General features: G+C 37.1%; 1 protein-coding gene and 2 long non-coding RNA genes across 3 annotated transcripts; 1 reads left to right on the forward strand and 2 right to left on the reverse strand.

Annotated features, from left to right (window-relative positions):
- Positions 1-9,490: 9,490 nt before the first annotated feature.
- On the reverse strand, positions 9,491-11,851 carry LOC123723201. Its single transcript, XR_006756673.1, has 4 exons — positions 11,830-11,851; positions 10,552-10,722; positions 9,951-10,121; positions 9,491-9,521 (listed from the first exon to the last, which is right to left on the reverse strand). It is a non-coding gene; the product is annotated as an uncharacterized LOC123723201 (long non-coding RNA).
- A 3,476-nt stretch (positions 11,852-15,327) lies between these two features.
- LOC123723202 lies at positions 15,328-16,238 on the reverse strand. Its single transcript, XR_006756674.1, has 3 exons — positions 15,877-16,238; positions 15,618-15,786; positions 15,328-15,485 (listed from the first exon to the last, which is right to left on the reverse strand). It is a non-coding gene; the product is annotated as an uncharacterized LOC123723202 (long non-coding RNA).
- Positions 16,239-35,596: 19,358 nt separating this feature from the next.
- On the forward strand, positions 35,597-60,292 carry LOC106709776 (nuclear pore complex protein Nup98-Nup96-like). Its single transcript, XM_045685558.1, is given in 28 exon segments — positions 35,597-35,753; positions 36,647-36,780; positions 37,061-37,174; positions 37,684-37,884; positions 38,464-38,558; positions 38,560-38,602; positions 39,379-39,515; positions 40,138-40,267; positions 40,808-40,885; positions 41,238-41,330; positions 41,617-41,711; positions 41,946-42,096; positions 42,900-43,019; positions 43,545-43,670; positions 46,068-46,170; positions 47,628-47,731; positions 48,727-48,863; positions 49,645-49,793; positions 51,898-51,938; positions 52,830-52,868; positions 53,110-53,235; positions 55,043-55,150; positions 56,058-56,177; positions 56,760-56,885; positions 57,334-57,370; positions 57,968-58,070; positions 58,883-58,997; positions 60,087-60,292. Coding segments are annotated over 27 exon segments (2,751 nt in total). The 5' UTR covers positions 35,597-35,753; positions 36,647-36,737; the 3' UTR covers positions 60,104-60,292.
- Positions 60,293-62,770: the final 2,478 nt, after the last annotated feature.

Genomic DNA, 62,770 nt, shown 5'->3' on the forward strand with positions numbered 1-62,770 from the left:
ATTTTTTTTTTTTTTTTTGGGCGGCGCTATGCCGCCCTCTCGTTCCCCCTAACATGTTTTGGGTCAGGGACCTGGGGTGCGGATTTATCTTTATTTCATATTTAAAATAACTTAAATCTAATATCACAATGTTAATTGTTAAGTCTAAGTTAAAAATTTCGTAAAACATTACACTATATACAATTAAAATCAATTATTACAATAAAACAAAATTAAACCAATTAAATATCCATAAAATCCACAATTTAAATTTACTATTATAAATAAAAAGTTAAAACAATAAATAATGTCAATTAATAATTAAAACAATAAATTATCCTACACCCTATTCCTTTTTATGGCCGTGAGGGCCGACTCCTTACAAAAGTCTATAAACACATCTCTCTTCTCTTTATTTCTAATTAATCTATGTAAATTTTCTGTCTTAATTTTTTCTTTTAATTTTATTTCAGAGTCGGCCCTCCTTGCGGCGGTCGTCGGGCACTCGGTGATGATGTGCAGCACGGTTTCCTGTACCCCCGGATCGCAGACACACGAGGGGCTATCCTTGCAATGGAACTTGCAAAGGTAAGCAGAGAACCCCCCGTGTCCGGTCAAAATTTGTGTTAATACCGGGTCTGCGTCCAGTTTCCTTATAATGGGGTACGCTTCTATGACATCCGGGAAGAAGACTTTGGTTGTCGAGGCAGTTTCTCCGTCCCTGTAGCGCCCATTCCATACCCCAAGTGATTCCAAGCGGATCTGTCGCTTGGCGTATGAAATGGGACACTTTTCGTAGTGGGGTTTGGTCTTCATTCCGATTGCAGCTTGTTTCGCAAGTTCGTCCGCCCTCTCATTTCCCTCCACCCCCACGTGCGCTTTCACCCAATATAATCTTACGTCCTTCCCTTGCATTCTAGCCTCTTTCAAATTTTTTCTCGCTTTCACTGCAAGGGGATGGAGGGACTCACCATTTACTACCGTCTGGAGGGCGGACCTGGAATCGGAATGAATACCAAACGCATTGCGCGTGCTCTTCACTACGAACAGGGTTGCCTCGTGCAGGGCATACAGTTCCGCCTGGTATACGGTGCAGAAGTGTCTCAGCTTTAATTTCCGGCAGAGAATCTCCGCAGCGCCATCCCAAACGGATAACGCCGCGCCGACCTTACCTTCAATTTTGCTACCGTCGGTGTAAATATTTAACATATTTACATCGACGGCAGCTTGCTGGGCCACTTCGTCACCGTCCGCCAGGCAGTCGAACTGCAGCCCCTCCAGGTGCATAGGGTGTGGCGTCTGGGCGTACGGGATCGGTTCCTCCATCTCAAGGTCTACAAGAACCTGCTGGGGGTGACCCTTTTTTACTTTGTAAAGAAGGGCCGCTTCTTGGACCCGAAGGTCCAGAGGAAGCAACCCAGCAAGCGCTAGAACCGAGTTCAGAGACGCGGTCCTGTACGCCCTTACAATCTTCAGCGCAAACCCCCTCTGCACCCGGTTCAACAACGTCAAAGTCCCCTTCCGTTTTGCCGCGGGCGCCCAAACGTTAGCGGCGTAAAGAATCGTGGGTTCCACAACTGCCACATATATGGTCCTGATGATCTCTGAGTTCAGACCCCACGAAACTCTGGCCGCCCTTGACAGTTGACGATAGAGGCCTTGCGCTTTTTTGCACACATTTGCAATGTGCGTCTTAAAGGTGAGTCTATCGTCAACTGTCAAGCCCAGGATTTTCATTTCTTTTACTAGCTCAATGGGCTTACCGCCCATGTTCAGACGCGGGGAGTCGTATTTGGTCCTCCTAGTGAGGACCATAGCCTTCGTCTTCTGCGGCGCAAATTTTAACTTGTTCCTGACTCCCCACTTCTGAACAAATCGTACGCAACTGTTTCTATAGATTAAAATTACTGTACAAAATTCGGGGATATGTAAATGAACGCCTTCGTAAACAGTTGGTGGACACGCTGGTGTTGTCAAAACTAAATTATACAGATGTAGTTTATGGGCCGCGTTTATATGCTAGGACTGAAAAGATAATACAGAGGGTTCAAAACGCATGTGCCCGTTTCTGTTTTAATGTGCCGCCACGTAGTCACGTAACGCCGTATTTCAATGAAAACAATATTTTAAAGATCGGTTACCGTAGGAAACTGCATCTAGCTTGTCTTCTTTTTGATATAATTAATTTACAGTCACCTAGTTACCTATTTTGTAAGCTTGAGTGGTCCAAAGGTAGCCGTCCCAAACAAAGACAGGGGTCTTTGCAACTATGCACAAAGCGACATAAGTCTGCCGCATTTCGAGGTAGTTTTCGATACGCTGCCACGAGGTGTTGGAATAATATCCCGCCACCTATTAAGAATGCGCTAACTAAATTAACTTTTAAAAGAAAGCTAAAAGTATTTCTATTAGAAGTCCAGAAGCAGAAAATTTATAATAAATCTTTTTTCTAATTTTTTTTTTTTTTTTTTCCTGCACTCTTTGGCTGCTTATCGAAATGTACATATGTAAAAGGGAGACTAATATTGTTCCAGAATTTCTATTTGTTTTAAGTTACATTGAAGTTATGATAGTGAATAAGTTTTTTTTTTTTTTCTTTTCTTTAATATTGTTTTAAATACCTTGCATATTGAACTTAGGACCCGTTAATTATACATAACTTTAACTTCTTTTTATACCATAGTTCTTATATTATTTATTAGTTCTTATCTTATTTTATCTTTTGTAATATTGAAATTTTTATTTATCTTTATATATAAATATTTATGTTTGGTTATCCACCGCTGCAACTGGCGTGCGGATAGTCGTGAGGGTTTTCGCGGAAGATCAGCGCTGAGTGTTCCAGAGAGGAGCACCCAGCATACAAAGCTGAGGGAGGACCCTATCCGGTCAGCATTGCAACGTTAATTATAAATGTTTCTTTATGCTAGTGTAATTTTAATTTTATTCTGTTTTATGTATTTATAATTATTTTGTAATATGTTAGTTTTTATTGCGTTGTAATGGTGGGAAGGATTAAATGTTATTTTATTTTATTTATTTTATTTTATTTATTATTTAACAAGAGCGAGGGCCGCATTGGCTTTCTCCTGTATTTCCGAGGATCTGTCCCCCGAGAACATCAGAACCACATCGTCGGCAAAAGCCTGGCAGTGTGTACCCACTCTATCCAACTCCACCAGAAGGGGATTCAGCAGCAGATTCCAAAAAGTAGGCCCCCCGATAGATCCCTGCACGCAGCCCTTGGTGGTACTCTTCACGTACTCCGCTCCCGCAAATCTGACGCGCACCGACCGTTCGCTAAAGTAGCTGTCGATCAGGCGCCTCAGATTTACGGGGCACTGTGTTTCCGCTAATCTACACCGGATCGCGGGCCACCAGGCGTTATCGAAGGCTCCCTCTATGTCTAATGATACCAGCACAACGATCTTCTTCTCTCCTACCTCAGATCGAATGTGCTGGACCATGTCATAGAGGGAGTCTTCGGTAGATCGCTGCGGCATAAAACCGTATTGGCGCCCGCTGATCGACGGTGCAGTGTACCACCGTAGACGTCTTACAGCCATTTTTTCTAAAATTTTCCCAAAAATCGGCAGAAGGCCTATTGGTCTGTAAGACTTAGGCTGCGTGAGGTCGTCCTTACCAGGTTTAGGCAGTGCTACTACTGCTGCCTCTTTCCACCTTCTGGGGAAGAAAGAGAGACTTAGGCACTTATTAGCGATCGCCAGGAATATGTCTGAATCCAGGGTGATTGCCGATAAGCAAATGTCAGCCGTGAGACCGTCGAGGCCAGGAGCCTTCTTAGAGCTAAAGCTTGATGCGGACCACAACAATTCTGCTCTTGTAAATGGGGGGTCGCATGGATCATCATGCGACCCCTCGTTCACTCTGCCAGCTCTTTCTCTTATTTCTTTGTGGTCCGCATCATCTTCCTCCTCTCTATCTTCAGTAAAAAACGTTTCCGCTAGGCTCCTGGCCGATTCCTCCCCCTCTAGTACCTTACCATTCTTCATGAGGGGGGCTTCATCTTTCCTCACGGCTGTGCGACGTAGTACCCTGTAGATTCCGTCCCACATGGTTTCTCGCTCCTGGCTACAACAGAAACTTTTCCAACTTTGGGTCTGGGCCGACTTCATCACCCGCTTATAATTTTCCTTAGCGTCCATGTACTGCTGCACGACCCACTCCCTCCGAACTGGCGCCGCGGAGGAGATCCGCCTCTTCTTCCTCAAGACCTCGGTCTTGAGTCGAGAGAGCTCTTCGGACCACCAAGGCAATCCTGCCCTCCTCTTCCTCTTTACCTTGGGCAGCTCCTCTTCGCACGTCTCCACCACGCAAGCAACATACATTTTACACATTCCATCTAATCTTTCTTTCGTCTCTATCTTACTAATCTCTGCCGCTGTTATCCTTTCATTCTCCCACAGCTGGGCGAGTTTCCTACGAAACCCAACCCAGTCTGCTTTTTTAGTAGTATACTTCCGGGTGGAGGATACCATTTTGGTGCCCTTGGACCTGTCCAGGTCCAGGTCGAACAGGATTGCCTTGTGGTCCGAACTAGATACATCCTCCGCGAGACGCCAGTTAACTATCCAACCTAATAAGTGGGTCGAGCAAGCAGTAACATCGACGCAACTGGAAAAGCGGGTACCTCCTCTGATGACATCAAATGTCGGCCCAGAACCGTCGTTCAGTACATGTAGACCCAGCTCGTCGAGTTTTTCCGCGGCCACAATACCCCGCTTGTTATCCTCCCGGCTTCCCCACCATGTGCTCCACGCGTTCAAATCACCACCCACTATCACGCCAGCAGTACCTAAACCCTCCACGGCAGTCCCCATTTGGTCCAGGAGCGGTTCGATGGGCTTATCTGGCTCCAGGTAGACGGACACCACACCTATCTCCCACGCCGCTGTCCTCAACTTAGCAACTGCTATATTGCAAGTTGTAAGGTGCGGACAGTGGGAGACGTCGATGGTGTCGTCGAACAGCAGAATGGCCGCCTTGACCACCAGATCGGTGGTCGGACTCCTGGCGCATTGTACTGTTCTTGTCCCTGGATGCTGCCTCATCTCGCCGCGATTGCCTATATATGGCTCCTGGACAAGGGCGAAGGTGAGTTTACGCTTGGTCGCCTCCACGATGAGTTCTGCCGTGGCGAGTTCAGACCGTTGAAGGTTAGCCTGCACGGCGTGGTAGCGGGGCCGCCCGGCAGAAGGAGAAGCTGATGCACCTGGGGCCACCTTAGCAATACGCTATAGATGACCTCACCAGGGTATCCCATCGCCTTCGTACCGGACATTCTTCATTGAACGCGTTGTGCTCCCTCCCGTCGATTTTTGCAAGAACGCAATTTCGACAGGAGGGCGGTTTTCCGGCCTGCCGGTCGGTACACTGCGATGCGAGGTGCGGGCCACCGCAGTGACAGCATAGGTCCTCTGACTCTGTGCAGACACGTTTGGTGTGCCCGTACCCTAAGCATCGCGTGCATTGAACCAACGGGGATTGGTCCTGCACTCGGATACGCTGTAGGTCTACATGTAGAACGCCCGCCTCCGTGAACCGCCGCCAAATTTGCGGGGACACTCTTAAAACCACATGGGACGTATGGACATTCCTGGCCCGCTTCCGAAACCTGACATCCATTCTCATCTCTTGCGTACCCATTCCTTTCAATAATTCTTTATTCTGTCCCTTGATTGCCCTGACTATGTCCTCATCGCTGTTATAGGACAAGACGTCCATCAGAACAACCAAGGGATCCCTTGCTTTCACATCTTCCACTCTCAGGTCACCGGAGGCCTTTCTTAGCCTCTCCTTTACGCGGCTAAGCTCGCCCTCCGTGCTGCATCCTACGATCACCTTACGGTCCCGGATTTTCCTGACCCTATCTATTTTTATACCTTCCTCTTTAGCGTTAACAATTTTTCTTATTTTTTCCAGGACATGATCGCCGGTATCCCTGTCGTCACTGGAGGAGACCGCCACCGAGTGCGTGGCCCCTACACTCAGGGGCGGCCTCTGCGAAGACCCTGCCGTGACGCTCGCGTAAGTACCTTGTGTTGCTCCTTTACCGGCCTGTCCAAGGGCTTCCCTCAGACTTTGCGATTCTGTCAAATTTTCCTCTATCATTTTAGTGTGTTCTTCTAGCTTCTTAATAAGTTCTTCCTGTTTTTTGAGATACTGATCGGGAGGGGCGGGGAGGGGCGTCTGAGGGATCGGAGAGCCAGGGCCCTCTTTTCCCGCAGACCCCCCGCCCCGTATCTCCCGCTCAGTATCCTTACTTTTCCTAAGTTCGAGTTCGGCCTCTTTGACAAGCCGGTAAAGGGCGTCGATGGCATTGTTGGCCCCTACCTTAAGTTCGGTTTTGATGTTTTTTGCACTGTTCAAATGATTTTTCCCCGTGATCATATGAATCCGCGCTTCTTTAACTCTGTCAGATATATTTGAACTTGCCCCCCCGGAAGGGCCAACAATTCCTTCCACATCCATTTTCTTCTGTTCTTCTTGTGAAGGCACTATGCGCTTACGCACGGCTCTTGCCACTTTTTTGGGGGAGGTCTGGGTTGCGGGGTCTACACCGGACTCCCACTCCCCGACGCTCTTCCGAACGCTCCGGACCTGAGCCTCCTCGTCAACATTTGGTGACGGTTCGATAATGATTTCGTCCGTCCTTTCTACTGGGCTCGGGGCCTGGGCGCCTCGTTTCTTTACTGGGGTTCTTATGGCGATCATGTCGGGGAACTCGTCAAAACTTTAAAAATAATAAAAAATTTAAATTTAAAACTTTTAAAACTTTAAAATTTAAAAATTTAAATTGGTCAATAAACCTTATTATATCTAATATTATGGGCAATAGGCCCTGTCAATATAACTTACAACTAATATTGTGGGCAAAAGCCTTAACAATATATCTATAACTAAACTTAAATCTAATAAAAAATTGGCAAAAGCGCCTGTCAAAAACTAGTTAAATCTTAATACTAATATTGACGGCAAAAGCCGAAGTCAATATGTAGACTCAGACAATTCGGAGTTTGACCAGTTGTTGTTTATATTTGTTTAAAGACAAAGATTTTATCACAGTTTTCTATGTTACTGCACCTGATTAATAAAACTTTAAAAAAAATAGATAAAAAAAATATAGGATGCAGTAAATTCTAAATTAATTTAAAAAATAAATTGGAGTATAGTTCCTTAAGATCTTATAAATTTTTAAAAGTATTAGAATAAAATAAGATAGAATTTTTAAAATGAAATTGAGTAATGATTACAGTACTAAAGTTGAGATTAAAATAAAATTTAAATGAAAATAAAATGTTAATAATAATAGTTTAGAAACTTAATACTAAATTAAAGCTTAATCCAATTTTATCTACAGTAAAGTTGAATACTATCAACAAATTATATAAAGTTAAAAATAGAATGACTAAGTATTCTGGTCGTTTTCCTATTATCTGATTTACTAACTAACTGTGACACCACCGTATTGTTTACAGGTCACGCCCACCACATTCCTTTACAATACGGGGTTCGCAAGTGATGAGATTGAATGTAAACAACACACTATTTACGTCTTAAAAATTTACATAGAAAAACTTATTGTTTTAAGGATTTTCACTTTACACTTTTACTATATTTTCCAGTATACTTAATAACTATCCTTAGTGTCCTTATTATGTTTTCTCTTTTCTTAGACTATACTTTTGTTTACATTAATAAATTTCTTCTAACTTTGTAAATATAAGTCCGAAAAATATAAATGGGGTATCAATTTTTTTGTTTTCTTTTGCTGATTCTAATTTAATAATAAAAAACATATGTTACAGCATTAATTTTGGACTTATGATTTTTTTAAACTTAATGTTAGTTTTTCACTATTTTCTCCGCTTTATAACTTGACCCCCCCTTCTACAATTTTAATTTTACAAACACTGTCTTGTTCGGCACTTTTAGAGCTATCTAGTAGGCTTTGTCACGGTGCTCCACCACACCTGGATCCGGGTCCTCGTGGCCACGCGGTTTTTGTTTTCGTCAAAATTTTTTTGTTTTTCTTACCGGAAAAATTCCGGAAACCGGTCGGGACCCAAGATCTCGACGAGATCTTTTTTTGACACCATAAAAAGTATAGGTCGTCGATCGCGTTTTCACGGCGTTATTTTTTAAAGTTGTTCCCAACCAAATTTTTTGGTTTTTCGTGTCCAAAATCTTTTTCTTTGGTTTTTCTTTTACAAAATTTTATAGTATGGACCACAAAAATTTTCTGCGTCGATTGATGTAATGCACTTTATATTTCGTAAAACTTATTCCACCACTTCAATTTTTTCTAACTTTATAACGTACGGAGCAACTTTTTATCCGTGCGCTCGGTTGTACTCGCTTACAGTTGACCTAGTTAGAAAGTTGTGTTAGTTGTACTATTTATAACTCAAGAACGGCTGAATCGATTTGACTGAAAATTGGTGGGCAGGTAGCTTAGAACCAGGAAACGGACATAGGATCATTTTTACCCCGTTTTCTATTTTTTATTCCGCGCGGACGGAGTCGCGGGCGACAGCTAGTATGTAAATAGAAAAACACATTAGTACATGGTGAGATTCGAACCCAGGACTTGCAGATTGCAAGTCAAGTGCTTAACACATAACCCACCGAGGCTCTTAAAACAAAACCATCCTATGTATTAAAAAAAAGTATTATTCCGTCAGTCAAAAACTACCCTTCTAAGTCAAATAAAATTACCCTTCTAGAAGGGAATAAATTATTACTTACTTAATTTCATTTTGATGTGTTTTTATATGATTAGTAAATGGGCCTTTCGAATGGAAGGTTCTTTTGCACACTCTGCATACCAGGTCATCTGTGTCCGGAGACCTGGTACTATGTCTGGTAGGAGACTTGCATCTTCTATTTAACTTGGATGTACTTGGGTATACTTCTATTCTGTTGAAAGAAAAAAAAAAAGATAAATGTTTTGTACACCTATATATATATATATAGTCAGAAAGTTGTGTTAGTTATACTATTTATAACTCAAGAACGGCTGAATCGATTTGACTGAAAATTGGTGGGCAGGTAGCTTAGAACCAGGAAACGGACATAGGATCATTTTTACCCCGTTTTCTATTTTTTATTCCGCGCGGACGGAGTCGCGGGCGACAGCTAGTATGTAAATAGAAAAACACATTAGTACATGGTGAGATTCGAACCCAGGACTTGCAGATTGCAAGTCAAGTGCTTAACTCATAACCCACCGAGGCTCTTAAAACAAAACCATCCTATGTATTAAAAAAAAGTATTATTCCGTCAGTCAAAAACTACCCTTCTAAGTCAAATAAAATTACCCTTCTAGAAGGGAATAAATTATTACTTACTTAATTTCATTTTGATGTGTTTTTATATGATTAGTAAATGGGCCTTTCGAATGGAAGGTTCTTTTGCACACTCTGCATACCAGGTCATCTGTGTCCGGAGACCTGGTACTATGTCTGGTAGGAGACTTGCATCTTCTACTTAACTTGGATGTACTTGGGTATACTTCTATTCTGTTGAAAGAAAAAAAAAAGATAAATGTTTAGTACACCTATACATATATATAGTCAGAAAGTTGAGTTAGTTATACTATTTATAACTCAAGAACGGCTGAATCGATTTGACTGAAAATTGGTGGGCAGGTAGCTTAGAACCAGGAAACGGACATAGGATCATTTTTACCCCGTTTTCTATTTTTTATTCCGCGCGGACGGAGTCGCGGGCGACAGCTAGTATGTAAATAGAAAAACACATTAGTACATGGTGAGATTCGAACCCAGGACTTGCAGATTGCAAGTCAAGTGCTTAACACATAACCCACCGAGGCTCTTAAAACAAAACCATCCTATGTATTAAAAAAAAAGTATTATTCCGTCAGTCAAAAACTACCCTTCTAAGTCAAATAAAATTACCCTTCTAGAAGGGAATAAATTATTACTTACTTAATTTCATTTTGATGTGTTTTTATATGATTAGTAAATGGGCCTTTCGAATGGAAGGTTCTTTTGCACACTCTGCATACCAGGTCATCTGTGTCCGGAGACCTGGTACTATGTCTGGTAGGAGACTTGCATCTTCTATTTAACTTGGATGTACTTGGGTATACTTCTATTCTGTTGAAAGAAAAAAAAGATAAATGTTTAGTACACCTATATATATATATATATAGTCAGAAAGTTGTGTTAGTTATACTATTTATAACTCAAGAACGGCTGAATCGATTTGACTGAAAATTGGTGGGCAGGTAGCTTAGAACCAGGAAACGGACATAGGATCATTTTTACCCCGTTTTCTATTTTTTATTCCGCGCGGACGGAGTCGCGGGCGACAGCTAGTATGTAAATAGAAAAACACATTAGTACATGGTGAGATTCGAACCCAGGACTTGCAGATTGCAAGTCAAGTGCTTAACACATAACCCACCGAGGCTCTTAAAACAAAACCATCCTATGTATTAAAAAAAAGTATTATTCCGTCAGTCAAAAACTACCCTTCTAAGTCAAATAAAATTACCCTTCTAGAAGGGAATAAATTATTACTTACTTAATTTCATTTTGATGTGTTTTTATATGATTAGTAAATGGGCCTTTCGAATGGAAGGTTCTTTTGCACACTCTGCATACCAGGTCATCTGTGTCCGGAGACCTGGTACTATGTCTGGTAGGAGACTTGCATCTTCTATTTAACTTGGATGTACTTGGGTATACTTCTATTCTGTTGAAAGAAAAAAAAAGATAAATGTTTAGTACACCTATATATATATATATATATATATATATATATATATATATATATATATATATATATATATATATAGTTAGAAAGTTGTGTTAGTTATACTATTTATAACTCAAGAACGGCTGAATCGATTTGACTGAAAATTGGTGGGCAGGTAGCTTAGAACCAGGAAACGGACATAGGATCATTTTTACCCCGTTTTCTATTTTTTATTCCGCGCGGACGGAGTCGCGGGTAAAAGCTAGTTTTAATATAAAGTTGATAATAAGTAAACAGAAGATCCTTAAAATCGAAATATGACGGAAATTATGCATTTCATTTTTAACTAGCTTTTACCCGCGACTCCGTCCGCGTGGAATAAAAAAAATGCACACAAGATAAAAAAGTTCCTATGTCCGTCTCCTAGTTCTAAGCTACTTCACCATCAATTTTCAGCTAAATCAGTTCGACCGATCTTGAGTTTAAATATTGTAACTAACACGACTTTCTGACTATATATATAGATTTAAAAGTAAATTGATAACTAAAAGATTGTATAGAAAAACACGAATATTACTATTTTTTTTTTAAATTATAAAATTGAGTTTAGTTTGAGGCACTCTCATTACCTAATTTAGGTAATGATTTAAAATGTTATACGTTTAAAAAAAAATACAGTCGAATTGATAACCTCCTTCTTTTTCAAGTCGGCTAAAAAAACTAGTTGTAGAATAAAAAAAAAAATACTAAGTAAATCTATGTATTTTTCCAGACTATGTTCTACATTTATGAAGAAAATAACATTAAGATACCTTTTTGAGTTGTACTGAAGATACCTTCTAACAAACATCCATCCATACATCCAAACATTCACATTTATAACATTAGTAAGATGAATTTAATATAAGTATAATTTTTTTTTCTTAACGAAAATCCATTTTTTTTTGGATATGTTTGTAGGCAAGTTTGCGTTTGTTACAAGTAATCTCCGGAACGGCTAGATAGATTTTAACAGTACTTTGACTGGAAAGTAGCTGATGTACGCAGGAATTTTATAGGATACTTTTTTTTTAATTTCAAAAGTAAGTAAACTACAAAACTTACTTGACTCTTTTCACTGGTAAAGAAAATGTCATTATCAATGAAAAACTTTTTTTTATTACGTAAGACTAACTGTCCCCCGCAACTCCGTCTAATTAAAATTAAAAAAAAACTTTATAAGCAGCCAATGTCTTCTTCCAGACTATATTCTAAATGTATAGCAAATTGCATTCAGATCTGGAGACACCTTATTACAAACATCCATCCATACATACATTCACATCTTACTAATATTATAAATGCGAATGTTTAGATGTATGTTTGTTTGAAGATATCTCCGGAACTCAACAGATCTTGATGAAATTTGTCACAGATGTAGAACATAGTCTGAAAGAACTCATAGACTACTTAATATATTTTTTTAATTCCACGCGTACGGAGTCGCGGGCGACAGCTAGTTTATAATATTAGTAAGATTGTACATAAATAAGGACAACATAAAAACATTGATTTGTTTAAAAAGAACAATTTATTACTCACTTTAATTTTATCCTTCTTTAAAATGGACTTCAAAGGTTCGGAGGATTTCTTCATGTGCTGTGAAAAAAAGAGACATTTAATCTAGTATCATATAATATCCTTAAAAAACATTTTACAGTAGTAGACGTCAACAACAACAACATAAGTTGCAGGAATTGTCCTCACTCAGTGAAATACCACGACCTTACAGAAGACACGCCTCAACTACACTCTCATCTCTGTCTCACACAGGACTTGTTTTACTTCTCTTTCTCTTCACATCTCTTTACTTATAGGAGGAGGAGATGCATAGGAAGGTTAAATATTCTCTTTTTGTACGTCTCCTCCTTCGTCTATTGAGGATAGGTAACGCATCTGCAATTGCGAATGTCTATGGGCAGCGGTCGCTTCGCCATTTCGGCGAAATGTGGCCGCTTGCTCGTTTGCCATCTTGTAATATAAAAAAAACAAATCTACCTCATCTATATTCTTCTGATCCTTAGAATTCCTGTTCCTCAAAGTGAGAATGTTTGTCGGGCTGCTTATAGATCTTCTGGTGGTACGTCTATTATCTTCTGGACTTTTTAAATGTCGAGAATTACGATTATTCTCTGATGATTTATTCTGATGACAAACATTTAAATAAAATAATTAATAAACTATGTCAAAGTAATGGTTGCACGCGACTTCAGACCAGAATTAAATATAACAATGGCTCCTACAAATAAGGTACAATGTGCAAATTGACAATTTTTCAGGAGAGGCTCTTAAAGTTTTAACTATATAGGAAAAAAGACCGCATTAGCCTTTTTACTTCAGTAAAAATTAACATTTACACATGTAAAAGTATATTTTTTTAGTGCATGTTGTTAACTAAGAGGTAACTTTTAATTTAAAAAAAAAAATCAGTTGAATTGATAACCTCCTTCTTTTTGAAGTCGGCTAAAAAGTAAAAACCATCAATTTGTTACTTTGACCTATACATAGAACCCAACTATAAAAAAGTAGCCTATAACATGCCGACATGCATCAGCTACATTGAAGACAAAATCCCGTCAAAATTGGTCCACTCATTCCAGTGATTACCCAGAACATTGCAGTTTTGCGGACAGACATACAATCAAAAAAATTTCAAAATTGTTTCCTTGTTAAGCAACACAAATACATCAAGTGTATGAAAGACAATAATTTTTTTAAATGATAATTGTTCTTGAAAAAATTCTAGACAAGTTTGAAGCTATGTTTGGATATAATTCACAACAACCAACATAGGATTCCAACACAATACCACTATAGTGGTAATCCATACCCTTAATCATTAGGCTCATCATCATATACTTGACCTTGTCCCACTTAAGTCGGGTCGGTGCAGGTTTCCATCCTCCTATTCAATCTATCACCCCCTTCTTGATAATGTCACCTTTCACACAATCCATACATCTATTCCTAGGCCTACCTCTACCGGTGTACTCCACATTCATACTTAACACTCTTAGCCACATGTGATTCTTCCCTCCTCATAACATGTCCATACCACGCTTACCTTTTACTTCTCAATTTTTAATCATTATTCTATTGACACTTAAATTCTGAATGAATTTATATATTATAAATAAAAATAAATAACTATTTTTTATTATGACAAGATTGTTTTTTTTTTTAATCAAAAACAATAAATAAAATATCAAGAAGGGAAAAAAAGGTTGCATTGTGCGCACTGGCCAGTCAACCCCAGGGGGCCTACTCTAATTCAACGAAAAACGAAGTTTCGTCCGAAACTTCGTATGTTTGCTACTACAATTCCATTCGTTCCGCATCTTCGTCCGAACGAAACAATTTGACGTTTAAGTTCTCTAAACCTACTCTAATTCACAATGTTCGGAACGAAAATTTGATTTTGACAGATAATTCTTCGGAAGTTTAACCTCGAAATTGACGAAATCAAAAGTGTTACCTTTTGATTTTCGTTTGTGTTGATTTTGTTATTAATTCGTTTGAAATGGCTGCGAGGATGTTTTTAATTGAGGTTGCTGTACGAGAAGAGCGTTTAGAGCGTAGAAGAAATCGACGCAGCCTACGCAACCAGCTAAATATTAATGTAATTCCCGACATAATTTGTCGGAAATTATAGACTCAGTCGGCAATTATTTGAGAAGTTGTGCCAAGAAATAGTGCCTCTATTACCTCGAAGGGCATGGAGTCATGGAATCGAGCCTACTGTTAAGGTACCTAGTGTATAGTTTTTATAATTTTTATCATCCTTTTTAAAAACAATTATTAGCATTTTTACGGCCTTGAATTTTTATGCTCGGGGTAGTTATCAAGGGTCTGTAGGGCTGTAGGGTAATGGAATGAGGGCAAGCGGATGATGATGTGTTAAATTATAAATATTATTTTATAAACTTACAAACATGTTTTATTTACATATATATATTTTATTTTAGGTGATTCAGGTTATGCTCAAAGGGAGTATATGATGACACCTATAGATAACACTGTTGAACACTCTCCTGAGGGGAGATACAACTCTGTCCAAAAATAATTTATGTATAAAGGAAGGGATTGATGTTTCCGAGTTGACAGACATTGAACTTCAAAAAGGAAATGACTAGGCAGCGGGCAGACAGGATAGACAGGGCTCCACCAGTAGCTTCTTCAGCTCAAGCACTACAGGCAGGTCAGAGGGCAAGGGCTGTAATAATGCAAATGTTGGAGAGGAGTAGGTGAAATATTGTATAAAATATAATATAAAAATAGCTCAAAAAATATTTATTACATTCATTACCATAACTTCTTTTCTCATTACTGATTTATTTATACTTTCCTTAAATTTATTTTAATTTTAACTATCTTAACTTACTTACTTTTATTTTATATTAATTTAAATTTAAAATTTTTGATCCTACAGACAAATTATTTTAAATAATTTTGTGGGACTTATTTGTATTTTAGGTTAACATTGTATTATAAATAAATAAATAATAGTGAATAAAACTCATTTGCCAAATTATAATACTTTTATTTTTCTAAAAAATTCCTCATCAGTCCACACAGCTCTTCCAGGGCAACCCTGATGCCTGCAAGCTCAGTGTTCAAAGCTGTCTCTCTGCCTGCACGCTCTTCTTCCAATTGAAACAATCTCCTCCTGACATCTGAGCCAGTAGCCGATTGTCTCCTTCTAGATCGTGCAGGTTGTGAGGCTGCAAAACAAATTTCCAATTATTATACATTGACAGATGAAAGTCTATGATACTTGAATGCATGAAAAGCATGAGATATTTTATGTAACTGTTTATTTGGCATACAGTGATTTTTTTGACAATTAAAAATACTTTTTGCCACTGCTGGATTGTTTTTCTTCTCACAGACTCTTAGCTTGGACATTGCCATCGGCACCCCTCAATCTTCCACGAGCAAGATCCCTATGCTCGTCCAAGAAATTGAGAAGTACGTCAATTTGTTCTGGAGTAGCTGTACCCGTATGTGGAGCCATTTGTTAAACTGAAAATATGTACTTCTAGATTCTTATTATGAAGAAGAGGCGATAATTATAGTAAACAAACTAATAAATATAATATGAGGTTTACTTACGAAGTTTATTATCCAATCGAACGTCGAGAACAAAGTGCAGACTCAAAGTGAGCTTGGAACCTTCTCACAAATTATTTATCGCGACAGCGAAGTATGTGAAAAGCACTTGAAAACATGATTAACAAAACACTTGAAGAACAAACTTTACAAAACTTTTTCAAATATTTGGTACAAAAAATCCTAAATGACGTTTGTCAACTTCGTGAATATGTGTACAATTTTAGTTGTCGTACATTGTTACCAATGTTAAGCTGAAATCGGGCTCTTAAAATAGGTCGGTTAACATCGTCAGTGATAAGGTTCTTTAGAGTGTCTCTGTAGATTTAATCGAAAATAAATTTAGTACGTAAATGTTTATATTTGGTACATGACAATTATAAAAAATGCATGGTAAACTACAAGTTAAATGTATAAATTGAAAATAAAGCCAATTAATTTTATATTTTAAGATAATACGAAAACCGGAATTTGCCGCAAATGACACATAAAAAGACCATCACAATGTCGTTCACGAAGATCGTTCACGAAAATTGTCTCTGGATCCGAACATCGTGTGCGTGTCCGAAAATGTTATAGAGTAAGGTCCATTGCGAAATTTCGTTTCAAATTCGTTCGTTAACGAAGTTTCGTTTCGTCGAATTAGAGTAGACCTACAGGGCCGGTGTTGCCGCAACAAATTCCTTACCTTAACTTTGTCAGATGTCTCCTTCTTTGATTTGCTTTGTTTATGTTTTATTATTGGCTCATTTGAGTCATCATTGGAAAATATTGTTTCCGTCACACCTAAGATACAATCACCAGCATTTGGCTGAAATTATAAACAAAAAGATTAATATTATAATTCGCAATATAGTTTAGATGGATGGATGTTTGTTACGAGGTATCTCCAGAACGGATCAATCTTGATGATTTTTGGTATAGATATAGAACATAGTCTGACAGAACACACAGACTACATATAAATGTTTTTTTTTAATTCCATGGGGACAGAATTTCGGGCAAAAACAAGTTAATTAAAGACATGTAATACTAGGTTTAGGTAATGCGGCCACTGAGCCCGCCCACCTTAAGCCTAGTAAAACTGTATATACCTTGACAAGGCATACAGTGGTTAGTCAGTTGCAAAAATAAATATTTATATTACTGAATTTTTGTATTCTAATGTGGCAAATGATTCGCTGAAATATTGAAGTGATGGCTAACCATAGACATCCACAAATGCAGATGTGTTGCCTACCAAAATAATAATGATACTACTGAAAATATAGAGGACAAAGTAAAGTAAGGAACGGTAGTCATTAAAACCTATAACATGGACTTGATAACTATTTATAATAATCATAATTATCCAACAGTTAACATGTATGAAACGACTCACAGCTCAGCTCAACTTGTACATGCATAGTTATGATTTGAGTTTCAATTTGTGATCTGCTAGTCACCAGGTAGACAGCGGCTCAACGGCTCAAATAGTTATAATACATCGCAATGAACCATGAGCGGTCAATTTAAATGTTGATTGGCAACTCAACAGGTAATCTATATGACCTAAACTTTAAAACCAGTACAGAGTTGATTAACACATGTCTAGCGAAAAGGTAGTAAAAAAAGATGATTAGGTATGGCTTACTAACCGCTCCTCTAGGCATTGTCTGTGGAGGTAAACCAAGACGTAATCTAGTCTTCATATTTGTCTGCTTACACATCTCGGAGAACTCATAGAAATCATTCACTTTGTCGACGCATAGCTCACATATTAAAGGCGGCATTTTATCGTCTTGGTGTACCTGTAAACAATCAGATCTTAGTACATATTAAGAATTTAAAAATGGAGGGAAAATAGCTAACCTGTTTAATAATCATAAAATTAATTTTATTTTAAAACAAATTAGTGTAATACAAAACTATGAATATTGTTTATATATTTCCACTTTGAGAGTTACATATAAAACGAAATGTAATGTGTCGATATGGAAATAAATATTACAACTTAGAAATAATGATTGATTTGTGTTTTGCGTTTGGTGTGAAAAAAATAATTTGGTAGAGAAGTCTTATATATCATAACAGTTCACCTCTATTTGTACACATTCCCGTATTTTTTGGGTGAGTGGTACATCCCCATCTAAGTCGACATTTTGTAACCAGCACCAGCCCCACATACGACGACGACGACATGATCGAAAAATCTCATATGCTATCTTCTCCTCTATTTTAGAAGTCCTAAAAACGACTCATTTTTAATTATAATTTCGGAAATAGGTTTAAAGACGCATTAAAACTAAACAACGCAGCCGCTTTTCCGCCATTATCAAAGCAAAAAACGTTTTGTGTTTGGTGTTGTCACTTGTCAAAGAGCAATGCAAAAAACCACAGTCTAAAAAATCATTACAGAATATATAGTCTTCGAATAAGTGTTTCACAAATTAGTAATTTTTGGTGATTCTAAATTAAGTAGAAATTTTAAAAAACGCAAACTACCTCAGAGAATAACGACATCAAACCTTACTTTTAAACATTAATTATTGTGTTTAGCATATTTTTCTCTTTTTAAACTCTCTAGATAAACTAATGTAAAGCCTGACCAAAACATAGCATTCCTGTCAGAAAAATGTCTCAATCTTCTTTAATATTGCAAAATTATACAATTAGTTCAATACGTGCAACGAATTCATTTTCATCATCAGCTTTTGTCTGCCTACTGCTGGTCACAGGCCTTCCCCAATGCTTTCCACATTATGCGGTCCTCCGCTTTCTACATTTCAGGATTTTATTCCCCCGACTGGCCAGTACAGTGTGGGTGGAAATAATTATATACTAATACACATAAATATGAAACAATGATATAATAATAATTCAGTAACATATCTGAGAAGAAATTCAATGATATGTGTGAAGTCAACCGACCCGCACTAGGCCAGCGTGGTTGACTATGGCCTAGTCACCCCTATCTTAGGGTAGGCTCCGAGCCCTTCGCTGGGGACGTATAGTGAGCTAATGATGAATCAAGTATATTGTAGACTTTTTCTACGTTTATATGTATAACTCAACATTGTGAACATCAACATTATAACGAAATAAAAATGAAAAATAAAAGGTAAAATTAAACAAAAGAAATTCTCATAAATTCGTGGAATAGATCAATCTTTAACTTCAATGAAGGGCAGGACAGAGCTAAGTTTCTGATTTTTATAGAATTTAAAAGGACATGTGAATAAGAAAGATTTTATTTGTTGTTTAATTAATCTAAAACAAAACGTATATTCTCCCTTACTGTCTGTGCCACCTCTTCTGTCATTTTTTCTGCTCCTTTTTCTATAATCGAAATTAATTCAGACCAAATCTTCGTTATGATATTTCTGTATTCACTAGCAAAAGTTGGAAGAATGGACAAATGTCCATTCTTCCAACTTTTGTAATAAATTATCCCACTGTTTTGTATTATTATGATCGCCAAAAATTACTTTATCGAACTCGTTTAAAATAGCCTGTAGAACAACAGTCTTATTGACTAATTTCATATTTTCAGCGCCATAAATTTTTATCGGTTGATTTCTATTTGCTATTACATTTTTTAGTATCAAAAAAACAATTCTCGTCTCTTCTTCGTTTTTGTACTCCAATTTGCGTATAAGAATTTTAAATTTTTTATGTGATTCCCAATCCATTATTTTCACAAAAACTGCATCTTTCAATACTTCGGTTAAAGCATCGGAAGCCTGTTTTACTTTTCGATCGTTCGTTTTTAATATCATTGTCAACATTTGTGTTAATAAATCACTAAAAGTTCTGCGAGTTCTACATATATTATATTGCTTACAAAGATGAACGAATTCTGTATTAAGTTCCTTCTCTAGCACTTTCTGCATTGAATCGATAGTTGAATTTGAATTTCTTAGAGAACCTTTGATAAACATGTTCATATGGTCAAATATTTTCGTAATAATTCTATTTGACACGCTCAAAGTATTCAAAATAGCTTTTGAGTTCCTAATTTAGTTCTAAGCGTTTGATTACTTAATTTATTCACATGCTCTTCGAGTTTTTTCTTATAAAGTTGCTTTATTCTATGAAACTTGTGTTTATTTATTTTGTTCTCAAATCTTCCCTGAATATTTTCTAGAATTATTAGAGCTTGATTATACAAATGAAGAATGTATCGTTGGATTGATTCATCATCTTTAATTTTACGTGGGAGTTAAATTTTTTGAAAGAACACTCACTTTAAAAAATACTTTATTTAATTTTACAGGTTATAATATAAAACTTATAGAAATGGGCGGATCCCCGATTAAACTAATATTAATACAAAAAGACTACAGAGTAATAACCATGTCTACGTCTCTCTTCTGAATCTCCCTGCACTGTCTGCCGGTCGACTTATATATTGACGATGCTTCGTAGTTTCCTTGGTGGTGGTAACAGTTGTGTGGTCCGCCGTGTGGTCCGATATGGGGTGTGGGGTATACAAATGGATCATTAGATCATATTAACACAATGCATCATAATATTAATGCGAATCGAGTTAGTCAAAACATCCTTAATGGCTTCTGATAATAGCTCCTTGTGTCCATGGAGTGTTTAATGTCGGATTGCTTGTATTTTTATTTAAGTGCGTCAATTGTAGCACTTGACTCTCCCCCCCTAAATTTGAAGTTCCGGGTTTTCTGCAAACGCGGAATCTGCATATTTGCGATGAGAATATAAATATTAATATAACTGTTATTATTACTATCCACACATACTGTATAATGTTATGTTTCTTCTCATATGTAAAGTCTGGTAACTTCTTGATTTCTTTCAATTTCGATGTTATCTTGGATACATCATAATTCAATTCCATTTCTGTTATATCTTCATATTGTTTCAAGTCGACCGTCGCTATAATTATGTCCTCCGTTGATTCTTTAGTGCGAAATAATGTTTTATATCCTGAAATGTTTAGTTCACAATTTTCTCCATTTAATACATTTGAATATTTTGACCACACAATTTCCTTATGTTTATTACATTTTATCTTTAGCTCAGGAGTACTATTGAAATACATATAAATTACTTTAGATGAAATAATATTAACTATTTGCTTTGGACATTGTATTGGTACCATTTGACATTTATTACTTTCTTTTTTATACATAACCACTTATCCTTTAAACAATGAAATAATTATACCTAATACATCGTAGCGTGCCTTTAATTTTGTCCAGCCGCGCGCCGCAGTAGCATTTTTCGAATGCGCGTAGTTTTTAATAATTTAATATCTTCCAAACTATTAATCAGAATTACATAGTTTAAAGGCTAATGTAATCTGCATTTAATACTCTAGCCATCAAACATATTTATTTGGATAAGGATTCATATCGAATATAATATAATAGCGCCGGAAGCTTACGACGCTGTTTTTCGTGTGCAATTTAATCGAAGTTTGTTCATAATAACATGGTTTTTGTGAGACATCCATAGATGATAGATATATGCCACGTGAGACTTTTATTTAGCAAATTTAAGGATCTATAATTACTCGATACATCATTTTAATGTAGGTCATATAGTTTGACCTACGTAAGCCCAGAAAGCAAATTTGTGCTATTCATTGTAACGCGATGTAGCATTTTTCGTTTCCGCGTAATTTTATTCTTACGATATCTCCTAAACTATTAGACAGAATGATATAGTTTCAATTGCAAATATAATCTACATTAAATTCTCTTGATAATGAAAATATTTATTTACATAAGGGTTAATACTGAACTTGAATAATAGCGTCGGAAATAGGGCATGAATTTAATTAATGTTTCTAAAGAAAAAAATGGTTATTGTGAGAAAACTATAAAAGATAGATATATGCTATCGCGGACTTTTATTTAGCACATTTAAAGAGCTACAATTCGCCATACATCATTTTTATGTAGGTCCTATAGTTTAGCCTACGTAAGCGCTGAAAGCAAAAATGTCCCTAATTTCCGCAACAAATTTTGAAGCTATGTTCAAAATCTACTAGTCTTCTAGTTATTTAAAAAAAAAAAACAAAAAAATGGGACCCACCTGCAAGCACTTCCTTGCGATTAAAATAATTTTTATCAAAATCGGACCACCAGGGGCCGAGTTTCGCGGTAACACACATAAAAAAAAAAAAAAAAAAAAAACAGTCGAATTGATAACCTCCTTCTTTTTGAAGTCGGCTAAAAATATCGGTTTCACAGTTACTTATATTCATAGGTGGGCACAGTTAATCAAAAAGTTAACTTCGTTAATCGTTAATTCGTTAAATAAAAATTTAACTTCGTTAATCGTTAAAGCGTTTAATTTAAGAAAATTTAACGCAAGTTAAAGTTAACAGTTAAAGTTAATTTTGGTTTATATTACGAATATAGGGCGCAAGCGGGAAATGGCCATATGAATAATCTCCGAATCATATGGACTGATTTTGTCAAGACTTTCTATAGAACTTAGGCTATTTTTTTACTGCGCTTACGAAATCTCGGGCGAGCGCTAATCCTATCTATAGTTTAGTTATATAATATACTCAAATAAAATTTTGACGATTGGGGTGATGTACTACTGCCTGTACGATATTAATGACATAGCATGCACTAGTTACACACACTTATATACTTCACTGACAATGATGGACAATTGACCTTTTCAGTCATTTTTTTATCGACCATCCAACTTCACGGAATTAGAGAACTAACTAAATTTAGACAACACAAGTTTTCTATTAAACAGTGAGACATACTCGTATCATGGTAATATTCAAAAGAATATCAATCTCAAATCTCAAACAAAATGCAGTAAGAAGGGACATAAACGTAAGTATGTTTAATACATCTCAAATATAAAATGTCACCTATTTACTTCGGCCGACACCGACTGCGAAATAACAATAATTATACAATAAATGTTACAAGAAAGAAGAGAACTTTCTTTAGAGTTTAGAGGGTTTTCATGACATTGTTTTGTTACTTTTCAGTGCATTTTGTTTGAGATTGTTTTTTATGTTATTGTAAAGGTCACTTGTGCCGACGACATTTCATATATGTATTAATTTTAGTATAACACAATTTAACATTATTTCACTAACATAATTATTTTATCTTTTTCCTGATTCTTTCTCGTTTTATCGTATACTTTTTTTTTGTAAACAAACAAATTATCTTCGCTATTGTCTTTGTGCAGCGCACGTGCATCCCCGACCATTAGAAGGGTTAGGGCCATAAATCCATCGAGTTCGTTATCGTATTCTCTGTGCGGACTGTCCATTTGATCCTTTGTTCATATTTTTAAAATGCAAAATTATTTTTCGTTGACTATGAAGAAGCCCCAAAAAAAACAAACGACGGTAATAAACACCAAATCCCTTTTGTTTTTGAGGAATGTTTATTGCGTGCACATTTCGTCTTTCGTATTTTTAAATTTATTTTTCATTGTTTGTTTCTTATCTACGCAATGACAAAAAAATCCTATTTGTACGCTTTTTCAAATGAACCATAAACGTTTTTTTTTTATATTTTTTGCTGTCTTTAAACTTCAATATTAAAATAAACATTTTCGTCGCCAACAAAGTTTAGTTGTAATTTAGTTACGACGTTGAAGAGTTATGCACACTTGATTATTTTGATTGCAATTCAACGCAGTGTTTATCTTTTTTACTAGATTTTTGCGTTTCACGTATAAGACAAAGTGTATAATTATTGTATTTAGAATAAAGTACTTTCGTACCTTATGTTGGTTTTATAATAAAATCATCTTCTAAAAAAAGTGATGTTAAATAAATGAAAACCAGTTTTAATGTGAATAAAATGTAATATAGACTTTTCGAGATATTTGTGTAAATGTGAAATAATTAATAAACTTTGAAGGTGTCTAGCGCCTAAACTTCGCAATATTTGATAGAGGTAAGTTTGGTTAAATCGTCACTATTTTCTAACAAGGATTCTGCGGTACTCTTTTGATCACGTCTTTCCCGGCCGCTCGGTGTATTGTATAACCTACATACACTCGCACTCGCTCGTTCTCGTTCTCTCTCGTTCTCGGTCACCATTCGACTCGCCGACGGTCCCCGAACATAGCCGAACTTACGAATGTAGCCTGATGCATAATTTAAATAAAATGACAACACGTCAATAAGTGTCTATTGTTACAATTAACGGACTAAATTAACGGAAGTGAAATTTAACGGAAGTTAACAAGAGCGTTAACACTTTTTGAATTTAACTTAAAAGTTAATCCGTTAAGGTAAATGTTAACTTCGTTAATTAACGATTAACGGATTAACGAGTTAATGCCCAGCTCTGCTTATATTAATTACATTGGTATACTCTTTACATATAAATTCATTTAATTCTATACAATTGTTAACTTCATATGTTTCTACATTATCATAAGCAAACGTTACCATGCGCATCAAAGGATATGAACAGGTAGGATTGTTTAGGATGACGGGTATTATTTTTCTAGTATTATAAATTTTATCTTTTACTAAAGGAATATTAATAATGAAATATACTATGTTATTAATTATTTTGCTTTATCAATAAATCATGTATATTTTTATTTAATTCGTTAGTAAACTCTCTATGTTGTGCGGTATATCGTTGAATAAAAACTCTTAAATTGTCAAAACTTCTTAATTTTGGTTTTCTACCGAAATGAACTTCGTAAGGTGTCATTCCTATTGAACTGTGTTGAGTGTTGTTATAACTATGGGTTATAAAATTAATCTTTTGATTTTTTTCTAAATCCATATCTCTTTGCAATCTATATAGTTCTTGTATTGTATTGTGCAATCTCTCTACATCCGAATTAGACTTGTGATGTTGTGCTGTCGTTGTGTGATTGATTATATTATAATACGTCTTAAATAATTCATTTATTATTTCACTACAGAAAGATTGTTCACCGTCGTGTACTATTTTATTTGGTGACCCTACTAATGCAAATATTTCATATAATGTATCATATACTTTCGATTTTTCTGTTGGCTTAATAATTGCGTACTTAGAAAATTTATCAATTATTGTTAAATACCAATCCTTTTCGATAGACATAAAATCAATATGCCAAACATCCATTGGTTCAAGTGGTGTTTCTGTTTCAATTGGTAAAGTAGAATAAGGGTGTCTATTATATTTTTCTCTTTGACATATTTCACAATTATTTATATATCTTTTAATAAGTTTTCTCATTTTTTCAAAATAATATTTTTCACGTAGTTGTTTATTTATACTATCTATTCCTGCGTGTCTATTATTATAAAGATGATATTCTTTAATTAACTGTAATTGTTCCTCAATATCATTTATCTCAATTAAGGATTTAGTATATCTAGTAAGTTTTAATTTACTATGATCAAAATATTTTCTATAAACTTCCGAAACTTTATAATATAATTCATCATTAGGAATTATTAAAGCATACTTATCTTTATTTAAATATTCTAACATTAATTCTTTAATAATATTTTCTTCATCAGAAGGTGGAATATAAAAATATAACATACCTTTTTCATTTTTTACTTGTTTAAACGGTGCAAGCTCAAATACTACGCGGTTTAATCGTTTCGGCGGGTAACGATGGACTATTGGAATACCAGTATCACTATCCTCTAGACAAGAATGAACAGTATCCGATAATGATCTATTGTCATCGTCGTCGTTCCATGAATTAATACTGCTGTTGATTAAGGTTTCACTTCTTAATGACTCATTGTTATACTGCACATCAAGTGAATCGTCACTAAAATGGTTCAAATGAATTCTACTTAATTCATTTAAATTAAAATTATCATCGTTTGTTATATAATTAATTGAAATTTCAGTTTCAGGTAAATATAGTTTTTTATCCTTTAAATCTATTTTTGCATCTATTTGTATAATTAAATCCGTTCCTAACAAAATATCATATTTTTCACTAAAGTCATAAATATAAAAAGTCATAGTGGATTTATTTGATTTATTCTCTCCGAAATATTTATTCCAAAATGGAGTTACTATGATACCTTCATGTCGTGATATTCCATGTGATGTTTTAACAAGAAATTTTTCTGGTTTATAATATTATTTAAAATACTGTGAAGCTTTTTTAGTGATAAAGGAGCGTTCGCTACCGGTGTCTATTAAAATTTTAAAGTCTGGATTGTGTACAGTAAAATAAGGTAAATTGTTATACATTTGATTTAATTCTAAGACTTTGGATTCTCCTGCCGTGTTTCTAAAAAATCCTGGGGAAATTTTTCGTGGTGGAAAACTTCCTCAGCAACATATCCGTTTCCAATATTAATTTGACCTTGTTTTAGGTTTGGTGCCGTGCGCATAGATACATCTTCATTACTCAAATTATTATTGTTATTATTATTATTATTCATTTGGTAATTTCTGTTGAAGTGTTTATTCTGAAAATTTCTTTTAAAATAGCTATGTTGCGGTTGATTAAATACATTTTGAGAATTAGGTCGCCACGGATTTCTTGTATGATAAGGAATTTTATTGTTGTTAGTATTAAATCTATCATAATTAATTCTATCATAATTAATTCTGTTATTTGAGGGATACGAATAATTAAATTGTGGACGTGGATGGTGCATTTGATTTGGTGTAATACACAACTTCGAAAACTTCTGTCTAAAATTTTCAAATCGACCTTTCGCTTCCATTTGCAAAACGCGCGTAACGGCTTCGTTGAATGAACAATATTCAATTACGTTTTGTTCTGTGTACGGTAGGCTAGCGCATAACGTATTGTGTGCTATGCTAATATAAGTCTCCATTAATTTATCAACTATCACTTGTTGACCATTATTTTCTTCTAACAGTTTACTTTTAATAAAAAATAGTTTTTGTTTAATTTCAAATATAAAATCGTTATACGTTCCTTTCCTTTTTAAGTTTTGTAATTCACCTATTAAGACATTTAAATTTTTATAATCGGCACATTCCGTTTTTAATAATTGTTTGATATTTTCCCACTTATAATCATGGTTTACCATGCCTACACACATCGCTGCTTTTCCTTCTAATTTACTCAAAAGCATCATTACGTTTTGGGTATTATCGCCTCCCGCAACGTGTAAAAACTGTTGAGCAGAGGTGAGAAAATGATATAATCCGAACGTATCACCTGAGTACGTAGGTACGAAAGCTATTAATTGTTTTGCGTCCATTTTAATTAAATCTGAATTATTGGTATTACTACAATTATTATTATTACTACTAGAACTATTAGAACTACAGGGGTGATCCGCCGCACCTCTTTTTGACTTATATACTAGAGTAGGAGATTTCAATTGGAATGGAATTTTGGAAGGAATGATGCGAATGGTACTCACATAAATATTACAGGCTTCATGAGGTTCTTCTAACAATCTTGATTTATTTCTTCTTTGAAAGGCCCCCTTGCTTCAAGTCTTTAGAGACTTAGTTGTTGTATAAGTTGTAGTCTAACTTCGCAGGATTATTATAGTCGTGCTTGTGTCTGGACCAACAACCGAAGAATTCCAATCTTGCAGGATTTCTTATGATCGTGCTTTGATATTTTCTTCTTAACAACTGCTTTAGGGGCCCCACGTTGGGCGCCAGTTAAATTTGTTGAAAGAACACTCACTTTAAAAAATACTTTATTTAATTTTACAGGTTATAATATAAAACTTATAGAAATGGGCGGATCCCCGATTAAACTAATATTAATACAAAAAGACTACAGAGTAATAACCATGTCTACGTCTCTCTTCTGAATCTCCCTGCACTGTCTGCCGGTCGACTTATATATTGACGATGCTTCGTAGTTTCCTTGGTGGTGGTAACAGTTGTGTGGTCCGCCGTGTGGTCCGATATGGGGTGTGGGGTATACAAATGGATCATTAGATCATATTAACACAATGCATCATAATATTAATGCGAATCGAGTTAGTCAAAACATCCTTAATGGCTTCTGATAATAGCTCCTTGTGTCCATGGAGTGTTTAATGTCGGATTGCTTGTATTTTTATTTAAGTGCGTCAATTGTAGCACTTGACTTGGGGATATAATTTCTGCTCGTTGTCTTAAATGGGACGATGGTTTGTTATTTTTTTTCTTCTTTGCTGTACCAATTTCCTCATTTTCGAAAAGAAGAGATATTAAATTATTCAAACTTTCGTGAGACATTATCACTAACTTATATAGAAACGGCTAAAACACTCACGTATATATATCCGGTGTCGTCACCGACTAGTTTCGAGCCCTACGGGGGCTCTTCATCAGGGTGAGTGGGATTGGTATTATTTCGCGGACGCGGCCCGTCGCTCACTGCGCGCCTGCGCTCTTAGGGCGCGTCTTGAGGGGGCGGGGGGCGCGGGGTGCGCCGGCGTCGTTGACGAGGTTGATACCAAAGCAGTGTTGGTGTTGTTATTAGAGTTTCCGGGGGCACAAAATGTACTGATTATATCCACAATATCGTTGTTGATGATAGATTACTCGAAAGTGGACTGTATTGAATAAAACTGTTTTGCAAGAGAATGAATTTACTATTAAACTTTGATTTACAACAAAAGTACACGGAATTTACAGAATTAATCACACTTTGAGTCCCGCACTGAATCACTAAGTCGCTGAGATGTTGCTTCTAGCTAGCTGGAGAGAGAGCTGCCCCGCATGCCCGCCACATCGCCGTATATATCAGATTTCTTGAGGGGCTTAGCTCGAAGGGGGCCTAAGCGCGCTTTGACGTTGTGGGCGGGGCTTGCATGTGGCGCCACTTCCCCCACCACGCTTACTGTCCCCTCCCCTCTCACCGCTTCGTTCCCCGCAACGGGCATGGGGGCTTAATGACATGGGGGCTTATGCCGTAGCTGTCCGTAACATTCTCCCCCCGGCGTAGATATCGAAGCCTCTTCTGAAGTCGGGAGGACAGCTACCTTTCTGACTGGTCTCCTGAGCAGCCCACCACATGTCTTTATCTCGACGTTCCTTGGCGGCCTGGAGTTGACGATGTGCTCTGGCTCTTAAGGTCGTCAGGGTGTCTTCCTTCGGATGTTTTTCTTTCAGCGTCGATTGAACGGAACGCACTAAGCGCTCCCATGCTCCTCCTTGGTTAGGCGCTCCCGGTGCGATGAATTTCCAGTCAAAGCGACGAGTAAGGGCGAATTCCCGGAGTGCCGGTTCCCACTCCGCTGTTGTCTGGTTGATCTCCTTGCTCGCCCCTCGGAAGTTCGTCCCGTTGTCGGAGTAGACGACGCGCGGCCACCCGCGCCGCGCCGCCATTCGCCTTAACGCCTTTGTCGCTGAGTCTGTCGTAAGACTATGGACTAACTCTAAATGTATCGCGCGAGTTGTTAAACACGTAAACAACGCTACCCATCTTTTCTCACGACGTCGGCCGATTGTTACTGTTAACGGTCCGAAATAATCTACACCCGTATATGTAAAGGGTCTTGCGTACTCGCCTAATCTTTCCGATGGTAAATCACCCGTTACTACCGGCCGCGGTGTTGCTTTTCGCACTTTACATATCATACAACTTCGTTCAACTTCGCGTACCGTCGGTCTCAGTCGGGTATTATGAAATACTAGGCATAAACCTGACCGATTCGCTACATACGGACTATATCGTGACGTATTATTCCTAATCTCGACAAGTAGGGTTAGCGAATCTTTCCACAGTCGTACTTTCTGAGCTTTAATTCGATGCTCGGTCTGAATCGCGCCGGCTAATCGAGCCCGTTTTAAACTAGCTTGTCGTTTTAAGCGCGGTATACCTTGTGCCTTAATCGGAGGTACCTTTTCTTTCGCGCCTATTAACGAAACTCTAACCGATCCGTCCTCGTATTGCGTTCGCCAGTAGGCCACCGTCGCGTATGCTTTTTCGCTCGCGTCATTAAATGCGTGCAGTTGGCGTTCGACAACTCCCCCCGTAGACGCGTAACAGCGCGGCAGACGAAGTGTTGCGGCATCTCTTATGGCGTATAGCCAGCTCTGGAACTCTTCCCGCGCAGTTATCGTTATGTAACTGAGAAGTCCTAATGGGTCAAATATTGACATCACTGCGCTTAACGCCTCGAGTTTGTTTGAATTCCAACTCGCTAAAACAAAGCCGGCGTTCGCATGCACCTCGATGACTTCCTTCGTGGTATTCTTCACGTCATCTTCTTTCCAAGGCCGTCCGACGTTGTATCGACCGTCGATCTTGCGAACCGTATCGTTGAATCTATTTAAGGCACGTTCTTCCAAATGACGCGGTTTTGTGATAAGCGATATACCTAATGAATCGATGTCGTACCGCCTCTTTAACAATGCGTTAATCTTGTCGTCTTTGTTCGCGCGGCTTCTGTCTTCGGGTCTCGGTGAGTAGGTCGAGCGAATGTGAAGTACAGTTCCGTGATCTTCTTCACTTACTCTTCGCGGCGTTGACCCCTGTATCACCCAACCGAGTAATGTGTTCGCCGCGATAGGCTCGTTGCGACGTCCGATTCGTATATTACGCGATATAATTAAGTGCCAGTTGTCTGCTCCTATCAATAACTTAGGCTTCGCGTTTGTAAAGCAGACGTATTTTGGCAAACCGTGTAGGTGACTTAACTGCAAATATTCGGTACTCACGGTTTGCACCCCGACGGCTAGACTCTTCACTGTTCTAGCCTTAATTTCGTGTGACTTTTCTTGTCTTTTTCCTCTAATAGTAAGTTTGACGATACGACTATTCGGGTGATCGTTCGTCGCCGATACACAGCGGATGCTAAGTTTACGCGTCGGTCCATTTGCGCCTATTTCTCTTGCCAGTTGCTCATCTATCAGAGATATAGTCGAACCCTCGTCAAGAAGCGCGTAGGTGGCTATCTCCCTGCCTTCTGGTCCGCGTATCAGTACCGGGCACACCTTTAGTAAAGCTGATTCGCACATCGCCGACGTTGACGCGACGAGCGCAGTTTCTTCGGTCGCGCTGCCCTCTTGTTCTGTCGGCGACGCCCTCTCGGCATGTAAAAGTTCGTGATGCCGACCCCTGCATTCGTTGATACCGCATCGCTTTTCCTTACATGCGAAGCGTCGATGCCGGCCCCGTAAGCAGTTGAAGCAGACTTTTTGTTCTTGCGCCCACGCCCATCTTTCTTTAACACTCATGTTTGACAGCTTCGTGCATTCTTTTACGCCGTGTTGTCCGCCGCAACAGAGACAATGTTTTGTCTCACTCTTGACCGGTGTAGTGGTTAGTATAGTTGCTTCTCGTGGCTTCTCACGGCGCGACGTTGTCTCTGTCTTCACAAACGGTGTTGCGGTGTAGGCGTGGCTTAACGCGCGGTCAGCTTCTCTCATCAGGAATTTAGACATGGTCACGATTTCCGGTTCTTCGATGGTGCCAAAGTCTTCGGCGTAATCACACCATCTCGATCGAAGATGCGGACTTAATCTTTCGCTCACATATCTCACTAACATAGGGTTACGGAGATACCCTCTGCCGTCTACATTGCGTATTATACACACTATGTTCTGAAGCTTAACAGCGAAACTATTCAACTCTTGTGCGGTTTGGCCGAGCCTCGGTAGGCGTCTGAGATCTTCTATTGCTCTATCGATAATCGTCTCCGTTCGACCGAAGCACTGCTCCAACGTCCGCATTATTTGTCGCGGATCGCTTTCCGTAAATAACAAAGCTGATACTGCGTCTCTAGCAGCGCCACGTAAACAGACACGTAGTCTTCCCATATTCTCGGAGTGTGTAAAACCGTATAACTCCGTTGACTCTTTCATCGCGGTTTTAAACGCGAGCCACTCCACTGCCGATCCACTGAATACGGGTAACTCCTGAGCTTGTTTTGAAGACGCAGGTCGGAGCCTTGTCATCTTTTCTAGCGCTTCTGCTAAGCGTTCTATCCCTTTTTCTTTGTTCCCGGGAGTCCTCGAACGCGATCTATGACGATACGGCGACGGTAGCCTACTTTGTTCCCTACGCGTCGGCGACCGATCATTTTGATACGACGTTAAGTGGCGACTCTCTCCCGGCGCAACGTCGCGATTTGTATAGTGCTCACTATAGCGGCGTTCGTTCTCCTCTATCCCGACCCGTGCGTTTATTCTACCTAATAGCGCAGGTTCAAAATCTAGCCCTATTCGTGAGCTCTGCGCTATATCAACGCGGTTCGCGGGTTGCGGAAGCGGCGAGGAGGGGGGCTCCCCCCGTATGGTATTAACATTTTCTACCCATAACGAAACACGGCTATCTTCTAAATCGTTCGCGGCAACTACACTATTCGCTTCAATCTGCGCGACGTCCCTAGCTAGCTTTTTCTTGACTAATTCCTCTTCGAGGTCAAGACGTTTTCTCCTTATCTCAGCGAGTTCCTTTGCGGCCCTATATTCCATGTCTCGTAACGCGGCGTTCGAACTCGCAGTAGATCTAACCGACCGAGCTACATGTGCATAAGCCGCGGGCCCTTTTTCGACATTACGTCTCACCGGCGTTGTTTCCCCTAACAATAACTCACTCGACGGATTATCAGTCATGGCGAGCGCGTCGGTTCGCGGCGCGGTTGAACTCGCCTCCATCGGCTGCGGGACGAAGTCGGTATTGTACGTAAATACGGGCGCGGGCACGGCACCGGTGCCGGCACGAGACAAGGCGTTGGCGGAAGGCGACGCGGGCGTGTGATCGAACACGTGTACTTCGACGGGCGCGTTATCTTGTTTCTTCATGCTTCTTGTTAGTGGCATTTTATCCCTCGTTGCGGCTTCCTATCGTCTCTAAAGAGACGCACGCAATGGTTGCCGATCCGCCAAAAGGCGTTACCAGACAGTTACCGTTTGTCACCGTTAGGTGGTAACGATCTGGCCGCGTAAACGCGGTTTTTGAAACTAGATAAGACGTTCGTCTGTTCTAACTATTCGATAATTCTTCTTGCTTGATCCGGCGTCGAATGACCAAAGAACTGTTGATGATAGATTACTCGAAAGTGGACTGTATTGAATAAAACTGTTTTGCAAGAGAATGAATTTACTATTAAACTTTGATTTACAACAAAAGTACACGGAATTTACAGAATTAATCACACTTTGAGTCCCGCACTGAATCACTAAGTCGCTGAGATGTTGCTTCTAGCTAGCTGGAGAGAGAGCTGCCCCGCATGCCCGCCACATCGCCGTATATATCAGATTTCTTGAGGGGCTTAGCTCGAAGGGGGCCTAAGCGCGCTTTGACGTTGTGGGCGGGGCTTGCATGTGGCGCCACTTCCCCCACCACGCTTACTGTCCCCTCCCCTCTCACCGCTTCGTTCCCCGCAACGGGCATGGGGGCTTAATGACATGGGGGCTAATGCCGTAGCTGTCCGTAACAATCGTCTTCAGCACTGTTGATGTTGTGTCGCGCCGCGTTCATTAAAACGGGTTCCCATGTACGCGGCAGAGCCCACCCCTTGTCTCTGTTGAAATTAGGTCGACGACCTATTTCAATAGCCTCCCGAAGCTTCCGAGACACGAAGTTCCTCTCACGGGCCAGCACTTTAATTTTGTCGAACCTAATATTTATAATGCGAGGTTCCGGAGTTAAGTGCGTGATCCGCAACCGCCGAGGTGTTGTCGGTTTAAGAAGAGATATGTTTATTTTCGCTCCTTCTTCATTATTTGGAATATAATCGTTTGTCTCAATACCATTTCTTATATTACCTATTTTTAACAAGTTAGGTAAGATATATTTTATTTCACTTTTCGTAGTTAAGGTTTGAGGGGACAAGTTTCTTTCTAACGAGAATTTGTATTTTCCATCAGTTACTTGTGTGAGTTATTGTAATTCATAGTTCCACTTTTTGCCTAAATCGAGCAAGTCATCTAAATGAAACATGACAGCATGGCTGTTTGTTAGGTAACCTGAATAAAAAAGTGTGATGAAGTTTTACGCTATAAAATATGAGTTAAAGTTTTATTTTTAGACAACGGACTTCAAGCTCATAATTAGTATATATTTATTCACAGTTACAGTGATCACCATGTATTATTTAACTTAGAGAGTCTCCTTGAGGAAGGCTCTTTGCTTCTTTCCGTTAATGTCATAATCGGTCTTATGGCCTTATGCCATAATTAGAGAATCGTCTTATCAGTCTGCAATTTATTGAATAATGGCAAGGTTAAGAATTTTTTTGAGAATAATCGCTCTCTGTGGTACAATAAATTTTCCTAATTCTAAAAGATGCTAAAATTAACTATGTGTTACTTACAAAATATCAGCATCAACTGAATGAGACACATTTTATGTTGGTTATAAATTATTTGTTACAGACATAAAAAGTTTTATTACTTATTTCGAAACATTGGAAGTGTAACTTTATTCATTTTCGTTTTACGACTGTAAACTATTCTGCTTATTACAATATTTTTACAAACTTAATAAAAAACCAGATCTCACACTATATATTCTACTAACCCTAGTCATCTAAGTTTCTAGTTTTTGTAATTTACTAACCAAATATGAATCTCTGTTGTCCGAAATAATGAATTTTGAATTTAAATATATGCTAAATCTGTTTCTTTAACTGATTTTCTCTACAAAGAAGTTGGCACTTATAATACATGGCGGATTCACTTAAAAAGAACATAGGCACCTAAGTAAGGCACAGTCATAAATTACTTTGCCTCCCCGACTTATTCAACTGTATTAATTGACTAGAGTTTCTTTTTTCGCCCTACTAAACACCAAGTAATTTTCAGGACTGACTGTGGTGAAAAAGATTTGGTCTCAATAAGGCGCCGTTAGTTTGCTGTTTGAATATTTAAAATGTTTACAACCTGAAGTTAATTAAGAAAACCCTGACTGACTGTTTAATAAAATTAAATTAACTCTAATCTTATTAAATACTTGCTTAGTTTAGAATAAACTTTAAAAAACTTGAGAGGTGTCAAGGGACACCCGGATGGAACGAAGTTCCTTTCAATTAATTAGTGAAGGAACCAATATTTATTCTATGCATAAAAAACTTAATTCTTCACAAGAAGTACATTTTATTTCTATGAATTTTCGTTATATATTGTCACGTCGTTGCCATGGTGATATAGCAAAAAGTGTCGTGACAACTTTTCGTAAGAATTTTTTCCGTCTAGCCCCCTTTCACAACGCGCGATAAGGAACTTCGTTCCAAAAACATAAAAATTTATTTAGTGATTTCAAGAAAAGTTATAGCGATTGACATTCGAACTCATTTAGAATTTCATGCCAATGTAATACTTCCTATGACACTCCGGGAAAGAAGGCGATGCGAATGACACGGTTCAGGCATTTAGGTTCTGAGCCGCCCGTCACAGCAGAATTTACCTACATACAAAACAATCTTATATACACGCGACAAACATACCCTTCTTTTGAGTCTGGTTAAAACGGCTTAGATTTAAGTATTGGTCACTATGAATCCACTTTGCTTTATGAGTCATAGTCCTTAATTTCATAATATTCTCAAATAGTAACGCAATCGTTGCAAACAAATAAATAATGTAACAGTAAAAACTTAGGTAAACTCTTGTTTTGTATTTTCCAAGCTCGCAAAAATCTATAAATTATGTTTACAGGGTAAGAAAATAAATAACCTAAATAAATATAGTAAAAAGAGGAAAGTAAAAGGCCCCAAAATTAGCAAAAGCCGGAACGACTTTTAACTGAGTAGTTTTTTCGTCATATGTGTGGCAACATTAAGAAACTTTCAACATATTTTAAAAAATTGTGTCTGGCAATTAAATATAAAAATTGCTGTTGATAATCTGTTCCTAAAGTTTTAATGGAAAGCCGATTTGGATGCAGTGTAAAATTGAAACCGTTTTGCTTCTATCCAAGAGTACAGTGAAATAACCAAATACAACCTATTTCATTATAAATTTAAAGTGAATTTTCAGTCTTTAATAGTTTGGTGTACTTTATTGCCTGTAAAAGTGGTAAGTTTATAAAATAATACGGTTATTTACATACGGCTTATGATTATTAGTTATTAAAATTTTTCAGTATGGTTAATTTAAAATGCTTATTTGTATGGTTTCTAATAAAACCCTAATGATGTGTAAACCAAATTCTTAGCTTACCTCGTGAGTTTAGTTTTAAACGTCAAAACTCCGCTGGTGTAATTTGTTGTATCTAAGGCAAGAAGGTGGATTTATTTTAAATATTTTGTTGTATGCCAAAAACTTCGTCACTGTATTGACTATAACGACGCAGTATAACACATTTAATATTTTGGCATGTTTTCGATTTCTTCATACATAGAGATTTTTTTTACAATTAAATGTAGGTATTTCAAAATTTCAAACACATCAAGCCGTTTTTTGTGATAACTTTATTCGTGTTATGTTTATAAACATGTGTAAAATTTCATTATGTGATTTTATGTGGTGTAGAATGAGTATTTGCCACTACATATTTCTAACTTTAATGTTATTGCTTGTTCTAAATCAAAGTCTAATTCAACAATGAAGCCCTATCTGTCTGCCCTTTACCTTATGTACTATCTGCTTATTAGGTACTGATTCACACATCTATCACCAGTTATATCTGAATTCACACCATTCTTTCCATCATATCCTCTTTCACTCTATCCATCCGTATTTTGAATTGTCCAAGAGACTGCGATATTCTTCTCTTTTGTAGAGGTTCTTCTCTAACTAGCATTTCTCACTTATAGAGTTTGTTCATCAAGACTTGATAATAACTCGCTTATAGAGGTTTCTCGCTTATCAAGTTTCCACTGGTAAGGAGGCAAATCTGATCCTTAATGTTAGATCACTGATGTCCACCAGAGGAAGCATTGCTCTCCTTTAATTTAGTAATTTTTCAGGTTGAAGATGTTGGGTGCCTGACAGGCAGTGTTATTTGACTTGTGGAAGACCAGGGATCAATTCTGTTAACAACAAAGAGAAGATAGCAAGATGTTTCAGAAACAAACATTTGGTGCGAGCACTTCTGCTTTTGGTAATATAATTTTTATAGTTCTTAATATTTTTAATTAAAAAAAATAGCATGTGTGAGACCTTTAGTGTAAAAACATTGTTTAGTATAACCGACTTTTTTGACCTGGTACAAGTTTCGATTAGTGCTCTCTTGACACTGTCAGTCACAAAATCTTTGTCAGACTACAGCTGTCTTGTTTTATGGTTTATTATTTATTCAGATGAGTTATATATCTTAAATAGACAAAGAAGAGCATAGCACATATGAAATGTTTGAAATCTTATTAAACCAATTCCCACAGGTACATCAACAACACCATCTTTCGGTAGTTTCAAGCCGACAACTGGTACTAATGCGTTCGGTGCACCTCCGGCATTTGGGGCCACGGCCACGCCTCAACCAACTACTGGTGGAGGTAAGTTATACTATAATGATTGAGGTACACAAATTATTTAGAAATATATATTTAAAGGTTTGACTTCTGTGCAATTTCTACGAAATGTCTCGCGAAATCTGTCGCCCGCGACTCCGTCCGCGCGGGATTTAAAAAAAAACGTAATACGTAGCCATGTATTCTTCCAGACTAGGTTCTACATCTGTGACAAATTACAAGATCCATTAAGACATTCCCGAGATACCTTCAAACAAACATCCATCCATCTAAACATTCGCATTTATAATATTAGTATGACGTGAATGTTTAGATGGATGGATGTTTGTTAGAAGTTATCTCCAGAACGGCTAATAGATCTCGAAGAAGTTTGATATAGATGTAGAATACAGTCTGGAAGAAAACATAGGCAACAAATTAAGATTTTTTTTAATTCCGTGCGGACGGAGTCGCGGGCGATAGCCAGTAAAAAAAATAATAATTTTTGTTCAATACTTTAGTACTTTAAAACTATCTAATCTTTTTCTACTCAGGTCTATTCGGCTCCACCAACACCACGGGTGGCCTATTTGGTAGTTCCCCAGCATCTACTTCGACCCCCGCTTTCGGTGCAACAACAGGCGCCTTCGGGTTTGGAGCCAATACATCCACTGGTGGCCTATTTAGTAACAACCAGTCGACCGGCCTATTCGGTAACACCCAGAATACTTCCGCTTTCGGGGCAAAGCCTGCAGGTATTTGCTTGATTTAATTGAAAATTATTGTTTATTTTAGAGTTTAAAATACCTGTCACCATTTTTATTTAACGAAAAAATATTGTTTTGCCAATTTAGTTTCACACTCACTGTGGGTTTCTGTTTTGTCAAAAATATTGACAGGCATGACGATATGTTTTATACAGTGATTTTGGTCTCAAAAACCAACGGTTAGTCATTTAATGATAACCATTAGCAGAGTCATTTTGTTGAAATATCACACTAAATATACATTAAGGAACTTCCTTAGTGACCATTATATAATTCATACTGCCATACTCAGACTCACTACGGAATGATAGAAAACGGTCATCTTAGTGTGAAAAAATGAAGTGACCGCTGCCTATAGACCCTTTACCTACCTTTAATAGGCAGGGGACCTACACATATAAGATTTTCCCTCTTCCTATCCATCCCTTCCTCCGCCTAGTCAGAAAAGAGGACTAATATTAGTTCTCTGGCACACATACTCATCTAGACTATGTTCGTGGTATTTTGCTGTCGGCTACAACTGTTAGAAATAATTATTATGGCTTTAATAATAAATCACTTTTCAAGGTTTTGGATTCGGTAATACATCGACAACGGGTACGACGGGAACTGGCCTATTCGGTTCCACTCCGTCTACAAGTACTGGGTTATTCGGCCAGCAGAAATACTACCTTAGGGGGTGGTGGCCTATTCAATAATACTGCCGGTGAGTAACCTATTCATATAAATTTTATTATCTACTTATCACTTTACCTTACTTTTTAAAATAATTTTGTTTAATATATGAAATAGGGAAAATGTTTTTTTCTTTTAGAATTACTAGAAATTGACTAACATTTTTCTTGTCTTTAAAAATACTTTAGCAAACATCGTCTACGCGAATGAATTTTATATTTTAAATTAAAACTTAAATCTAGTTATTAATGAATCAGTAGAGTGTTTTATGTATGTATTTGTATGTATAGACTGACAATACTATCCGAACCATTGGACATAAGTGAGGTTTCATTCTATTTGTATTCTTCCCCGAAGTGATTTTTATTTGGAACAACTAACAACTACATAATATATATATACAACAGATACTATGTAATTATGTACCCAAAATCGTTGTACACAACTTACAGTAACTAAAAAGAAAGGAAAGAAAATAAAAATAATAGACTACAGTTAAGTTGAGACAAAATCTTCTATATATCTATATATATATATATATATATATAAAAGAAAGTTGTGTTAGTTACACCATTTATAACTCAAGAACGGCTGAATCGATTTGACTGAAAATTGGTGGGCAGGTAGCTTAGAACCAGGAATAGGACATAGGATAATTTTTACCCCGTTTTCTTTTTCTTTTTTTTTTTTTTATTCCGCGCGGACGGAGTCGCGGGTAAAAGCTAGTAATTATATAAAACAGTTTAAAATGATTAAAATAAATGACAATGACATAAGGATACCATTCAGTCTGATTTTTATTTGCAGGTGCATTTGGACAACAGCAAGCTCCGACTGGTACTGGACATGTTAAATACAATCCCGTTGTGGGCACGGATATGGTGGTCAAGTCTGGCACCTCGCAGAATGTTAACATCAAACATCATTGTATTACTTGTATGAAGGTATGTAATGAGAGAATAGAGATATATAGAGGGAGAGAAGAAAGAGATAGAGAGGAATATGGCTTTAAAAATTGTGTGATAAATTGAAGTTTTGTTTTGAATTATTCTTTTGAAATACAGTTGAATCTGGATAAGCGAAAGTCCAAAAGACAGCGTTATTTTTCTCGCTGATAGAAAATTCTCATTACTGGAATTTCTCGCTTATGGAGTTTGCTCAGTAACCTGAGTATCTCGCTTGTAACGGTTGTCCGAGACCGGACAACAACTCTCACTTATAAAGGTTTCTCGCTTATGTATGTTTGAATCTATTTAATTTTAGAGTTTTGTCATAAAATCTAAAATCTATATATATTAATAAAGTTTGAGTGTATGTATGTAATATGGTAGAAAAAAAAATAATTTCGTATACACAATGTATTTGTGTGACCAATAAGGAAAACCAATTTTTGAAATTTTTTTTCTGTCTGTCCGCAAGTTCGCATTTGTTACATGTAATCTCTGAAATTGCTAGACAGATTTTGATGGGACTTAGACTGGAAGGTAGCTGATGTATCCAGGCATGTTATACGATACTTTATTTAATTCCGTTCTGACTTAATGTATACTTAACTTTTACATTTAGGAATATGAAGGTAAATCTCTGGAGGAGCTGCGGCTTGAGGATTATACGGCGGGACGTAAAGGCGCCTCCGCTGGTATGTTCTCCAGCTTCCAGCAGCCGACTGAGAACAAACCATTGTTTGGTGGATCTAGTGAGTATTTTACTAATATTATAAATGCCATTGTATAGATGTATGGATGGTTTGTTGCGAGGTCAGGTGTCATCTGTCAATGTTCTTACGACATTCTATGGATTTAAAATAAAATGTGTTCTTTTAGAAATAATTAATGAAGTATTAAAAAAAACACTGGGATAAATTTGGGAAGGTTTATGTACAGTCAGGGCAATTCGCGGTGTTCCACTTACAGAAAAATTGCTTTGTATCTTACAACGAGACGAACTCCGTCCCTTCCAATAGCAAAGTTAGGTAGCAATAAGTTTCGCAAACGTCATAATCATCAGCTCACTATACGTCTCCACTGAGGGTCTCAGAGTCTACCCTAAGTTAGAGATGACTATATCATAGTCAACCACAGTCAAGTGTAGTGACTTCACACATATCATTGAATTTCTTCTCAGATATGTGCAGCATCACAATTTTTTCCTTCACAGTAAGAATTCCATGCGGATGAAGTCGCGGGCGATAGCTAGTAAATCAAATAATGTTATTAGTAAATTTTATTTTTTTCAGCATTTGGTCAACCTGCTACAACTAGCGCTCCTCTATTTGGTGGTGGTTCTTTGGGATCTACTGGTTTTGGACAGACGAGTATGTGTTTAACTTTAATGAAAGATCCTTTACTTTATTTCCTTGATAAGCTTTTTTTTAATTTTTCCTTTCTGAATGTCTTTTTACAAATTAATGATCCACTTCCCGGTTACTGATTGATGTGAAATTTTGTATACATGTGTAAATTGTGTGATAATACAATATTATGATGACATGGTGATGATCTGATGATGGAACTGGAAGGTGGTCATAGGTACCTCGCTATGTGTGACATAACCCCATCGAGTTTGGACTCGTTTGAATCTTGACGAATACTTTTTCTTTAGCTTATATGTTTCTATACATGTATATTGACAATGGGAACCTACTTAAATACATTACTTATCAACAGATACGTTTGCGTTTGGTGGAAATACACCAAATCAAACAACATCTACCGGTTTATTTGGTAATAAGCCTGCGTTCGGAGCTACTAGCACAACTGGTAAGAACTTTTCTTGTTTCAAATTTTAAACCTAACTAATTTTGACCTAACTTAAGTTATAAATTTAAGGAAAAATAAATCATCAAAAGGTTTATAGTTGTAATTAAAATGTAAAAAATTTGAATGAAATCATTAAAAATTGAATGAAATTTGAATGAAATCCTTAAAATTTTGGAAAAAAATAATACTTGATAAATTCTGCATAGTTATTTTAACATATGTATGTTTTTAAATATTTTGTTATTGTTGTATGTATTTTTATTATTATTATTTTTTTGTTTTATAGGTACTGGTATTTTTGGTGCATCAACAACTCAAGCACCAACTTTTGGTACAACAACACCCAGCTTTGGTGCCTTTGGTTCGACCACTCAGAACCAAGTGAGTATAAATAATTAGGAAGATAAGTACCCTTCGAAATTCATAAGTAAATTGTTAAAGAATTATTAAAGAAATAATTTTTTTTTGATGTAACTTTTTTTTGACGTAAGATGTAGACTTTGTAATGTAAATGTTTTGGATGTATGGATGGTTATTATACACATAGGTTAAAAATTATGTTTTTTTTTAATTCCACGCGTACGGGCTACAGTTAGTATTTTATATTTATTCCAGCAACAGAGCACCGGTCTGTTCGGCAAGCCAGCTACCACTGGATTCGGCACGACACCCGCCAGCACTGGCTTTGGTGGCTTCGGCGGAGGACTGTTCACCGCCAAGCCTCAGCAGACCACTGCACCCACTTTTGGCACCTCCGCGCCCTCTGGTGAGTTTAATTACTGCTGACTCGGAAACCACTGGTGGGTCGTAAACTACTGCTGGCTCGTAAACTACTGGTGGGTCGTAAACTACTGGTGGGTCGTAAACTACTAGTCAGTCGTTAACTACTGGTGGGTCGTAAACTACTAATGGGTCATAAATTACTGGTGGGTCGTAAACTACTAGTCAGTTGTTAACTACTGGTGGGTCGTAAACTACTAGTCAGTCGTTAACTACTGGTGGGTCGTAAACTACTAATGGGTCATAAACTACTGCTGGCTCGTAAACTACTGGTGGGTCGTAAACTACTAGTCAGTCGTTAACTACTGGTGGGTCGTAAACTACTAATGGGTCATAAATTACTGGTGGGTCGTAAACTACTAGTCAGTTGTTAACTACTGGTGGGTCGTAAACTACTAGTCAGTCGTTAACTACTGGTGGGTCGTAAACTACTAATGGGTCATAAATTACTGGTGGGTCGTAAACTACTAGTCAGTTGTTATCTACTGGTGGGTCGTAAACTACTAGTCAGTCGTTAACTACTGGTGGGTCGTAAACTACTAATGGGTCATAAATTACTGGTGGGTCGTAAACTACTAGTCAGTTGTTAACTACTGGTGGATCGTAAACTACTAATGGGTCGTAAATTACTGGTGGGTCGTAAACTACCAGCAGGTACACGAAACTTGTATTAATTATGATACTACAATGAAGTGGGGGAAAATTGAAGTAGGAGGTGTTAACACACATTTAATGCCACTGACATTGTCTTAATAAAATTTGAAAAATATAAAAACAAATCTGTTTCAGCTTTTGGCAATTTGTCTACGGGTTTCGGTACGAACACCTCGAATTCCGGTTTCTTCAGTAACTTCGGCAAACCGAATACAACACCGATGTTGGGTGGACAGACACAGAATACTGGCTTTGGTGAGTTGAGTTGGCACATGGTACAGAAGAGTTGTCTTGTTTCTGACGTGCCAAATCAAATGTAGTGAAACAAATAGGGTTTTTATTGGGGATAGCTAGTATTCTCACTACTATTACTAGTAGTAAAATAGGATATTAGTACATACTAGATAGTAGAATACTAGTTTTAAAGTAGTAGATGCTAGATTCGACTGGTGAAATACCACAACCACAAAGAAGATAGGCATCAAGTGAAAGCAATTTCGTGTACAGTTTGATGATTTTTTGAGCTGGATAACTCATTTTAGTCTACTTTCCCTACCCGCTATTTTCTAATAAGGAAAGGATGGGTAGGGGAAACTTATGACAAAGGAGGGGACACACAGGAAAGGGAAATGTTTTATTTCTGTCCGCCTCTGACAGTTAGCTAACGCATCTGCAATTACAGATGTCTATAGGTAGTGCTTTTTTCGCCATTTCGGCGAATTCAGGTGGTTATATAAAAAAGTAATTAAGCCTTCCAGTACATGATTTGTTGTATTCCAGCGACAGGTCTAGGCGGCGGTTTAGGCACATCATTCCAGGCAAAGCCGGCTGCTGCGCCTGCTTTCAGCAATCTCGGCACCGGCTCACTGTTTGCACAACCTCAGCAGAATAATACCTTCAGGACTGGTGAGTTACTGCAAATACTGGTTTTAATGATCCAAATACAGTCCAACCTTGATAAGCGAGAGTTCACGATATTTTTCTCGCTTATAAAGGTTTCTCACTTATACGAGTTTCTCACTTATACGAGTTTCTCACTTATACGAGTTTCTCACTTATGGAGGTTTCTCGCTTATCCAGGTTAGACTGTGTTTAAAATATAATTGTAAATATTTACAATCTCACTAGACATATGAAGGCAAATTGTAAATTGATTAAATTGTTCAAGTTGTTATCCTTACCTCCTTACTTAATATTATAAATGCGAAAGTAACTCTGTCTGTCTGTCTGTCTGTCTGTCTGTCTGTCTGTCTCGCTTTCACGCCAAAACTACTGAACCGATTTAAATGAAATTTGGTACACATATAGTCTAGAGCCTGAGGATGGACATAGGCTATATTTTAACGCGAAAAAGGGGTTGTAAGGGGTTGAAAGTGGGGGTGAAAGTTTGTATGGAAGTGTCGCCTACTATTGTTTACTGAACCGATTTAAATGAAATTTGGTACACAGATATTCTAGAGCCTCAGAAATAACATAGGCTACTTTTTAACGCGAAAACAGGGTTGTAAGGGGTTAAAAGTGGGGGTGGTAATTTGTATGGAAGTATTGTCATTTTAACAGTTAGAAGCTTGAAATTTCTTTCTAAGGCTGCTAATTTGATATAAAAAAATATGAAATTCAATTTCTGTAAAAATTTTACCCTGAAGGGTGCTAAATAACAATAGGGGATGAAAATTTGTTTGGGAATATGTGAGGTTTAGGTGAATGTTTTATTTAATATGTTTTGCTGTTACCCTTACCGATATTTAGTTTAGAGCCGGAGAAAGAACAAAGACTACTTTTTAACGCGAAAAAAGGGTTGTAAGGGGTTGAATGTGGGGGTGGTAATTTGTATGGAAGTAACGTAATTTTTACAGTAAGAAGCTTGAAACTTCTTTCTTATGCTGCTAATTTGGTATAAATAAGTAAGAATTTCGATTTTTGTTAAAATTTTACCCGTAAGGGTGCTAAATAACAATAGGGGATGAAAATTTGTTTCGCAATATGTGAGGTTTTAATGAATGTTTTGTTTAATATGTTTTACTATTATACTTACTGATATTTAGCTTAGAGCCTGGGAAAGGACAAAGATTAATTTTTAACGTGAAAGAGGGTGTATAAGGGGGTAAAAGTAGGGGTGGAAATTTGTATGGACGTATCGTCATTTTTACAGTTAGAATAAGGTTCTAACTTCTAACTTTTTTAGGCTGCTAATTTGATATTAATAAATAGGTCATTTAAAGTTTGTAAAAGTTTTACCCTTAATGTTGCAATATAATAAGGGAATAGGGGATGAAAATTTGCATAAGAGTAAATGAATATTTTGTAAGTTCCATTTGTTTTGTTGTAATTTTTTATAAGTTTAAATAAAATACCTCAACAACAACAACTAAATTCACGCCCGTGACCCAGAGGGATAGGTAGAGACCAAACACCTACATTTGGTGCGGTCGCGGCACACCTATCTCTATGTCTACATCCATACATCAACGCATAGCACGTCGGTCAAGTAAAATAATAATCCTTAAAAAAAATGCTTAACGAAAACAGTATTTCACGCGGACGAAGTCGCGGGCACAGCTAGTAAATTATATGTATTGTAAAGACTACGAGTTATTCAAAACTGAATGTTGTCAGTCCTTTTAATATGGTTACTAAATTAACACTTAAGGGGGATCATTTAACTCCGAGTGCGGAAAAAAATAATGTTAAATATATAAAAATACACTTTTGAACAAATCGATTTCAATTTTAATGAAAATTATAATTTGATTTTAAAAAAAAACTAAATTTGATCCAACCGGAGGCCAAATTTTAGTCTTCTTACCCTTCCCACTCATTTTATTATAAGGAATGGATGGGAAGGGGATGTGGATTTGATGGAGGAGGAGATGAATAGGAAGGTTAAATATTCTCTTTTTGTGCGTCTCTTTCGTTGATTGAGGGTAGGCAACGCATATGCAATTGCAAATGTCTATGGGCGGCGGTCGCTTCGCCATTTCGGCGAATTCATGTAGCCGCTTGCTCGTTTGCACCTTGTAATATTTAAAAAAAACCGCGCTTGAGAACATGGCATAGTTTTCACAGTGAAGTCTATTCCAACAAAAAAAAACTTTACAGCAAAATATATTTAGGTCTGTTTCTGAACGAAAATGAACGTTAGATGAATAACATTGATATTAATGAACGAATGATTTGATAGAAAGAGATTGATATATGAAAGAAAAATGGATGGAAGAGTAGAAAGACGTGTAGTAGTTTTTTTTTTAATTTAAATACTGAATAAAACTGTTATCTTTTATTCTGTCTACCACATTATTTGAGGTCTGGACAGTGGTCTAGGTAACAGTATGTTTGGTGCGACTCCTTCACTTGGCACTGGTTTGTCTCTTGGAGGATTCAATGCTAACACTACACAAGTACTCGGGTAAGTTATGTCATTAGCCAGTAATTATGTCTGTGTGGAATTTAAAATAGCCAATGTTATCTTCTAGACCAGGGACCCCCAAACTATTTTGTACAAGGACCCCCTATTCCAAAATGAACTGTTACCTCAGACCCCCACATGGTCAAATTACCTACTTTTAACATCTATTATTATTATTAATTCTGACTTAAGTCAATAGAAGACAGAGTGAGAATTAGCAATATTTTAAGTTCGATATCGACCACTTTGGGAGTCCTTGATCTAGACTATGTTCTACATCTGTGTCAAATTTCAGCATGATCATTGCAACCGTTCTGAAGATACCTTGTAACAAACATACATTCATTTAAACATTCGCATTTATAATATTAGTAAGATTTTTGATTTGGCCGTTGCTTGGAACTTCGTTCGCGCAGAATTAAAAAAAAATCTAGTAATAAATATAGGCTATATACTAGCTTTTACCCGCGACTCCGTCCGCGCGGAATAAAAAATAGAAAATGGGGTAAAAATTATCCTATGTCCTTTTCCTGGTTCTAAGCTACCTGCCCACCAATTTTCAGTCAAATCGATTCAGCCGTTCTTGAGTTATAAATGATGTAACTAACATGACTTTCTTTTATATATATACTAGCTTTTACCCGCGACTCCGTCCGCGCGGAATAAAAAATAGAAAACGGGGTAAAAAATATCCTATGTCTGTTTCCTGGTTCTAAGCTACCTGCCCACCAATTTTCAGTCAAATCGATTCAACCGTTCTTGAGTTATAAATAGTGTAACTAACACAACTTTCTTTTATATATATAGATATATAATATATATATACAGTCGGATCTGGATAAGCGAGAAACTTCTATAAGAGTGAATTATTGACTTGTCCAAATAGACCTTTACGAGCGAGAAATTCGTGTTAGAGAGATTACCTTTATAAGCGAGATGTAGTAGTCTTTGTATTATACTAAATATTATCCACAATTCTGTATGTAGACCAGTGTTTCCCAAAGTGGGCGATAATGCCCCCTTGGGAGCGTTTGAAACCTAAGTGGGGGCGATAAGGGGCCCAAAAAATTGGGGGGCATTGAAATTAATTAAAGTAATGAAATTGTGGTTTTTAAGTTTTAGGGCTGAATAAAAATTAGGGGGCTCTGAAATATAATTGATTTTCAAAGGGGGCGGTGAAAGAAATAAGTTTGACAATCACTGATATAGAGGATAAATTTAAATAACATCTCTAAATATCTTATTGGATATTAAAAAGTGTTAAAAAAAAACAAATCTTTGTCTATCTGTCTGTTTGGATAGATGTGTTTGTTACAAGTAATCTCCGGAATGGCTGGACAGATTTTGATGGGACTTTAACTGGAAGGTAGCTGATGTATCCAGGCATGTTATAGGATATTTTTTTTTATTCTACATAAACGAAGTCGCATGCAATGGTATGTTTTAAATATGTTTAGCGGTGGCAGTGCTGCGGGCGGTGGTGTTCACGAGCAGATATTGACTCTAGCTGCACGACCTTATGGTGACTCTCCGCTGTTTAAGGATCTGCTGCCTGATTCTGGTGAGTTTTTTTTTATTGAAATACATAAGTACATTGTCATTTTTTGAAAAAAAAAAATGTTATTGTTTTTATTTTGAGAATTTTTTACATTAATATTTGAATCTTTAAAAAAACATTGTCAATGTGCACTAGAAAGTAATAAAATAATGTCATGAAAACCCTCTAAACTAAAGAAAGTTCTCTTCTTTCTTGTAACATGTCTATTTTGTATAATTATTGTTATTTTGGAGTCGGTTTCGGCCGAAGTAAATAAGTGACATTTTATATATTAGATGTCTTAGACTAAGTTCTTACCTAGGTCGAAACCGACTCTAAACAGATGAACTGAGGATTTCCTTTTTGAAGTCTGTTAAGAATTAAAGCTTAAAGTTTGTGAACTATGACAAACCACATTTTGTCTGATGAGTGGTGTCGGAGGCTTAATTTTAGTTCTCTTTCCGTTCCTACCCTTATTTTTGGAACGAAGTTCGTTATCGCGCGTTGTGAAAGGGGGCTAGACGGAAAAAATTCTTACGAAAAGTTGTCACGACACTTTTTGCTATAGTAAATATGTTAACGACGAATGAGCGCTACTTCACCATGGCAACGACGTGACAATATATAACGAACATTCATAGAAATAAAATGTACTTCTTGTGAAGACTTAAGTTTTTTATTCATAGAATAAACATTGGTTCCTTCACTAATTAATAGAAAGGAACTTCGTTCCATCCGGGTGTCCCAACACACCTCTCAAGTTTTTTTATAAAGAAACGGATGGGATTGAGATTTGTCGAAGGACGCATAGTAAAGGGAAATATTATCTTTCTGTGCGTCCCCTCCTCTGTTGATTAAAAGTAGACAACATATCTGCAATTGCTGATGTCTATGGGCATTGGTCTTTCACTATTTCAGCGTTTGTCACCTTTAAAAAAAAACATGCTGAGATGGTACCATATGTCATACAAATAGCTGTCATCTTAGTGGAAATAGGGTTTAATGTAATATCTTTACAGGTGCATCAGCGGAAGAAGCATTAAAACCAACTAATCCAGCTGCATTGAAGGCGGCTCTGGACACAGCGTACAAAGTCGCCTCACCAACCTCCGGCAGACTCAGGGTTATACCAACACCTTCTATAACACATGATAAGGTACATAAGACAAAATAATTAAAAAAAAAAAACATCCTTTCACTATGTAATGCTTAATTATGTACAGTCTGCATATATAGATGGCTCCTACGAATAAGGTACAATGTGCAAATTGATAACTTTACAGGAGAGGCTTTTAAAGTTTTAACTATTTAGGAAAATAGACCGCATATGTCTCTTTTATTTCAGTAAAAATTATTGTGCATGTTAACTAAACTAAGAGGTAGCTTTTAATAAAAAAAAAAAGTAAAAATCGTCATCGTTACTTTGGTTTTTATACATAGGATCAATTGAAATATATACACACTAGCTGTCTCCTGCGAATTAAAAACAAATTAGTCTAGATGTTCTTTCAGACTATTTTCTATATATGTGCTAAATTTCATCAAGATTTGTTAAGCAGTTCCGGAGATATCTTCAAACAAACATCCATCTAAACTTTATCATCTATATATATATAGTCAGAAAGTGGTGTTAGTTACACTATTTATAACTCAAGAACGGCTGAATCGATTTGACTAAAAATTGGTGGGCAGGTAGCTTAGAACCAGGAAACGGACATAGGATCATTTTTACCCCCTTTTCTATTTTTTATTCCGCGCGAACGGAGTCGCGGGTAAAAGCTAGTATTAGATAAATTCGATATGCTGAATTTGATGTTTCCTTTTTATCTTAGTTTCACCGTTAATTAAATACATCGTTCTCTTTCGCTCCAATCACTTTACTGTCTTCCATCTCTTTCATGTAACGAAATGTGAACCTAATTTTTTTTCTTCCTCAGAAATCATTGTTTGATGGCTTAGAAGAATCAGATCCGAGTTTAGAAGACAAGTTATCTTTGAAACCGAGTCGTAAAAGATTAGTACTGAGACCAAGTGCGGTTAGAAATGATGCCAGAGATGCTGAGAGTACTGTTGATAGTGTTAATAGGTGAGTAATTTTATATACTAGCTGTTGACCGCGATTTTACACGCGCGAAATTAAAAAAAAAACCTCATTTATTAGTCTATGTGTTCTCTTTTAAATTATGTTCTACATCTATGTAAAAATTTCAGAAATATCCGTTTGGCAGTTTTGGAATACCTTCAAACATTCATCCATACATTTAAACATTCGCATTTATAATATTAGTAAGATAAGACTAGCTTTATTCATTTTTGTTACACAAAAAAGCTTTGTTTTAGTGTGTATAACGATTCAAATGCTCAAATGATTACGAAGGACTTTACTATTTGTTGGGAAATACCGTTGCTATGACAACCATTCAGTTTTTGTTACTATTGCCTGGGAACTACCGTTGCCATGACAACCATTCAGTTTTTGTTACTAAACCAAGTGTCAGATAGGTGTAGTGTATGTCTAGTTTTGCGCCTATACACCGGCATTTAGTTGATTTTCTGTCTAACAGTACTAGATATTTTTATTTATTCCTTCTTCATCTTCTTCCAGTGCCTCTTTAGTCTTTAAGGTTGGCCGCTAACTTGTAAAATTTATTTCTATCTAATGCGGTGCGAAACAATTCCTCTGCTGAATTTTCCCTTGCATCTGTTACGTAGCCACGACTTTTTCCTACGTCCCGCGCGTCTCTTGCCTTCAATCTTGCCCATCATTATCAGCTGTAGTAGCTTATACCTATTATTATTTATACAACGAGGGCGAAATCACAGGCAAGAGCTAGTCTTAAATGAGAGAGATGCACACGACGGTCCACCTTCTACATCTGAACAGAGAAATGATGTTAATAGTACGTACATTTGTATATAGTCATTGAGTTGTACAGTCGAACCTGGATAAATGAGAATCAAAGGGATCGTAAATTTCTCGCTTATAGAGATTCTCTCTTACCCGAGTTTCTCGTTCTTGGAGGTTTTTCGTTGTGACCAGACAATTACTCGCTAAATGTCCTCTGATGAAATAATTAAAAAGTATCAACTATTATAAGACAATAAATTGTGACGTCAAAGTTATATAATTAACAAAATAATATGTTCCAAAAAATTATTCATGCAATTCAATTCTATAAAAAATAAACTAGCGGTAGCACGCGACTTCGTCCGCGCGGAATTAAATAAAGTATCCTATAACATGCCCGCATACATCAGCTATCTTCTAGTCAAATTCCTGTCAAAATCAGTCCAGTCGTTCCGGAGATTACTTGTAACAAACGCTCTTACAGACAGACTGACAAAATAAAAATAAAAAATGTTTTTTTTGTCATCAGCTAAGTAAATGTATAAAGTGTACGAAATATAATTATTTGTATAATATTGTTACGAACGTACAAAGTCACGTGAAACCCTCTACAACACTAGATGGCGTTAGAGGTACTGTTGTGAAATTATAAAACTTGAAGTATCTCGAAAGCCGCGGCGCGCGAGCGTGAGCAATGAGTCATCTTTCCGGAAGCGTCCGAATCGGTCGATGACGTTCGCGCCTTTTGGAAACGTTCCAGAAAGGAACTTTCTGGAATGGTCTCGGACTCGACTCGGCCTATATAAATAGCTGCAGAGACGCGAGCGAGTCAGTTCAGTTTGAGCTACCTTCGAGGCGACTTCGAAGCGACAACCAGCGATACAAGGGAAACCTTCTACTTGGCTACGACCTAGGACATCGTTAGTGCTTAGTGATTGGACCTAGTGCTTTGTGTTGGACCTAGTGTTAGTTCAATAAAGTCTTCAAAGAGTCAGCAGGTTTTTCTCTCCAAATCCTTCGAACCCTAGCACGTAACAATATAATACATACGGATAGTACAATTTTATTATATATAGATTTATTTTTAACTATTTTGTTAATATAACGAGATTAAAGATCACATTATTCTTTGAAACTCGGTGATTATTTTCATATATATGTGTATATTTATATCGCTTTTTTTTTTCTAGATTCTGAAGTGAATATTGAAAAACACACCAGTTGGTAAGTTAACATTTTTTAAATTAGTCTTTTAAGTTTTAAACACTTTCGTACATAGGGCAAAGTAATTCTACTAAGATTTACGTTGCCTTGATCTTCTAACTTTATTATCAACAGGCTAAGTGGTAGTAAAGTGTCTTGGGCTGAAAAAGAATAATTTGGGTAAGTTACTAAAAGTTATTAGTTTGTCTGACTGAAATACTTACCTTGGAATTTCAATGCAGGAACTTGAAATAATGTTATCTGGCCTAATGAGAGGTGCTACAAAATGTGTAAAACATATAGACCGACTTATCTGACCCGGTGGATATAAGTTAAGCTAAATTATGTTAACACACTAGCGCCCTCCTGTCAATGTCAAATTGTCACAAAATACTTTTAGTTTAGTTCAGTTAATAACATGCGAATGTTTAGATGTATGGATGGATGTTTTTTAGAAGGTATCTCCGGAACGACTTCATGGATCTGAAAGTAATTTGGTACTGATGTAGAATATAGTCTGGAAGAACACGGAGGCTACTTTTGTTTTTGGAACGAAGTTCGTTATCGCGCGTTGTGAAAGGGGGCTAGACGGAAAAAATTCTTACGAAAAGTTGTCACGACACTTTTTGTTAAGTATGTTAACGACGAATGAGCGCTACTTCACCATGGCAACGACGTGACAATATATAACGAAAATTCATAGAAATAAAATGTACTTCTTGTGAAGACTTAAGTTTTTTATTCATAGAATAAACATTGGTTCCTTCACTAATTAATAGAAAGGAACTTCGTTCCATCCGGGTGTCCCAACACACCTCTCAAGTTTTTTATTCCACGCGGACAGAATCGCGGGCTACAACTAGATTACGAAACACTTTAAAAGTGACAGGAGGGCGCTAGTGTTGCCATAATTTAGTTTGTCTTATGCCCACCGGATCAGATATCCTTGTCTATACAAGTTGATGTCTCATTCTCTTTGACTGAATAGATACAGCATGTGTTAATATCTCACTTTAGTGAGATTTGTATGGATTTATACAATAGTAAAAAATATTGTATCTCCTTTTATAGATAAAGAAATGCCCGAAGTATCTGAAAGGCGCGCCAGTTGTGGCAAACGAGCGAGCGGTAATTTGAATTCGCTAAAATAGCGAAATGACCGCCGCCCATGAACATAGTCTTTTTGTAAATGCGACAGAGGAGAAGACGTCCAGAAAGAGGATATTAATCCTACATATTCCGCCTCCAACGCCCCCTTTAGTTTTGTGTTAAATATTTTTTTTCTTTATACGAATGTTTCGGTACAATTCATGATATTCTACCAACTTGTATAACAACATGTTTGTCAACAGGTTGACAACTAAGCCACTACGCAAGCCGTTGGCTTCTAATTCGGAGGCTGCGGAGAATTCTGTGCGGGAGTTAGCAGTGCGGCCGCAGAGGTCCTTGGACAAGGAAAATGTAGACTCCAGTTCTGGTAAGTGCATTAGTGGGCAAAGTGTGGGCATCATAAGTGGGCAGTCTGTAAGTTTTCAAAGTGTGGACAACATTACTGGGCAAAGTGTGAGCTAGTGGGCAATATGTAGGCAACACTAGTGGGCGCAGTGTGGGCAAACCTCAAAATTAGTCCACTAAACAACAGATATTAACATTGTAAAGCAATTCTAATTGCTTTATATGAAACGAAATGAATTTAATAAAATCGCCCTCGAAATATAGATAAAAAAATATGGCGAATATAAAGTCTAAACTCTAAACATACCTTTCTCATTTCTTATAACAACATTCCATACAAGTCATACAAAAATTGTATAACCTAAAATATATCATGGGTTTATTGTCGTTGTTTGAAACATACAAAAGCATTAAACACGTCAAAAATTTGAATTCTTCTTACCTGTTCTGTTACATCCCTTTCCTTCTTGATCCTTCTTTCCCCTGCTAGAATGTTCACCGGGTGAGCTGTTCATCTTCTGCTGCCACCGTTGGGGTCAGGAACCAGGATGTTCCCGCTGCGAGACTCTCGCAAAGCAAATTGCTGGATTATACGGTTTATATATTTTGGTTCATTCGGTTCGTTCAATCATTCGTTCATTGAATATTTTTTTTATTAGATTTTGAGAAAGGTATGTTTAAGTACGTTAATGAAAGGATTATTTATATGTTCATGTTATTCGTAGTTCAGTCATTCATTCTTTTGTTCATTCATTCATTCAATCGTTTGTTGTTAGAATTAAGGAAGGTATGATTTAATTAGGATTTTATAGATTGTAGGATTATATTTTATTTTCATTTTATTTGTAGAGTAGTTTATGCGTTTTGCACTAGATTACATATTAGGCTTTGCACGCGACTTTGTCTGCGCAGAATTAAAAAAAAAGGATCAAAAGTATCTCATTTATTACTCGAATCTATGTTCTGTATCTGTGGTAAATTTTAATAAGATATGTTGAACCATTGCGGAGTTATCAAGTGAATATGGGTAATTCCATGTCAAATCGACAAATTTTTGACCTGACCCCCTTTGATTTCGCTGAAAATTTTCTATCTTTTTCTATCCTCTACTAAAAATTTTGAAAAAAAAACTTTCCAAACGGTCAATTTTTGAAAAAGTTCTGGCAATTTAAATATAAAAGAGCGTTTTTTTTCAAAAATTCATAACTTTTTTTGAGTCGGGAAAAAAATTGAAAAAGTTCTGAAAAATAACTTTCAGGGGGTAGAAAAAGATCTTCAGCGAAATCAAAGGGGGTCAGGTAAAAAATTTGTCGATTTGACATGGAATGACCCATATATTAACTAAACTAATTTCCCAAATCATATTTAGCTTATGTGTTCTTCCAACGACGGTGGCTCAGGGGTTATGCACTTGACTTGTAATCTGCAGGTCCTGGGTTTGAATCCCGACATGTACCAATGTGTTTTTCTATTTACATATTTACATTTATCCGACGTTCTTACTGTGAAGTAAAACATTGTGATGCTGCACATATCTGAGAAGAAATTCAATGATATGTGTGAAGTCACTACACTTGACTGTGGTTGACTTTGACATATTCACTGGAGACGTATAGTGAGCTGATGATGAATGAATGATGTTCTTACAAAGTGTGTTTTAAATCTATACCAAATTTCATTTTGATCCAAACAGCAGTTCTGGAGAAACATCTAAACATTCGCATTTATAATATTAGTGTAAATAATGTAAAAAAAAAATCCTATGCAAGTCTAATGAAATCCTTTTTTCCTATTTTCATCTTTAGTTAATTTAATATATTTGTCATCAGTATCAGAAGAAGAGAACGTAATAGAACAAGAGGCACCTCCTCATCCAGCCGGCATCAAACTGCAGCGTCCCGGATACTATACAATACCGTCTCTAGAAGACTTGAAAGGTAAATTATATCTTGTATTAAGTTTTACACGACACGATTCCTTCGAAATTAAACAAAAATAGTAATTAACATGTTATTCTTCCAAATTTTGTTCTCCGTCCATCCATACTTTCACATTTATAATATTACCAACTTTGCCCGCGACTTCCTCAGTGCAAAATTTAAAAAAAACGTATGAAAAGTATTGTATGTATTATTCGAGACTATGTTCTACATATGTGCCAAATTTCATAAAGATCTGTTAAACCTTTTTGGAGTTACTTTCATCCATCCATCCATCTAAACATTGTGTTTCTGAGATCGAAATCTCTGTTTGAAGCATTTTCTTATTTTTAAAACATTGTTTTTTTCTTTTTTTGATCAAAGATAATTACGATATGTTTTATACAGAGATCTTAGTCTCGGAAACCGACGGTTTTAACTTTATACAAAGGGAAGTTTGTAGTCCCTGTCTACCCCTCTGGGTTACGGGCGTGAATTGTACTATAAATAAATTAAAGAAATGCATTCACTAGGGACTCAATCCAATGTTAAAAAAAATATAGTTATATGGGCTACGAAGTTAAGAAAAAAAAAACTTGAGAGGTGTGTTGGGACACCCGGATGGAACGAAGTTCCTTTCAATTAATTAGTGAAGGAACCAATGTTTATTTTATGAATAAAAAACTTAAGTCTTCACAAGAAGTACATTTTATTTCTATGAATGTTCGTTATATATTGTCACGTCGTTGCCATGGTGAAGTAGCGCTCATTCGTCGTTAACATACTTACTATAGCAAAAAGTGTCGTGACAACTTTTCGTAAGAATTTTTTCCATCTAGCCCCCTAAGCATCTAGCGATAACGAACTTCGTTCCAAATCGGTCCTTCGAGTCTGATATTATCGTTCTTTTCATTCAATTTTACAGATTACATACGTCCAGATGGCTCTTGCGTTGTTCCCAATTTTACCATCGGACGTAAAAACTATGGGAAAGTGTTCTACGATTGTGAAATGGACGTTGCTAATCTTGATTTGGATACGTTGGGTAAGTTTTATATTAGCTTAGACCCTTTTTCCACTAGTGCGACTGATTTTGTGATAATCGTCCAAGTTAAAAAGCGACGAAATATAAGAGTAACAAAGACTACAGTATGTTACTCTGAGATATAATAATTTAGCGTCAGTTTATAATATGGCTGGTTTATAATCTATATCTGGCTTAGTTACGTAAGTTAGGTTTTTTTTAAATTTTAAGAGCCTTTTTCCGTGACTTTTTCTCGCGGAATTTAAAAATAATCTAGTAATAAATATAGGCTATGTCATCAAGGGATAGTGTAGCTTCACGACCGTGAAAGAATTTTTTTAATCTGTTTAGTAGTTTCGAAGCATATTTCTTCTTTATAATATTACTAGTTATAGCCCTCGACTCTGTCCGTGCGGCATTAATAAAAACTTAATAACTAGCCTATGTGTTGTTCCTATCTATGTTTTACATCTGTGCCAAATTTCATCAAGATCCGTTGAACCGTTCCGGAGATATCTTCAAACAAACATCCATCCATCCAAACATTCGCATTTATTATACTAGTACTATTATACTATAGATAAAAAAATTGTTTATTTTCAGTACACTTTTTAAACAAGGAAGTGATCATATACCCGGAGGATGCAGACAAGCCGCCAATTGGTCAGGCTTTGAATCGCAAAGCTGTCGTCACTTTGGACCGCGTGTGGCCGCGTGTGGCCGCGTGTGGCCGCGTGTGGCCGCGTGTGGCCGCGTGTGGCCGCGTGTGGCCGCGTGTGGCCGCGTGTGACCGCGTGTGGCCGCGTGTGACCGCGTGTGGCCGCGTGTGGCCGCGTGTGGCCGCGTGTGGCCGCGTGTGACCGCGTGTGACCGCGTGTGGCCGCGTGTGACCGCGTGTGGCCGCGTGTGGCCGCGTGTGGCCGCGTGTGGCCGCGTGTGGCCGCGTGTGACCGCGTGTGGCCGCGTGTGACCGCGTGTGGCCGCGTGTGGCCGCGTGTGGCCGCGTGTGGCCGCGTGTGACCGCGTGTGACCGCGTGTGGCCGCGTGTGACCGCGTGTGGCCGCGTGTGGCCGCGTGTGGCCGCGTGTGGCCGCGTGTGGCCGCGTGTGACCGCGTGTGGCCGCGTGTGGCCGCGTGTGGCCGCGTGTGACCGCGTGTGGCCGCGTGTGGCCGCGAGACAAGACACAGAGACGACTTATTGTTGATCCTGACAGGTGATTGACTTATAGACAGACTTCGTCCGCAAGGATTTAGAAAAAAAAAACTTATATTAACTGAAATACTGTTACTAGAGTAACTGCCTTAAGGCAAATTCGCTAAGCTTTGCGTTGTACCGTTGAAAAAAAAATAATCCTCGACCAATGACAAGGGCACCTCTTTTGTTGACAAAATCCTAACATTCTGCCACCCACACGGTGTTACCATCTAATACTTAATAATTAGCCTATGTGTTCTTCCACATTATTACATCTGTGACAAATTTCATAGAGATCTTTTAAGTCGTTTTGGAGATATCTTATAACAAACATCCATACATACATCTAAATATTTTATAATATTAGTAAAATTGAAAGTTTTCCGAATATATCGTATTATTTATATTGGTTTAATTCAAACTAGCTTTTACCCGCGACTCCGTCCTCGCGGAATAAAAAATAGAAAACGGGGTAAAAATTATCCTATGTCCGTTTCCTGGTTCTAAGCTACCTGCCCACCAATTTTCAGTCAAATCGATTCAGCCGTTCTTGAGTTATAAATAGTGTAACTAACACGACTTTCTGACTGTATATATAGATTTTATTTTCCAACAGGCTCATGAAAATGGACTACGAAGGTAAATTGAGACGAGTCTGTGAGAAACACGAGACGAAATTCATAGAGTATAGACCACAGACTGGAAGTTGGGTGTTCCAAGTAAGTATTCAATTAATAACACTATTTTTTAACTAAACAACCTGTTGGAATTATTTAAATTTACAATCTATACAAAAATTAATCTATGACTGTTCTATTGTTTATGATAAAAGATTGTTTATGGTCTAGGGTAAAAACGCCCGACCCCCTGAAATTTTGATTATTCTCACTTCTGACTTTGCTCTGAGCAGTGCTAGGGATCGGACATATACCTCCATAGTGTTTATTATAAAAAGGATAATATATATAATTTTATTTAAATCCTTAACCGTTGTTTTTACTTTTTACCATAACTTCCTATACAACCAAATTAACTCTACAGACTATACTTCTACTTCTTAAAATCTGTAAAATGATCTTTCTGAATCATTAGGGAGAATAAACTATAGTTGAACTTTGATTAGCGAGAAACCTCTATAAGAGAGAAACTCGGGTTAGAGAGAAAACTTTATAAGCGAGAAATTCGGGTTAGAGAGAAAAGTTTATAAGCGAGAAACTAGAGTTAGAGAGAATCCTTTATAAGCGAGGAACTCGGGTTTGAGAGAAACCTCTATAAGCGAGAAACTTGGGTTAGAAAGAAACCTTTATAAGCGTGAAACTCGGGTTAGAGAGAAACCTTTATAAGCGAGAAGATTATCGCGGTCCCTTGAACTCTCGATTATCCAGGTACTACTGTATATCCCGTTCCAAAACAACACTGTAATCTATATCTGTTCTAAATTTCAGCTTAAACAGTGTTACCTTATCCTTCTTTTATAACGACCTGTCCCTTCAACGTCACTATAACCGGTTTTGTACTATCAATATTCCAGGTGGAACACTTCAGTAAGTACGGTCTAACAGACTCTGATGAGGAAGATGAACCCACTCCGGATGTTTTGAAGCGACAGTTGGTGAATCAAACGCTGCAGAAGACGGCTGCTCCAGGTAAAGTTTACTTCTTGATACTTCTAGAGGATATGCTAGAGAAGGAAGTTATCAGATGTGATGGATATAAATAAACAAGACCTCATTAGCTCACTATAAGTCCGGAGGGTCTCAGAGTCTACCCTAAGTTAGAGATGACTATGTCATAGTCAACAACAGTCAAGTGCAAGTTGACTTCACACATATCATTGAATATCTTCTCAGATATGTGCAGCATCACAATGTTTTCCTTCACAGTAAGAACGTCAGATAAATGTACATATGTAAATAGAAAAACACATAGGTATATGACGGGATTCGAACCTAGGACCTGCAGATTGCAAATCAAGTGCAATCAGTAACCTCTGAGCCATCGACGAAAATAACTATAACAAGTTCCAATCCAAAACTCTAAACCATAGACAAAGTGCACTTAACGTTGAAAAAAAAAAAAAATTTCTTTTAAAACTAATTTTCACTTCACTTTATCTCTCAATTTTTATAAAATATCTTATAAAGTTAAGAGCATCGATGGCTCAGGGGTTAAGTACTTGACTTGCAATCTGAATGTACTAGGTTCGAATCCCGTCATGTACTAATATGTTTTTCGATTTACTTATGTACATTTATCCGATTTTCTTATGGTGAAGTAAAACATTGTGATGCTGCACATATCTGAGAAGATATTCAATTATATGTGTGAAGTCAACTTGCACTTGACTGTTGTTGACTATGACATAGTCATCTCTAACTTAGGGTAGACTCTGAGACCCTTAGTGTGGACGTATAGTGAGCTGATGATGATAAAGTTAAATATAAAAATGGCCGACATGTCCATATTGTATGATAAATAACTAGTATTGTAGAGAAAGCTAAATAAAATATAGTAAACAGTTAGCAGCCTAATTGTTAAAGATTGACAATTTTGCGGTTGTGGGTTCGAATCATGACATTCGACTATTGTGTAAAATCTTAATACAAGTCTAGACTTTACTTAGAAATGTAGTAATTAATTTATATACTATATTAAAAAAATCCATGTCGGTTAATAATGATTTAGTCTTGTATATATAAAAATGAATCTATTATTTATATAAAATTTGTTCACAGGTATTCGGTCTAGATAAAAATTGCACCTATCCATATTTGAGGACAGTAAAAACTGAACCGAAGACAGGTCGAGATGGTATGGTACGTATTGAAGATGAGATAAAAGATGTATTCTACGAAGCAGATTATATACATTGGGATTCAGATACAAGCAGTGACGGTGAAGATGAACCATACATTAAGAAAAGGAAAGTTCCAAACCTTTCCACGCTCAGTTTGAAGACAATATTCTCACCTAGGTACTTAGGCAGAGTACGTAGGAAGAGAAGAAAGGTTAAAACTGAAATAATACCAGAAAATCTAACACAAAATAAAGATATGTTTGATGTTGTAGACAGTTTTGATGATGTACAGTCAGCTTCATAAATATAGTGGCAGTCAAGATATCCAAATATATAGGAACACCTAAAGTGATCAATTATATAAGTACAACCAAAGTTATCAAATTAATTGAAGCATCCACTCTGCTCAAAAACACCGGAGCGTTCACATCGTCATATATATGAGTACATTCAAAGTGCCCATAATTATAGTAACAGACATAGCGTCAATAGTAACGAAGCATCGAAAGTATGCAAAAATATCGTAACATTAGACAAAATTGAACTCTGTCTCTATATACTTAAGATACACTTTGAAATATACCACTTCTGTTAAATTCATTTGACGCTTTGTATCAACATAATAGGTTGTCTAATAAGTTCGTTCCAATTTTCAATAGGTATCTTAGAATAGACCCGAATATATTACAATTATTGAAAACATATGACATGTTTAGATAACACATCTATATATATAGTCAGAAAGTAGTGTTAGTTACACTATTTATAACTCAAGAACGGCTGAATCGATTTGACTGAAAATTGGTGGGCAGGTAGCTTAGAACGCGGGAGTCGCGGGTAAAAGCTAGTATTTATATAAAATTAATAACGATTAGGTTCGGCCATCTCGGAATAAAGCGAGTGGGCGGGGAGTGTTTTCACTTGTCATTGCGGTCATTGAAATTGAATTCTACTCGTATATCCATATCCTTGAAATACACTGAAAGTATACAAATTGTGTTAAATTAATTGACAATTTGTATCAAAATATTTTTCTCTTACTGTTAGGTATCTTCAGTCCGGTTGCAGTAGAATTTTCCAAGCATAGATTTATTACACGTATTCGATGTGGCCTGTGATTTAGTCCGCGCGGAATTAAATGACGAAACTTACAATAACAAACGTGAACAATGAAAAAACATGCTAATGACGACTCGGTTAAAAAAAGGGACAAGGAATATTGTGGTTCCTTAATTTTTAAAGATGTCGTATTCGACTACTATTGTAACCAATAATTGTTGCGATAAAGTTCAATTTTATATAACGCTTTGATAATAAAATTAAAAACCTTAAAAAATGTAAAAAAAAGTTTGGGATTCGAATCGCCAAAACTGCGTATTACAGCGAACAGTTAAGCCGTAAGGCCAAACTGGCATATATGGTGACAAATTAAAATTTGATATTGCTTATCTATCTAGTATCTGTCATGCGGGACGTAAACTTGTAGTAAATAGCAAAAAAATGTTTTGATATAAAATGTCAAATGAATTTAACAGAAGTAGTATATTTCAAAGTGTATCTTAAGTATATAGAGACAGAGTTCAATTTTGTCTAATGTTACGATATTTTTGCATACTTTCGATGCTTCGTTACTATTGACGCTATGTCTGTTACTAAAATTATGGGCAGTTTGAATGTACTCATATATATGACGATGTGAACGCTCCGGTGTTTTTGAGCAGAGTGGATGCTTCAATTAATTTGATAACTTTGGTTGTACTTATATAATTGATCACTTTAGGTGTTCCTATATATTTGGATACCTTGACTGCCACTATATTTATGAAGCTGACTGTACGATAATTGTTGACGTAAGTATTCCCCATGACTGTAATCTCGTGAAGGCAGAGACAGACAAGATGTCAAAATATTTGGATCTCGCGCACGAGATTGCAGCCATGTGGCATATGGAGTCAACAATTATCGTACCGATAGTGCTGTCCGTGAATGGATTAATCGCGAAGAGCCTCGATCACCACCTAGAGAGGCTCTCGCTCGGTAAGTGGGTGAAGGGCCAGGCACAGAAGGCGGTACTCCTGAGCACGGCACGCATTGTGAGGAGGTTTCTGTCTCTGGAGGCCTAACCGCCGGTAGCTTGGGCCCAAGGCTCCGCTGCCGACGTATCCAGATTTTTTATATTTTTTTTAATATTGTTTAAGATTTTATTAAGAAAAATATATAAAATTAAACAAGAAATAAATATGTGGAATAATAATAATTTATTTATTTCAGATAAACATCCATTAATTGTTAGTACAGTGTTTTACTTAAAAACTATGTTAGTAATAACTTATATCTAAAACAATAACTTGTACATACAATATATTTTATATCAGCACATGGGCATTAACCCAGTGCTTCCACAATGGGCTATCCACGCGACTCGCAAACACCTCCAGGATAGTGTTACGGCTGCCGCGCACCCGCTCCATCAGGGAGGCAATATGCTTGCGCCGAATCGCGGCGAAACCATCAACCCGCGCCTCTGCAAACATCCCCGACGCACTGCAGTGGCGCGGCAGCCCCAACAGTGCCCTGAAGGCGTTGTTATATTGTACGCGTAGGGCGTTGTACGCGCGTTGG

This window comes from Papilio machaon, chromosome W (genome assembly GCF_912999745.1).
Source record: "Papilio machaon chromosome W, ilPapMach1.1, whole genome shotgun sequence".
Classification (NCBI taxonomy): domain Eukaryota; kingdom Metazoa; phylum Arthropoda; class Insecta; order Lepidoptera; family Papilionidae; genus Papilio; species Papilio machaon.